Source organism: Cupressus sempervirens, chromosome 5 (assembly GCF_028749045.1).
Source record: "Cupressus sempervirens isolate cs-2001-9-10 chromosome 5, ASM2874904v1, whole genome shotgun sequence".
Taxonomy (NCBI): Eukaryota; Viridiplantae; Streptophyta; class Pinopsida; order Cupressales; family Cupressaceae; genus Cupressus; species Cupressus sempervirens.
In genome coordinates, this window is record NC_143122.1 from 372866800 (window position 1) to 372938888 (window position 72089).

General features: G+C 34.3%; 1 pseudogene; it reads left to right on the top strand.

The window, feature by feature from the left end:
- The first annotated feature begins 20138 nt into the window (after positions 1 to 20138).
- LOC149556297 (protein CTR9 homolog pseudogene) lies at positions 20139 to 51082 on the top strand (annotated as a pseudogene).
- Positions 51083 to 72089: the final 21007 nt, after the last annotated feature.

A 72089-nucleotide genomic window follows, 5' to 3' on the forward strand; every position in this document is an offset into this window, starting at 1 on the left:
TTCCAAACAAGGATCCTCTTGAGAATCATCATGTTTGATACTAGGTGTAATTATCAATTGTGATGAAAGCGTATTAGGTAAATCAATGTCAATGTCAATAGTCTCATATTCATCATTAACATCATCAAGAGTATCTTATTCGTCCAAATTAATCAAAATAGGATCTAAAATACAAATAGAATCATCATAATCTTGCATCTTTACCTCATTGTTAGCATTAACTTTGCCTAACACATCATGCGTAGATGGATCAAAAGAAGGTAAAGAACTTTTGAATAACAGAATTTTACCACAAAGTTCAACTAGCAAATCAATAGAATCAAATGATGGATACAAAGAACCATTACAAGTTTGAATCCACACATCAAATATATCATAAGGATCACATTGCAAGATTTTCATAAAAAGATCTTCTTCAGTAATAACATTGACTAAAGAAGTAGGATCAACTAAACAACCACATGCGGGTATCTTAGTAATCTTAGCATAAATGTAAAGGGGACTATCAGGATCTTTAATAATCTCATTATCATCAAAAGTAATCAAGAGTTCCCGAGGTCTTTTATTCTTATATTGTTTTTGAGTTTTAGTTGAGTTTTGAATTTAAGTTGAGGTTTCTATGTATCTGGAGGTTGAATTTGAGATTGAGTTTGAGTTTGAGGTGGAGATACGGATTGTGACAAATCAACATGCTCCACATGGTTGACAACATGATTAAGATCATTCATCTTTGAATCATAAACAATATCCATAGAAGATGATTGAGCAATGACATTAGTATCATGTGTTGGTAAAGGATTTGTATAGATTTGAAGGTTTTGATTAGGAGGAGAGACAGACTTCTTCCCACTACCATCAAAATTATCCACATATAAGGCATTAAAATCAATCAAGTCTTGAACTTTATGTTTTAAAGAATAAAACTTCTCAATATCATGGCCATTTTGACGATGGCATTGACAAACAGCCTTAGGATCAAAATATTTAGACGCAATCATAGCAAGTAAAAGAGGTCGAATAGGAGGTAAAGTAATCTTATTAGCAGTTAACAACCTATTCATAATAGCATGTAAAGATTCATAGAGAGGAGTAAACGTACGATTCAAACAAAAAAGTGGATGCAAAAGTGGCATTGTGAGATGCAACAACAACTTGATCAACAATTGTATTCACTTGTTTGTTTATCTTGACATAATTGTTAGGTTTTTGAAATTTTTTTGGATTAGGAGCAGCATCACTCTTATCAATTAGAACAGGAGCCAGTGGAGTGTTGCTCTCAAATTGACTCACTTGTAATTGATAATGATGAAGTGTTGCACAAAGTTGTTGAAAAGAGGTAGATTTAGTAAGAAGAATCTCATCTCTAATATCATTTTGCAAATTTAAAATAAACATATGTTGAATGTCAATATCAGGAATAGGATAAGAAATTTGAGCATGTAAATTCTTAAATCTACCAATGAATTCAGTCAATTTTTTCTTTTTTTTTTGTTTACAAAGCATTAAATCAATTAAAGACATTTGTGGAGCCATGTTGTTTTGAAATTGATGAATAAAGTCATTGGCAAGTTTTGGAAAAGAGTCAATAGAATAAGGAGGCAAGGAACAAAACCATTGCAAGGCCTGATCATGAAAAGTTCAAGCAAACAACTTGGCTAAAATCCTATGGTCGTGAGCATAGTCACTACAAAGGATTTGAAATGTTTTAACATGAGTAACAAGGTCTCCTTTTTCGTTGTAATTCTCAAGACAAGGCATATCAACTTGCTAAGGAGCAAGAGTACGAATGATGTCTAAGGATAGAGGACTTCCTATGTCACGAGTAGGAATGCTAAACTTGTTTTGAGTTAAAGAAGCAAGTTGTTGTTGTAAAGATGACTTAGTTTGAGCCAAACTGATAATTGTTGAATCATTAGAAGAAACAATAGGCACAAAAACGTGAGAAACACTAGGTAAATTGTAAGAAACGAGAGGAATGGAAGACATGGCTAGAGGAACACTTGGAACCACGGTTGGAAAAGGATTGGAATAAGTAAAAGAAACATTATGGTAAGAAGTTTGTGATGTAGGGAGGGATACAAGAGGAACACTCATAGAAAGAGAGGGATCCGGTGTAGTCACTAAAGGAGGAGTATAAGTAGGAAGACTAGGTAAACGAACGAAAAAAGGTTCAACACTAGTAACCTGAGGAATAAATCCTAAATCTTGAGCTTCTTGAGCTAAAGGCATAACATTTGAATGTACAAGGTGAGTGATACCAAGCAAGATATTAACACCTTGATCATTATCACAAAGGACTTTCTTAAGAGCCTCTATAGCTTGAATAGAATCTTGATTATGGTTTTCTTGAATAAGCCAATTACCTATTTTATCAAGTTCAATTGAAAGTTTTTGGACTTTCTCAGGAGGAATTCTTAAAGAATCATCCTCATCATGAGATGAGTGAAAAGAGTTTTGCTCCATAATAGGGTTGGAATCATGAATAATCAAATTGTCATCCGGGATCCTAAGGAAAGGAGAGGAAGACTCTGGTTCAAAGGCACCCATAAGTATACGACTTCTTCTAACCAGAATATTATAAGTAGAACTAAAGGTAGTAAATCTCATATACCAATGCAATGCGAATAAACTAAACTAAGAAAACAAAAAGCATGATGAAATGAATATTTTTGTATTTTTACTTTATTTGAGATGCAAATACATAATAGAAATCCAATACATGCAAGATCTAACACCATAAAAGAAAGAGTTGTCTATTGCAGGTTCACCAAAAATGTATACTCCACAATGAGTGTGTACCAAAATGTATGATGAACAACAAGTGTGTACTAGAATGTACAAGGATGAAAGAAATATAAGATCTACCTCTAAGTCCAAATTCCCAAAGCAGAGATCCATATTGATCAACCAAAAAGGTTAATTGCACAAAAGAATCAATCTATGGAGAATATGAATAAAGGAGAAAACCTTATATTTTGTTAGGGAAAATTTGTATTGAAATCTTGATTGAATTGAGAACAAATACTAAACTTGAAGTAGGGTAAATTTGGAAAATGTTGTTTTTTTATGTCTGTGTACAATTTCGAGAAATTCTACAACCAGAGTTGGACTAGAAATGCATAAATAGAGAAAACTTAGAAACCTTTTTTCTTTCTGAAGAAGGTTGACCTTCACCCAAAGTCGGGGTAAGATCTTACCCCTTTATTTCTTACCTTGACCTACACTACTCCGACAAAAATTCTATTCATGGATCCCAAAAGTTTTCTAAAAAGGTACTCAAATCTGCACTAATATTCATTGTCCTGCACCTACTCCTGCAAGAAAAAGGGTTTTGTTTGTTCAATGAGGGGTTTTCCTTGGTCAAACCCCAATTTGGAATCAACCTTAAAAAATGGAATTGAAAGTGCAATATAAATAAGCAAAGTAAATGGAACTATTCACCTTGCTTATGTTGAAATCCTTGTGGAAGATTCGAATCCTTGAATCCACAAGTATAGATGCTCCAAATTGAATGTAGGATGTCTCAAATCAATTGCATTAGATCTTCAAGACCAATCTTGAATGGATCTTAGAATAGATAGAGGCTTGAATGAATTTGGATGTTAGAATCTTCAACAAGAGGGCTCCAAGAGATTGAATCCTTCAATAGCTATCAATGGATCTCCTTGATGAATTGAATGCTTGGATACTTGAATGATCGAATTCTTTTCTTCTCCTTTCTTGCTTGATCACTTGATTGCACTTATGATCGAATTCAATGGAAGGCAGATTCTTGATCATGGAATATATCGATCGTCAAAATGAGAGAGAAAAGCTTCTTTTTATACCTATCTATGGCACAAACTTCTAGAGAGGTTGAGATAGGAGAATTAAATTCCAATTAATCCTTAACGTCTAGAAATGGACCTAAATTAAATACAATTTAAGAGTTTGCCATTTTAAAATTTGAAACAGTCAACCTAGAAGCGAGAAATAAAACTTCTAAAGTTCGATATCCTGAAACCTCCGAAACTTGAAATTTGGACCTAGGGTCAAGGTTGAGGTGAGGATCGAGGTTGTCTTTGACCCAGAAGGTCAAAGATCTCAGATCTTCAAAAAAAGGCTGCCAAAAAAGTGTTGGGAATAGGGGAGAGAGAAGCAGAACTGGGGGAAAAAGCCAGATCCAGTCAAATACCCACTCAAGGAGCTTGACATGACCCCAGACAACCTGCTCGGAGGGCTAAACCAATCCTGAATGGAAGTGCTTCCATTTTCCAATGATACAAAACTTTTGATGATGTGTGTGTGTGTGTGTGTGTGTGTGTGTGTGTGTGTGTGTGTGTGTGTGTGTGTGTGTGTGTGTGAGAGAGAGAGAGAGAGAGACATTTATATTTTTATAATTAATGATTAATTAATTGCATAAAAATAACAATAGAAAAATGGTACTAATGTTTCTAAAGTAATATTTCAATTAAATGAAAATTACACACTATTTAAACTCAATAAAATGCTCTACTAGGATAAACATTAGCACATAAGTGAGAGAGAGCATTGAAGATGCATAACATTAATGGGTTCTTCAAGGGGAACACCATCCATATCAGCGATCTTATAAGCACATGAACCATAGACTTCATTAGCCACAAAAGGACCTAATCAATTAGGACTACATTTTCCTTTTTTGTCAGGTAAAACATTCACATTCTTTTAGTTTTTCTAAATAACAAGATCACCAATATGAAAAAAATGTTCAAGTTGTTTGTTATTACAACGCTTTTGAAGAGATTTATGATAGGCTCTTATATGTTCCAACGCATTGAGTTATTGTTCATCTAACATTTATAATTCATGTAAATAGTGTTCCCTAAAAGTGTCCTTAACAATAATCCCATGAAAAAAAATTCAAAGAGAAGGAATCTCTAATTCTAAAGGCATAATGGCATTAGCACCATAAAAAAAAATTATAAGTACATATAGCAGTACAAACACCGGCCTTGTAAGCCCACAAAGCATATGTTAATTGAGTATGTCAATCCTTTCCACATTTATTAATTGCTTTGCATAGCCTTTGTTGAATAACCTTATTAGATGCTTTAGCTTTCCCATTATATTGAGGATAATAAGGTGTAAACAAATGATGATGAATTTGATATTTCTCCATAAATTTATCAACTTCCTTATTTTTTGAAGAACTACCATTATTATAAATAATGGTAGAAGGAATACCAAAGTGAGAAATGATTTATGAAGGATAAAATCACAAATAACCTCAGTTGTAGTTGAGCAAAGAGGGACAACTTCAACCAAGTGAGGAAGAAGGATAAATTGTGTCGATAAGATCTAAACCCAAAACATTGAATGGCTAGGAGGCTACCTGAGTACAAAGCGTAGTAGAAGGAGCATGAATAAGATTGTCATATTGGCACTATGGACATCTTTTGACAAAGGCAAAAGAATCCCATTCCACTATTTACAAATAGTATCCCATTCTTAATAATGTATTTACCAATGAATTCCACCAAAGTGCCCTCCATAGGATCCTGCATGAGCTTCTTGTAAAGCTATCAGGATTTCATTATTTCCTAGACATCTTAGTAGATGGCCATCATAAGATCTTTTATAAAGAGTGTCAACCAAAATGATATAAAAAAGGGCTAATTTTTTTATATGATTATGGGCATTATGGGAGGCAAATTTAGAAAAGGTTTCATCCTTCAAGTACTGAAAGATATTAAAATACTGCTCATCGAATGTAAATCAAAACATTGAGCCACCGTGGACCATTATCAGAAACAACAAGTTTTGGGAGTGTGAATAGCGAATTGAAAATCCTTATTATCATCAAGGCATGGCAGGGATGCATCACTAGCCATAGCATCAGCATGTCTATTATCCTTTCTAGGTACCTACTGAATATCATAAGATGAGAATTTAGATAGTAAATCAAGAGCTAGTTCATGAGATCTTGTCATGTTATCATTCATAGCTTGATATAGACCTTTTATTTGTTGCACAATAAATTGTGAATCACCAAAAATATTCCAGTACTTGATTTGAAGGGATAAGGTTGCTCATAATCCAATGACAAGAGCCTCATATTCCACAATATTATTTGTTAATTGAAAAGATATCTTAGAATAAAGAGGAATCATACTCTTAGAAGGAGGAACTAAGATCACATCTGCACCAACACCAATTTTACATCTAGATCCATCAAAATACATTTTCCAAGCATCATCCTTAATTATAGGTAATACTTGTGCATTAGGAAAATCAATAGGAGTAATAACTATGTATGAAGAAGGATTCTCAACTAAGTGGTCAATCAAGGCTTTCCCTTTGATTTCTTTTTGAAAGATAAAATTTTAAATCAAACTCTATCAAAAGCATTACCCACTGTTGGAAATATGATTGAAAAGATCAATGTTGAAGATTGATTGAAAGAGGGAGATTGTTAATAAAGAATGTTTTAAATCATTGTTTTTTCATTAATGTCAAACTTGCTATTTGTTGGAATGACAATTGCTTATAAAATTCAAGCACTATCACTTGGTTGATTGATGAAGAGGATTTAATCAACAAGATGTAACAAGAGCACCTAAGGGAAAGGTTGAGTTATGGTATTGTAATGAAGCGCAAGGATCAGTTAAGACAATGGTAAGATGATGTATTGATAGTATACTATAAGATACAAATGTTGATCACACTTAGAAACTTTGGAGGAATAAGTTGTAACAAGGTTGACTGCAAAGCTTAACTAAGTTCATTAGTGAGTGCCAAGCAAGCCAATTCAAGCCGAGCAAATTTTTAGTTGGAGCCAAGAAAATGCGAAACCTAGTGGGTGTTGAGTTAAGTTCAAGTGCCAAGTGATATAGAAGGAGCCAAGTGTTAGAAAATCTTAGTAGGTGTCGAGTGAAGTTCAGGTGCCGAGCATCAGTAAAATGTAGTTGATGTTGAATAACATAGTATGTGTCGAGCACCAAAATTTCAATAGTGTTGAGCTACTGCATTATTGGAAAAGTTAAAGATTCACCAAATCCGAGCTGATAGAGTTGTTACCTTGAATTTTGTGACCCAGTTGGAGGATACGGATGATGAGCTGGTGGCACAGAATTCTATTTAAACCATTTTTGAGTGAATTCAAGAGGATTCTTCATAATGTTTTTAGAAGGAACAAGATGTGGGTTAGATTCAATGAATGTACCTAATTCATTCGAATTGAAATCAAAGGATGGAAGAATTGAGTGAGAAATAAATTTCTAGACTTCTATTTAAGGAGTCACAGGCCAAGAAGCAAGAGTTGTCGGTGTGCCAAATTGCGAAATGGTTGAAGGGTGTCAAGGAGAAGACATCTAGGGAAAGGAAGAACAGAGCACAGAGAGTCTTCTTCGATAAGTGGTCAGAGAAAGAGGATTGCATTGGTACATTGAGCATGAAGACTCAAGGAGACAAAGCTTGAAAGGAGGACAAGCTATCAGAGCTGCAAAAATTGAAAGTCAAGCAATGTGAAGAGCTTAAGAGTGATCTGAGATCTGCAAGATAAGTTGTATGTTGTAATCAGGTCAAAGCCCCTTATTATTACTCTTTAGCAATTGTATCAGTTAGGGTAAAAGAAAATCCTATGGACTTAGGTTGGTTTAATAGCCATTTGTAAATCCTTTAACAGGGTGTCATTCCAAGTGAATGTTCTAAAGTCCTCTAACCAGGCCCACTTCTAATGGGGTGGTTAAATCCTTTAACCAGGTCACATTTAACAATGTGTTGTAGCCTTTAATAGGGCAGGCCTTTCACAGGGCATCACTTCAGAAGAGTGAGAATTGAGTAGCATGTTACTGGTGGTTTTTCCCGAATTGGGTTTTCACCTAAATCATTGTGTCATGTGTTGATATTTTCATGTGATATGCTTGCATGTTGATTTATAGTAACTTGTTGAGTAGGAAAGTTTAAGATTGGATGAATGAATAGTTTGATGGGAACACTTTACTTGATGAAAAGTTGCATTGGACATATGGACCTTGAATAACTTATTCACCCCCCTCTCAGTTATTCTAAAGCATTTCTAACAATTGGTATCAAAGAACCTTGTAAGGCATGTCAAAACCAAGCATATCACGATCAAGTATCACTATGTAAGAGAACTAGTGGAAGACAAGCGAGGATGGAATATGTTAGCTCAAAGGAACAGATTGTTGACATCTTCACAAAAGCTTTACCTAAAGATGCATTTGAATATCTTAGAGGTAAGTTAGGGGTAATACCCCTAGCCAAGGCTACTTAAGAAATAGCACAGATTGTACTGCATCAAATGAGATCATTGTTGAAATATTAAGAATTGATGTAGAGAATACTTACTTTAGGATTTATGCCTGAAGTAATCAAAGTGCGGAAGCTACAAAATCAGTCACAAGCAAGGTGACAGAGGGAGAAAGTGAAAGTTCTAGAAGATGTTATACTTGCATGGTAAGATGTTGAAATATTATATCGTTGGCATTGTTGTTAAAGAGGGAGAAATAGCAGAAAAATGATCAACAAGAAGAGGAAAAGAGGGAGAAATATGCAAAAACTGATCAACAACATTTTAGGAGAAAAGAAGAAAGGATACATCAGCTAAGAGGGAGAAGTGGAAGTAAAGTAATCAAGATATAGATCAGAGAAGGAAATGTGAAAATTGATGTTAACATTTTCTTTTTGGCATTTGACTTACTACTTTAACCTAGTTAGCATTTTGAGAACCTGGTTGAATAGTTTGGTCTAATGGTTGATCAGTTTGGTTTGTTATCAATGCTAAAGAGGGAAATTGTTGGAAATCTGATTGAAAAGATCATTGTTGAAGATTGATTGAAAGAGGGAGATTGTTAATAAAGAATGTTTTCAATCATTGTTTTGTCATTGATGTCAAACCTGTTATTTTCTAGAATGACAGTTGCTTATAAGATCCAAGCACTATCACTTAGTTGATTGGTGAAGAAGATTTAATCAAAAAGATGTAACAAGAGCACCTAAGGGAAAGGTTGAGTTATGGTTTTGTAATGAAGTACAAGGATCAGTTAAGACAATGGTAAGATGATGTATTGATAGTATACTAGAAGATACAAATTTTGGTCACACTTAGAAACTTTGGAGGAATAAGTTGTAACAAGGTTAACTGCAAAGCTTAACTAAGTTCATCAGTGAGTGTTGAGCAAGCTAGTTCAAGCCGAGAAAATTTTTAGTTGGAGCTAAGCAAATGCAAAACCTAGTGGGTGTCGAGTGAAGTTCAAGTACTGAGTGATATAGGAGTCGAGTGTCAAAAAATCTTAGTAGGTGTCGAGTGAACTTCAGGTGTCAAGCATCAATAAAATATAGTTGATGTTGAGTAACACAGTATGTGTCGAGCACTAGTTGTTTAATAGTGTCAAGCTGTTGCATTATTAGAAAATTTAAAGATTCGCCAAATCTAAGTTGACAGAGTTATTACCTTGAATTTTGTGAACCAGTTGGAGGATAAGGATGATGAGCTGGTGGCACAGAATTCTATGTAAACCATTTTTGAGTGAATTCAAGAGGATTTTTCATGATGTTTCTAGAAGAATCAAGATGTGGGTTAGATTCAATGAATCCTACCTAATCCAATCGAACTAAAATCAAAGGATGGAAGAATCGAGCGGGAAAGAAATTTCTAGACTTCTATTTAAGGAGTCACAGGCCAAGAAGCAATAGTTTTTGGTGTGCCAAATTGCGAAGTGGGTGAAGGGTGTCAAGGAGAAGACATCTAGGAGAAGGAAGAACAGAGTATAGAGACTCTACGTCGATAAGTGGTCAGAGAAAGATGATTGCACTGGTACATTGAGCATGAAGACTCAAGGAGACAAAGCTTGAAAGGAGGACAAGATGTCAGAGCTGCAGAGACTGAAAGCTAGGCAATGTGAAGAGCTGAAGAGTGATCTAAGATCTGCAAGATAAGTTGTATGTTGTAATCAAGTCAAAACTCCTTATTGTTACTCTCTAGCAATTGTATCTATTAGGGTAAAAGAAAATCCTATGGATTTAGGTTGGTTTAATAGCCATTTGTAAATCCTTTAACAGGGTGTCACTCCAAGTGAATGTTCTAAAGTCCTATAACCAAGCCCATTTCTAACATGGTGGTTAAATCCTTTAACTAGGTCACATTTAACAGTGTGTTCTAGCCTTTAACAGGGTAGGCCTTTCACAGGGCATCACTTCAGAAGAGTGAGAATTGAGTAGCATGTTACTGGTGGTTTTTCCCAAATTGGGTTTCCACGTAAATCACTGTGTCATGTGTTGATCTTTTCATGTGTTATGCTTGCATGTTGATTTACAGTAACTTGCTGAGTAGGAAAGTTTAAGCTTGGATGAATGAATAGTTTGATGGGCACACTTTGATTGATAAAAAGTTGAATTGGACATATGGACCTCGAATAACTGATTCACCCCCCTCTCAGTTATTCTAAAGCATTTCTAACACCCATTTCATAAGATTTCTAGATAAAATAGTTTTAGAAAATAGATGTTTTAAAGGATCAGATTTAACTATGGCATTGACTTCTATGTTAAGGAGATAATGTCTAATTTTCTAACATGCAAAAACTATAGCAAGACATTGTTTCTCAATATATGGGTATCGTGTCTCAAAGTCAATCAAGGTATGACTATTGTAATAGATAAAATGCTCTTTTGAACAAGAACATTGCTTAAGGCTTTAGGAGAAGTCCATGTATAGAGATGGAAAAGCTTATTAGGGTGTGTATGCTTTAAGATAGGAGGATTAGCAAGATATTCCTTAAACTTCTCAAATGATTGCTCCATTCATTATTCCAAGAGAAAGTGCAATCCTTTCTAAGCAAGGAAGTGAATGGAATAGTTGTGTCAGTTAATTTTGAAATAAATCTTCTGATAACTTGATTCTTCCCTTGTGAGATTTGTACTTGCTATACATTCTTAGGTGGAGGCATGTTGACTATATCATTTTAGCATCCACCTATATACCCCAATTAGAGATAATAAATCCCAACAATTACCCACTATCTACCCTAAAGACACATTTGCAAGGATTCAAGCACATATTATAGCTACGTGTCTTTTTAAAGATTTTTTCTAAGGATAGAGATATGTTTGTCACATTTCATGGATTTAGAAACAGTGTCATCAACAATCTTCAAGGATCTTATGCCTGTAATCATGAAAAATAAGAGTCATAGCCCGTTGATAAGTTGCACTTGCATTCTTTAATCTGAAAGACAACATGACCCAACAAAAGGTTCCCTAAGGTGTTATGAATTTTTTTTTATATTGATCTTCTAAGGGAATAAATATATGGTTATAACCATAAAATCCATCCATAAAAGATAATGAAGTGTGTCCAAACATAGAATCCACTATCATGTCAATACTAGGTAAGAGAAAATCAATACACATCCTAATCTTGTTTTCTCCATTAGAAATAGCAACAATATTTGATATCCAAGAAGAATAATCAATAGAGTGGATAAATCCATCATCCAAAAGTTTTTCAATTTCTACCTTAACAAGAAGAGCAATACTCAAATTCATTTTACGAATCTTTTGTTTAATGGGTTTAGCATTTGATGCAAGGATGATATTATGCTTCACGATTTTAGGATCATGTCAGGCATATCCAAATAAGACCATGCAAAGATATCTTTGAATTTGATTAAGAAAGCTCTAAATTATTCACATTCCTCTTCAATTAAACATTTGTCAATTTTAATCACTTTTTCAAGATCAGTTGAATCCATTTAAACATCATCAATCCTTGTAATAAGCAAATTATTTTTTGTGGAGTCTTATATTGGTAAGTTATCATCATATGTGTTGTCAGAAGCCATGTTTTCCCCTAAGTAGCCATCAACATGTAATTAATATGACCATTGCTTCTTAAGATGAAAAGAAGGAAGATTACCATAGACCCCTAGAAATTCCATTAGATCATCATCATTGAGAAAAATATCCATTTCAATTTTCATGTCAAGATCCAAAAGATCTAGGTTAATCAGTGTTAAAGGTCCTTTATAAATGTGATTGGCATTCAAAGGGAACATTGAAGGTTACTTATAAGGATTAAATCTCGATTTTTATGTATGTTTTATAAATCCACCATCCAACGAAACTTGTATACCTTGTCAAAATTGTCCACAACCTTTACCATTAAATCTAGAATTCTTTAGAAAAGTATAACCAAGACCATAACGCTCAGCCATATTTTCAAGAGTTGGAGGTGCTTCATAAGTTTTTATATTATAGCAATCAGACTTGATAGTCTCTACAATTTCTTCAGAAGAAGAAAGCACAAAGGTGTTTTTCAATTCACCCGAAAGAGGAGTGGAAGTAGATGCTTTCTTTTCATGGTCAATCTTCTTTTTCATGAAATTTAAATCTGACACCTTATATTCACTAATAAATGTAGGATTGAAATCTAGATTATCCCCAATCATCCTCAGAAAAAGAAGGGGGATTTTTGTTCTTTGTAGGTTCATCTTTAGTTTCAAGTGTCTTCGGATCTTTTGCAGAAGAAAGTTGAGCATGTCTACATTTAACCAAAGATTTGGTGCATCATTAGCACGAAGAGTATATGTTAGATTATTATAAATAAAACACATTATTTGGTGAAGAGTAGAAGGAATAGCGTACATAGAATGTAACCAAGGTCATCCTAAAAGAAGGTTATAGTTCAATGGTCCGTGCATAACATGTGATGACATCAGAATATGGTCTATTTTATCATTCCATTTTTAGTTGAATTTGCAAACTTTCTAAAAACTTTGATGTTTAAGAACATGATGTTTATGATAATTTTAGACAAATGTGTGCATAATTACTTTTCAGGACTAAAATGAATATGCTATGAAATGATATGTCATTTGATTACAAAATGGTGAGAATGATGTTTTTCTTCCTTAGCTAGGTTGGGTAGTTCTCCTGCAGCAATGTGACATAGGGTAAATGAATTTAGATGACATATTTTGAATTAGTCTTGATGTATATATTACTTTGGAGGCACTAATATTTTGCAGATTCAAAGGCAAATTCAACTCAGCTAAGCAGAATAAGCAGCCCGAGCAAACGATGGTAAATTTCATTAATGATTGTCCACATCACCAATTGTTTCGTCCATAATAGCCAATGCCCATTTTCAGGAGAGCGGGAGTCAAAGAGGGAAATCTAGGGGTTGTGAGCTCCTCAATTCATATTTCATTTGGCGCAAAAGTTAATACATCTCTTGTAATATTCAATGTCATCCATTGTTTCCGTATTTGATGAAGTCTAAAATCTAGTAATTATGTTCCTAGTTTGTGTTTAAATAACTGGAAGTCTGTGTTCCAAGAAGAGGTTTTAGTCAGTAGTTTTTAGTAGAGGAAGAAGTTTTTTGAGTTTTGAGTACTAAATGTAATCCTGTTGTTTATCAATACATATGTTTACTGTTGTTATGAATAAAAAGATCATTTCAAGTTTCCATCTTTGAGTAGTTCTACTTCACTTCTATGTGGGGGCCCACATAGGAACTGAACTAATTAATTAGCATAGGATTTACTTTCAATCCATAGAACTAGCGTAGACTCTATTTTTCCTACAGCCATTGATAGCAGAATTAGTGGATTGTTCCTACAGCATAGGCAGTTGAAGTAGTTCTCAGCTGTATTGCCATGCTTTGTTAAAATAGATTTGATTCTCAAATTTAGCATAAATTTACTGTAGCATAATCATTTGAATTTTCGTAGAATAATTCTTAAGTTGAGATCATTTTGAAGCATATGCTTTGCAAACACCATTTCAAGTTTACGTCCCTAGTTGATAAATTAAATGAGTCCAAATGAGTTGGGTTAGAAACATTCAGGATATCCAATCCTAGATTAAGAAGTCCATTGCTATAGTATTTTGATCCCTTTATTTGGCCAAGCATTTTTGGCGCTGTTGTCGGGGATGGTGTTAATTCAAACCAATCTTTGTAGTTGCACTTTTATTCCCTAAAGAATAGAATTTAGTATTAAAGAAGCATGCTATGCGTAGAAGAAGAGACCACCTTGGGAGATTCCTTCCTCATAATAATTAGGAAGAACCGTCTAATGATGTTCATCTTGAACTAGATGAACCCCAAAGAGAGAACGATGAAGACAAACCCTTTGAAAATTTATTTGATGATATTCAAGCTGAAATATCTTCTTCATCTTCAAAAGAATCACTCCACTTGAATGAACATTTTGTTGAGCCTACATATCAAGATAATCCACTAGCCATTGTTATATATCAAGCACCACCCTTTCCTCTAGGAATGGCTATGCCTACCTTTCCTTTTCCTATTCCACCTCAGCAAGGGAATCAAAATTTGAAGAACATACATGTTGTTGCTCTTCCAAAATTCTATGGCCTTATTACAAAAGACCCTGAAACCTTTCTCTTTGAGTTTGACATTCTCTGTAGGAGCTATGACTACACAACCAATGCCCATAAGTTGAAATTGTTTCCCTCTACTCTAAAGGAGGCTTCTCTAAGATGGTTGGTGGGGTTAGGTACAAATGGTGGGGTTAGGTACAAATGTTGTAGCAAACTGGACTGAAATGAGTAATTTGTTTCTTCAAAAATATAAAGACTATTGTAGAGGTCAAGATATGAAGGGGGATGACATTTTTAAAATGTCACAGAAGGAGGGTGAAACCTTGGAAGACTATGTTTCCAAATTCTTGTTCAATGTGCAGTGGAACACACAGCACAACTTAAATGAAGAATCTAAGAAGCATCTTTTTCTGAGAGATGTGCAAGAAGAAAGCATGGAAGCCTTGGAACTAATGGCTGGAGGAGATTTTGCACAAAGAACTTGGAATGAAATCAAGGAGATATATCAAAACTATTCAAGAGCTACTGTGAAGAAAGGTAGAGGACTAAGGAGCCTACCACATAAGACCAATGGTGGGTCAGGAGTATCTAAGATGGAGTTATCTAACCTACTATCTGACTTCAAGAAAGATATCATTAATGATGTTGCTACTCAGTCGAATACCATGCAAGCCCAAAGGAAAAAGGATGAAGTTAATGCTATGCTGACTGAATTTTGCCCTCGTTGCAAAGAAAGGAAGAAGAACTGCACATGCAAGACCATTGCACCTGTGAATGCACAGCCAATGCCCATTGAGTTCAAAGCAATTGATGAGGATATAGGAGAAGTGATCTATGTTGCTCAAAGATGACCATTTGCTCAGAGACAAGGCATGCCTCAAGACCCTCTAAAAAAAATTGGTTATAATAATAATCAGTGGCAAGGCACTATTCCTCCAAATTATGCCCCTCAAGAACAATAATTGGCCCAACTAGCAGCCACAGTATAACCAAGCTTCCCAACAACCACCTCAGTATCCATAGCAAAATAATCAATGCCCTCAACAAAATAACCAGTATCCTCAGTGGGGCCCTAACTAGCAACTTATCTACCAAGGGAATTGGCAGCAACCACCTCAGTGGGGGCCTAACCAATCATCTCAGCAGCAAGTCATGATGCCTCTGCCTCAATAGCACACCTTGATGCCTCTACCTCCTGCAGCCAATGTTAGCCCACAAAAGAAACCACAACTTCCTGCTCAGCCAACACCAAATCCCAACAATAAGCAATAGGCTTATTCTTTGTAGATAAATGATATTCATCTAAGGTTTGTAACCAAGTTGCCTCCACCTAAAGGACCTATAATAACTGAGGTCGTTGATACTAAAAATGTTCCAACAAATCAACCAGCTAATGCCTCAATTCCCCCACAAGCATCTGCCCCCCCATATCTACAAAGGTTAGCTCCTACAGCTCCATCTAAACCAAATCCTATAGCAACTAATCTCCTAGACCAGCTCAAACAAATGACTATCCAGATCCCCTTATTGGATGCACTTAAGGAGATTCCCCTCTACAATAGAGCTTTAAAAGAAGCATGTGTCAAGCAGTCTGGTAGAAAGAAAAAGGATCCTCCTACTGTCCATGTGTTGGGACAACTTTTTGATTTAATGTTGAGCAAAGCCCTAATGCCTAAGTATTCTGACCCAGGAAGTCCTATGGTTACCATATACATAAATGGCATCCAAATTCAGAATGTTTTGATTGATTTAGGAGTGTCAATTAATGTCATGACTAGAGAAGTCTTGTTAAGACTCAACATTATTGGATTAAGGGACACTCCTACAATACTTCAATTAGCAGACAACTCAACTATCAAGCCTGATGGTATGATAGAAGATATCATTGTAACCTTGGATTCCCTAGATTTTCCTTCAGACTTTGTTGTGTTGTCACCTAGAGGCACCCTTGGAGGATATCCATTAATCTTAGGAAGACCTTGGTTGGCCACTGTAGATGCATGCATTGCATGTCAAGCAAGAAAAATGACAATATCAGATGGTGCCAAGACTAAAAAGTTAACTCTGTACTCTCCTGTACAACCACAACTAGATCTTGACCAAGTTTCTTGGCCAGACTTTGGTGATAATTTTTTAGAAGTTAATTTTGTTCAACTACTCATGATGCTTGATAGAAACCCATTTGTTGTATCCTAGGAAGAAGATGATGTGTTGGCTGCAATCCTTACTAATCAGTATGATTCTGAGGAGTCTGCTTCTACAAATCCTACTAGATCCTTATAAACTGTATTGCCTAAATGTGATGCATCTCAATTTCCTATAGCACCCGATTACCTTCATACATTATTACCCCATGAAATTAAATCTCCATCAATAGTAGAGGTTTTAAAGATGGATAAGGTAAAGAGAGCTAAGATTGCTACAAGAAAAGAGATGAATGTCAATAATGACCTTACTACATCTCAGATGACAAATCTCATTAAACTATTGCAAGATAGTCAACAAGCCTTTGCATGGGACTATATTGACATGAAGGGCTTAGATCCTAGTCTTTGTACACATAGAATATTTACTAACTCAGAATTTAAGCTAGTGAGACAACCTCAGAGGAGAGTAAACCCAGCATTAAAAGATATAGTCAAAGTAGAGTTACAAAAACTTCTTATTGTTGGATTTATCTATCCTATTTTTGATAGCCAGTGGATGTCACCTCTAGTTATTGTTCCAAAGAAGGGAGGAAAATGGAGAGTATGTGTAGACTATAGGGAGCTTAATAAAGCCACTAAAAAAGATCACTTTCCTCTACCATTTATTGATCAAGTACTGGATAACTTAGCAGGAAGGAGATTTTTTCATTTTTAGATGGTTTCAGTGGATATAATCAAATCTAGATCTCTCCAAAAGATTAGGATAAGACAAAATTCACCTACCCATGGGGAACATTTTCTTACTCTATCTTACCATTTGGATTATGTAATGCACTTGCAACTTTTCAATGAGTAGTACTTAGCATATTTTCTAACATAGCTGTTGATTGTGTTGAAATCTATATGGATGATTTCACCACTTATGTTGACACATTTGAACAAGCTCATGTTAACTTAGAGAAGGTATTAAAAAGGTGTCAAAAATACAATATTTCTCTTAATAGTGAGAAGTGTTATTTCATGATGGAAGGAGTTGTTATTGGCCACTACCTTTCCTCTTGTGGAATTCAAGTGGACCCTGTAAAGATCGTTGTAATTACTAATCTACAAGCACCAACCAAGCAAACAGATGTTAGAAGCTTTCTTGGATATGTTGGTTATTACATGAGGTTCATCAAAAAATTCAGTAAGCTTGTTGCCCCTTTGTACAAATTACCTATAAAAAAAAAGCCAAATTTGAGTGGACAGAAGACTATGAAGTAGCACTCCAACAATTGAAGGATGTTTTGACTACAACACCTATTCTTAGAGGACCTGATTGGAAGCTACATTTTCACATTCACATTGATGCATCTAATATTGCTTTAGGAGTAGTTCTGGGATAAAAAGAAGGTATTGTTGAGCATGTCATTTACTATATTAGTAAGAATTTGTAGGGTGTTGAAATGAATTATACTATCACAGAAAAAGAATTGCTTGTTGTTGTGTATGCACTTAATAAATTTCGGCATTATATCACAAGCTATTAGGTTTTTGTCTATACTGATCACTTTGTTATCAAATATATGATGAACAAACCTACTATTTCCAATAGATTAGCACGTTGGCTACTCCTTATGCAGGAGTTTAATGTGAAGATAATAGATAAACCAGGATGAGCCAATGTAGTAGCAGATTTTTTGTCACGACTTCAAGTACCTGATGATCCTATAGCCATAGATGACAGCTTCCCTGATGAGCATCTATTTTCAATAGAAATTTATAACCCATGGTTCACAGATATAGAAAATTACCCTACTACAGGAAGAACACGACCACACTTTTCACCCAAGCAACGCCATCTCTTGGTGGAAAAGAGTTTCAATTTCTCATGGATAGCTGGGTTGATGTTTTACACTAGACCAGATCAAGTAACTCGCTAGTGTGTAAGGGAATATGGAACCTATGACATCCTGCAGGCATGTCATGATGAACCATGTGGGGTTCATTTTGTAGCAAAGAGAACAGCCTACAAAATTTTAACAACTAGATACTACTGGCCTACTCTCCACAGAGATGCAGCAAAGTATACAAGGCGATGTGATCGATGCCAATGCATGGGAAGGCCCACTAAATCTAATGAATTGCCTCTTTAGCCACAAGTGGTGGTCACGCCTTTTGACAAGTGGGGTATTGACTTTGTCGGTCCAATAGAACCCTCTTCTCATGGAAAATGATACATCTTAGTATGTATTGATTATACAACTAAATGGGTTGAAGCACAAGCTATGACACATGCCAGAGATCACAAAGTCACAGATTTTCTATATGAATGCATATTCACCAAATTTAGAGTACCTAGAGAAATTGTCACAAATCAAGGAGCTCAATTCACATCCAACCTGATTGCAGAACTCATGAAGAAGTACATGATCCATCATGGTACATCTTCCCTATACCATCCTCAAGCTAATGGTCAAGCAAAAATCACAAACAAAGAGATAGAAGCAATCATCATCAAGACAGTTGATACTCACAAATGGGACTGGGTTACCCAGCTTCTTGAAGCAATTTGGGATTACAAGACTACATGGAAGAGCACCACTGGATTTACCCCATTTGAATTACTTTATGGTAAATATGCTTCCATGCCTATAGAATTTGAGCACAAGACTTCAAAATTTTCTTTGGAATTGGATGTTGATCTTTCAAGGGCTCAAGAAGATAGGTTACTGTAGCTGAATGCCCTTGATGAATACCGCAAATCTGCCCTGCATAATACAGAGATAATTCAATAGCAGTGAAAGAAATGTCATGATAAGTTCATTTGCGACAAGAAGTTTTTTATTGGAGATTGGACCCTGCTATATGATTCTTGTTATCAGCAAACTCCAGGAAAATTCCAACTCATTGTCTTGGACCGTATGAAATCATTTCTCTATTTGATAATGGTGCAGTGCAGCTCTCTACCATTGATCAATTTCGCTTCAAATTGCTTGTTAATGGGCACTACTTAAAACTCTACCATAAGTCGTCTAGTCGTGAAGAGTTCCTACAGCAATTCCAGCCATCAATTGATCCTACAATTCCTATAGCAACTACATATGAGTTTGCCGCTCATTTTTCATCCTCTCTCTAAAAGCATTTCACCCATCATAATAAACTACTTTCTTTGTGAAAGTATTTTCTCCATAATATTTCCACCTCACTCCTCTTTTTCTCATCTTCCACTTCACCTCACCCTTCATTAGCTTACATGATGGTATCGCCTAACAACACAAATTACAAGGTTCGTACACATACTCAAGTTCCAACTTTTTCTTAATGTGTTGTTCTATTTTTAGTTACCTTTGTCACTAGCAATTGCAGAAGCTATTGCCTAATTTAGTTGGGGGGAGGGGTATTATATCTCATTCAATTTTTTTGTGATCATTAAATGTTCATGTTATTCTTTATATGTCGCCACATGATAAAAAGAATGATGTGATGTGATCTTTATCTTTATGTCGCACATTTTTACAAACTGGTAAGTATGAGTTTCAGTTGAGGTACTTAATGCAAAATTAAGTGATTTTAAATGCTAAAAATGTCAGTTTCTTAAAACAGGTACTATCACTTGTCTTCTCATCTTGTTACAAATATTTCTATTTTTAAAATTACTCTTGTAATCACTCTAAAGGAACAATGGGGGTTGGTTTGAAAAGAAGAGAACCAGTTGATCATACAACATTGTTGGGAGACCCAGTTTGCCTACCTATATTTCAAGCCAGGGGATGGACGAATTACATGTTCAAACTATCTGCATGGGATGAGGAGCTTACCTTAGAATTTTTACAAACGTTGAAGGATGGTTTTGCCACAGTAAGAGGAATAAGGGTTATGTTTTCCCCCAAAATTGTAGCTGAGATAATGGAATTACCTCTGGCAAGGGAGGAGTTTTCAAATGCATTGGACGCAGTGTCGGTCAGAGCCCAATTTACAGCGCACATAGACCCACAATTTTAGATAGACCGGAAACAAGGTACAATCCACACATCTTTACTAGAACCATTTAACAAATGTGTTATCTATAGTGTGAGATATTTTACTTGTGAGGGGAGCCATTCATATTTCCATGCCACGCATTTCAAAGTTTTGAGTTGCTTGAGACATGATGACTGCCCTTTGAATGTTTCTCATTTTATGTATCACAATTTTTTTTTAAAGTCATTGTAGTACAAAAAGGAACCCCGAAAGATGTTTCACACCACTGTTGTATTAAGTTGATCATAGAAAAAGCCCTCAGGGAACAACTTGGGATATCTTGGGATGATTTTGTTGAAAACAAAGTATAAAACCCTGTTAGGCAACTAGTGCAAGTTGAAGAGGAAAGAGTGTAACGCCCCACTAAAGGATCCAAAAGAATTAACCTAAAGTTTTAATAAGTTTGCCAAACATTTTTTTTAAAAAAAAAGAAATAATAACGTAAACATCAATCATAGATTAGCGGAAGCAATAACATACAATCAACTATAAGCATACATAGCAGGTTACATTCCTTAAGGATCCTAAGACATTGAGCCACATTTAAATTTAATTAATACTAAGTCTAACTACTACCACATCCACATGAAAGAATAATTAAAAGTCCAATGTCCTTTAAATAATATACATTTGTTCCAAATGCCTCTTGTCAAATTAAATTTGAAATGCTCAATCATCCATTGTACATGTCACTGGGTATGGAAGGCTTAAAAGAATATACATATGTAGAAATAGAAATACATCATCCTCTTCGGATCCATGATACAAGTACAATAAAATAAATGAAAGCATCCACCATGAAAGATATAAACATCCTTCATATGATATAACCATCCATCAAATGATATATAGATAGAATGAAAGGAAATGCAGACAAGTAAGCTCCAGCCACGATGACTACGGACAGATCTCAATGGTAAGAGTAAAAAGCATTACCACCCGACTATGTGGAACCTAAATGGTCCACTCCCACCGCACTGAGAAGATAGTCTCAAGTCCCAAATAGGATATCAAATCACATAACAAAAGTACTCTCTAAGTCCATAAAATCCTAAAAGTATTCTAACTCAAGGGTTCCAAAATAGATCGACATCTAGACCTAGAGGCACACAAGACATGTAGGAAACCTACTATGTAAGCGAGCAAGTTTCATCGCACGAATCATGCTAAAGTTACCCTGGCAGTCCCTTAGGACCCTCCGGTCCCTAGTTATCCCTATGCGGCCACTAGTATCCGCTCGTACTGACAAGGCATACTATGAAATGCAAAGTCACAACCAAGCGTTCTCTCTACTCCCATCTTGGTCTGTACTAGCACTCAAGACATGGGCAAGAACATACAAAGGCTCTTATTAATTTCATTTTATTCCCATTTAGTATAATGTTTTCACTTATAAAACAACTTACAATGGGTTACCCTCAGAACCACTTAGGGCCCCCGGCCCCCATTGCAAGCCACTTCCTGACACTACATATAGATAACCTACCCTAGGCTCATGAAATCACAAATCAAAGAATCATACTAAAATCTCCTTAGTCCTATACAAGTGACTGGAAAGCATCATAAAGATAAATCATAATAACCACATTAGTTCTCCACAAGCAACTGGAAAGCATACCAAAAATAAATCACAATATCCATCGGTTCTCAATGAGCAACCAGAAAGTATTTCAATAATACTAATCAACGACTCAAAATGGTTAAGTCAAACATGTCACAACATGACATCACCAAGAAAAAATCATTCAAAACACCTCAGTCCTCTCAAAGCGACGGAGAAGCAAATCAAATATAACTTATCGAGGACTCAAAAATGGTTAAGTCAAGTATCTCATATACATACACCTCAGCTTCACACAAAAAGACTGGAAAGCAACAACAAACAGTAAATACATCCATCATAGAGCATACTAAACACATTACCATGGTTGAGTTTAGAAAGATCGAGATCAAAACATCAGCATGACATCACAACACATAACCCCCAAGCCTCTGGTAAACGTCCTAAACTAGTCAACCCTCTAGTCAACCCCAATCCCCAAACATAGACATCACACAGAAAACAAGATCATCTCATAGTTGGGTTTGATTGATAATATATTGTTGAGTAAATGTAAGGTTTCAGTTTACAACAAGGTTTTAATTTCATTTCAGTATGAGTTTTTTTTTTTTAGTACATAATAATAACATTTTAACCCTTACTATTTATCTTGTTCTTGTATTTGAACATATCACATAATTACCCTTATTTCAAAGTTCCCCATTAAATCTCATTAATGACTTTAAAATATTTATCACCAATAATTTTTTATAATAATAATAATTGATCATTCTGTGACTTTATAAATAATCAAGATTATAATATAATAATTTCAATAAATTTATTTATTTATTTATTTATTTATTTATTTATTTATTTATTTATTTATTTCTTAAATGCTATTAATTAATATTTCTTTATGATTAAAAAAATAGAAAAGAAACTTAATTTAAACTAAATTTATTAAATTAATTTAATAATTATTTAAAACAAACTATATTTAAATACATTAACCATTAATTAAATTAATAACTATTAAAATTACTAACAATAATTTAAATCTAATAAAATTATATAATATAAATCATATTTTTAATAAAGTAAAATAAACTAAAAACATTACTAACTATGCATTTAGGGCCCGCCGGCCAAATGAAGCCGTGGGACCCCTTTAATGTTTCCATCACAGGCACACTGCGATTACGCAGGGCAAAGCATCGTGGACACCACCGGATTAATGAGGTAAGTCGGGGTGGGTAAAACCCCCTCCCCATAAATTTATTTTTTTCATTTATTTTTTTAATAAAAACTTTAAAACTATTTCATATTAATAGGAATCATTTTTAAAACATTACCCACCCAACATTATATATATATATATATAACAACCAAGAACCCTCCCCATTAAATGATTCAAAAATATATTTTTTTTAAACAAAATTATGACCAATCCCTAATAGAAGAAAAATGACCAACCCATCAAATTTAATTGCTAAAATTTTGATTTCATTGCAAACCCTTCCCTGTGTAATATTCAAATTTTAAAACTACTGAAGGAGTATTGAAAATATTATGATATTTTCAATCTTCCTGTTTACCGACGAATCACCAAACATAACAGAATTTTCAAGACTACAAGATTGAAAGATTCATTTGGAATGAAATACAAACAATCAATTCACAGTCACAAAGAAAGAATTATCTAAATAACAGAATTCTAATTGGGTGAACAAAACTCAAGAACCTACCTGGTTCTAATGCTAAAATCGCAATGCTCAGAAGATTTGCAAGAGAATTGGCTTCTATCCAAGAACTTCTCTCTAACAATTTTTCCAAAATTTTCCTTCCAAATTTTGCATCCCTCAAAATTGAACCCTCAAATTGTGATAAAGAGTTCTCTCCTTAAATCGGGGCACTAATTGTGCGTTCACCCGGGAGAACTCCGTGCTCACCAGACTCCAACTCTAAATTAACTTTCCTTTATCTTTCATTTATCTTTTCCATACACATTTATTGAATTACTAAATTACTTTATTTAATTTTCACTTGACTTCTATTTTAATTAATTTATTGACTTTAATCTCATGCACACTTTATGCAATTAAAATATCTTTATTAAATTCACTTGTTTTATTAATTTCTTATATTTTAATCTCATGCACATACTATGCGAACTTAAAACTTCTTCATAATTTAATGTCTTTTCAGTTCTTAATTTATTTTCGAAACTTAATTGATAAAATATTTATTAACCTAAATAATAATAATATTTAGCATTTATTTTAAAATGAACTCTAAATATATTATTATTAAATTAAATAAATGTTATCGCGTTCTAAATTAAACTTATGACTTTTATCTTCAAATTGATTTCTTTTTATTTAATTTATTTCTTTTTATTTAATTAATTTCTCAATTAATTAAATATAATTAAATATTGAAATATCATAATAATTTTCCATTAAATTAAATCATTAATTTAATCTTTTAATTTTCAATTAATTAAATATAATTAAATATTGAAATGTCATAATAGTTTTCTATTAAATTTAATCTTTTAATTAGACTTAATTAGTAGAAAATACACCAAAGACTCATAAAGTAAAATACGAAAACCCATCATAGAAAAACATATACAAAAATCAAATCAAAGGGTTATAATCTTGAATTAACGTCATCCAACAGACTCGGAGGGTACACAACTCGAATACTTGTCTTAATTATCTAGGGCAAATGGCTTAAAAGTTTAGGATTTGGACTTAAGAATTTATCTCCCCTCTTACCATTGAGATAATGCGATAGGGTATGCTCATCCTGGCAATTCAGCGAAGTCAATATTCGGTACCTGCAACCTGCATAAAATCCACGCATGTACAGACACAATATTCTAAGCTAAACAGGCAATAGCAGGAAGTGGTGCATCGTGTAGATCCCAACTAGCAGGTGACTACGACTCCCTTTCTTAACCACATTAGAAACACCATACATAAAGAAAACAAACACACACACCATACACATGTAGTATGGGGTAAGTATCCATAAGAAGACACATAATAATCCATCTAACTAATCATCATCAATAACTGAAATCATTGAATAATCATCATACATACATGAAGTATAGAGTGTCAAATAACCACATTACAACACATAACCCCCAAGCTTCTGGTAAATGTCCTAAACCGATCAACCCTCTAGTCAACCTCAATCCCCAAACATAGGCATCACACAAAGAATAGGATCATCTCACAGTTGAGTTTTATTGATAATATATCGTTGAGTTAATGTAAGGTTTTAGTTTACAACAAAGTTTCAGTTTCATTTTAGTATAAGTTTTTTTTTTTTTTCGATACATAATAATAACATTTTAACCCTCACTATTTATCTCGTTCTTGTATTTGAACATATCGCATAATTACCCTTGTTTCAAAGTTCCCCACTAAATCCCATTAATGACTTTAAAATATTTATCACCAATAAAATTTTATAATAATAATAATTGATCATTCCGTGACTTTATAAATAATCAAGATTATAATATAATAATTTCAATAAATATATTTTATTTTATTTTTATTTTTTTCTTAAATGCTATTAATTAATATTTCTTTATGATTTAAAAAAATAGAAAAGAAACTTAATTTAAACTAAATTTACTAAATTAATTTAATAATTATTTAAAACAAACTATATTTAAATACATTAACCATTAATTAAATTAATAAATATTAAAATTACTAAAAATAATTTAAATCTAATAAAATTATATAATATAAATCATATTTTTAATAAACTAAAAACATTACTAACTATGCATTTAGGGCTCGCCGGCCAAATGAAGCCATGCGGCCCCTTTAATGTTTCCATCGTAGGTACACTGCAATTATGCAGGTACTCTGTGATTACGCAGGACAGAGCATCATGGATGCTGCCGGATTAATGAGGTAAGTGAGGGGGTGGATAAAACCCCCTCCCCATTTTTTTTTCATTTTTTTTTTTAATAAAAACTTTAAAACTATTTCATATTAATAAAAATTGTTTTTAAAACATTACCCACCCAACATTATATATATATATATATATAAACAACCAAGAACCCTCCCCATTAAATTATTCAAAAATATATGTTTTTTTAAAACAAAATTATGACCAATCCCTAATATATATTTTTTTTAAACAGAATTATGACCAATCCCTAATATATATATATATATATATATAAACAACCAAGAACCCTCCCCATTAAATTATTCAAAAATATATGTTTTTTTAAAATAGAATTATGACCAATCCCTAATAGAAGAAAAATGACCAACCCATCAAATTTAATTGTTAAAATTTTGATTTCATTACAAACCCTTCCCTGTGTAATATTCAAATTTTAAAACTATTGAAGGAGTATTGTAATGATATTTTCAATCTTCCCATTTATCGACGAATCATCATAGAATTTTCAAGACTACAAGATTGAAAGATTCATTTGCAATGAAATACAGACAATCAATTCACAGTCACGATCAAGACAGAATTATCTAAATAACATAATTCTAACTGGGTGAACAAAACTCAAGAACCTACCTAGTTGTGATGCTAAAATTGCAACGCCCAGAAGATTTGTGAGAGAATTGGCTTCTATCCAAGAACTTCTCTCTAACAATTTTTCCAAAATTTTCCTTCCAAATATCGCATCCCTTAAAAATGAACCCTCAAATTGTGATAAAGAGTTCTCTCCTTAAATCGGGGCACTAATTGTGCGTTCACCTGGGAGAACTCCATGCTCAGCAGACTTCAACTTTAAACCAACTTTCCTCAATCTTTCCTTTATCTTTTCCATGCACGTTTATTGAATTACTAAATTACTTTATTTAATTTTCACTTGACTTCTATTTTAATTAATTTATTGACTTTAATCGCATGCACATTTTATGTGAATAAAATATCTCTATTAAATTCACTTGTTTTATTAATTTATTATATTTTAATCTCATGCATGCACCATGCGAACTTAAAACTTTTTCATAATTTAATGTCTTTTCACTTAATTTATTTTTGAAACTTAATTGATAAAATATTTATTAATTTAAATAATAATAATATTTAGGATTTATTTAAAAATGAACTCTAAATATATTATTATTAAATTAAATTAATATTATCACATTCTAAATTAAACTTATAACTTTTATCTTCAAATTTAATTTTTTTTATTTAATTAATTTCTCGATTAATTAAATATAATTAAATATTGAAATATCATTAATAATTTTTCATTAAATTAAATCATTAATTTAATCTTTTAATTAGACTTAATTAATAGAAAATACATCAAAGACTCATAAAGTAAAATACGAAAACCAATCATAGAAAAACACATACAAAAATTAAAGTAAAGGGTTATAATCACGAATTAACATCATCCGATGCACTCAGAGGGTACGCAACTCATATACTTGTCCTAATTATCTAGGACAAATGGCTTAAAGGTTTAGGATTTGGACTTAAGAATTTATCTCCCCTCTCTTACCATTGAGATAATGCAATAGGGTACGCTCATCCTAGCAATTCAGGGAAGTCGATACCTAGTACCTGCAACCTACAAAAAATCCACACATGTATAGACACAATATTCTAAGCTAAATAGGCAATGGCAGGAAGTGGTGCATCTTGTAGATCCCGACTAGCAAGTGACTACGACTCCCTTTCTTAACCACATCAGAAATGTCATACATAAAGAAAACAAACACACACACCATACACATGCAGTATGGGGTAAGTATTCATAAGAAGACACATAATAATCCATCTAACTAATCATCATCAATAATTGAAATCACTAAATAATCATCATGCATACATGAAGTATAGAGTGCCAAGTAATCTCATCATAAAATTGACTGAATCTTGAAACAATATCTAATAATCTCAAAACAATGCTACTAATCATCAAACATAAAATTGGCCTAAAAGAGTTCGGCAATAAAACAAAAATGCAAACTACGGGTAGGCACTACAAAGAGAACCTCAAGAAAATCTTGTAAACCCAGCACCAGGCTCTTCCTTTTCCAAATCTAGGAGGTCATAGAGAACCCCAATTTCCACTCCTGTAGCTTCTACCTCTGGGTCGGGTCCAACATCTGATAAGGGTAAGGAAAGTTAAAATTTCCCCAAATACTAGCTCTCCTGTAGTTCCTAGGGTTTACAAGAAGAAGAAAGGGAATGTACAGGAAACATCTTCGGAACTTCTTGCAACTCCAAAGGCAGCAGAAGTACCCCTCAAGTGTAGAACTCAAAGGAGCCAATGGTTTGTAAAACTCGATGAGGGTGTGTCTTTTCAATCCCTTGTGTCCAAAAATATAACTATTGAAAAAGAGCAATCCTCTTCTTCTAATAAGGATAAGATCATCATTGAAGAGGGTTCATATGAAGAAAGTGCAGAATGTGTACTTGCAGCAACAGGAACATCCTCTTTCTAGCCGCCCATCATTTCCATAGATTCAGACAATGACAACAATGTATCTATCAAAGTTGTAGACTCTCCTCCTGTTCTTTGGAGGAGAGAATTTCATGAAAAAGATATTGGAATAAATTTGGAAACAATTAATACTATTGCAAAACAGATTCTTTCACAAGGGCTTGATGCTTTAGCCAATGTAGTCCAGCAAGTTGTTCCTCTTGATCCTTCATTTGTGTCACATGTTACTTACCATCCTAGTTCCATTATTTCATTGTTAAGCATTATTTCACAGCTATCTAATCAGTTAATTCAGGAGAGGGAAGAACGAAAAATAGAGAGAGAGAGAGAGAGAGAGAGAGAGAGCCTCGACAAAACCATCTTCAATCAAACTCAAGAATTGATTGAAAAGGATCCAAAGATTGAACAATTAAGTGGAAAACTTACAAAAGTCACTACCATGATTCTTGAATTGATGTCTTGTCGCTCTCCTTATCCTGTTTATGCTCTCTTTTTGAAAGAACAATTTGTCAATTATTAGATGACCTATGTAATGCAAGGTAAAAGTTTAACATTGAATACTCCTTAGGAATTCTTCTAAGCTTTTCATACTGCCCCTGTAGCCATCAAAAATTTAATTTGTGAACCCTTTTTACATAATTTAGTACTCCCTGACAACAGAGATTGGAACCCTCTACTTTATGTGGGTGATATTCAACTCAGGGCATTGATGTCTTGGATCCAAAATGAAGTTAGCAAAGAAAATCAAGCCTGCCAGTACAGAGAATTAGAGTATGAGATTCCACTTTTTCTTAGGCCTAAAGCCAAAGATGCTAGAACAATGTACTATGATTGGTTGAAAGTTGCTCAATCAAAACTCAAAAATCGGATTATTTCTCCTTTAAGGGAGGCAGCCTATCAAGAATATGAAGCCATGGCAGAAATAGATCTTCCTACAGCAAAGCAGGGAAATCAATGGCATTGGATAGGATTAAGTGAAGACCTATAGAAGAAAGAACCTCATTCTTCGTTGGATCTTATCATGGCTACTCGGTGAGCACCCTAGTCACTAGTAAATTTAGGCCTAATTTGCGACGCAAAAAGGTCTCAATTTCGACACAAGTTGGTCACTAAAGCCACCAAAGTCGTCGTCGGACAAATTTGGTCAGTTTTCTGCCACATTCATTGCGCGTCAAAATTTCGACTACATAAACGTCAATTTACCGACACAAATTTCGTCCATTTCTCTATCTAGCCTAAACTGTTATTTTCCCAATTTCGACATAAACTTGCCCAATTTTGAGTTGGAATTCCGACGACAAACCCTTAGCTTTCGACGCCGGAGCCATACTCGCGACGTAAATGGTGCCATTTTGGTGTCTCAATTGTGACAAAGATTGGTCACAATTGAGACCAACATATGTCGCAATTGAGACGTGCTTTCCCTTTTTTTTTTAAAGCTTTGCTCTCATAGGAGCGTTCAAAACTGCACAAAACTTGATTATAAAGTGTAATTGCTTGATGCATTAGAGTCAAGGTATCATGCACATTTCTTCCTCCACACCATTGTTTCGTTCGTCAAATGATTTATTTTATACAAAACAATGGGAAGGAGGAAGAAATGTGCATGATATCCTGTTTCCACCGAGCAATTATGCTTTACAACTCAAATTTGTGGAGTTTAGAAGGCTCCTATGAGAGCAAAGGCTTTGCAATAATTGGCACAGCGCGTCTAAATTTTGGTTCCTACAGGGAAGAATAAAATTAGGAAATAATTATTTATCAAGAATGAAAGCCAATAATTTCATCTATTTTTCAAACAGATAAACGTGACAAAAAAACTTACAGTCTCAATCACATCATCATAAGAGCGCATATATAACTATAACTATAACTATCTAAAACCAACATAATTTACAAATATCCACAATTCAAATATTATCCCTTGATGTTTTCTTTAATAATGCTCCAATGCCTTAGGGCATTCAGTTAGAAACTTCAAAATTAATGCTATCAAGTTAGATGTCGTTTCATAGCCACCAAGGATAAGGTCCATAATAAGATTAAATATCTCTTCATCCATAATGTATATTAATGCTATCAAGTTAGTTGTTATATTAATAAGATTCAATATCTCTTCATCAATATACCTCTAGTTCTCGATGGAGACATGCTCCAATCAATAGGAAACGTCATCATGAAGCAGGAGGTGAGGTTGAAGGATTTTATGGAGGCATTCGGAAGTTAATTACAGAGGAAGAGATTTTAGCCTGGAAGAAGTTGTGGCCAAAAGAATCACTAGAATGATTGATTGTTACATTAGAATTATCTTCATTTAACATTAAAGCTGCATGCATATTGGAATGGCTAACATCATCGTTAAGTGCATTTGATGATAGCACATTTGTTTAGGATATACATAGAGAATGTCAAGAGTGTTGTTGACAACTTTTGTATTTCTTTTGGCTTTAACATTGATGACTGTGTTCCAACTGTTTTGGGCTAATATTTGCTTCACAAATGGCCGATGTATATGAATCTTGTGCCAATAGAATGACTTTTGTTGAAGTTAACCATAATGTATACATATATTTGTAATCATTATAGTCAGGATGACAACTGTTGCAATTCACTTGCCCATTGAAGAGTTGATTTTTTATGACGGCACAACAAAATGTTCTGAACCATAGATTGCTTATCCTAAAAATCTTTCATCATCCTCCGAAAATGATCAATAATAATGCAATATATTGTAGTATTAATTGTTTAAATTATTCCTGCAAATGAGGAAATTAATATAATTTGATTGAGCAACCTTACATTTTGTACGTCGCCATTTTGTATTATACCTCAAACAAAAAAATGATGGTGCCATGTGATCAAGACAGCAAAAATCTCTATGGAATGTACAAACCTTGGCACTAGACTTCTTCTCCATCTACGAGGCATTCAATGCTAGAGACAGAACCTTGTATCTACTCCACAAATAATGTGCTTACTAAAGTTGCTACGGCAGAAAGTTCTCATAGGTTAGTTCTAATCAGGTCTGGTGAATAATATGTGAAAACATCAATACAGCCAAGGCACTAATTTTGCCCCATTTTCCTCATGTATGAGAACCTTGAAGAGAAGCTCGGATAAAAAGAAATTATTGTATGGATTAACTTAATAGTAGCAAAACTGAAGAGAAAAATTGTTGGTGGTGAACTACTTAAGCTACAAATACAAGAAAAAGACTGGTCGCAATGTATGGGCTATCCTAAGTGGCAGAAATGGTCATAGTACAGTGAAGTTCACAGTTTCAATTAATCTAATTTGTAATTAAAAAGAAATTTCACTGTATGGAAATATGAGGGCTTCTTTTACAAATTTTTTTTCATTTATAAGAATTTTAAGAAACTTTTTTTGTCAAATTTTAAACCAAAAGGATTGCATTGAGCTAATGTTTGAAACTCTACCAAGAGGAAATTGAACTAAGGCATCCAAATCTTAACACACTATATTATAACAATTTCATAGTTAAGAGTTGTGCTTGTAGACAACATCCAAATCTTATCTGGTGGGTGCCTCTCATATTAAATTTTAAAATTATTTTTTTCTAGTTCAACATGGAATGACCTCTCATGTTGGTTAGTCTACTAACCCTAACTCATCTCATCTAGGTCATATTAGATCTTGATAAAGGCTAGTTTGCAACAATTTAACTTCTAATAGCTAGTTTGTAAAAGTAGTTAAAATAACTTGTTAGTAATACAATTATCTTCATAAGGAGGTCTAATTTGCATTCTCAGTACAACACTCACCCAAATATGCTTTCAAAAGGTATTTAAACAACAATTAGATCTTGACAAAATTAGATATGAAAGTGGAAATAATAATCAAGTCATGTACCTCTTCTTCATCTCGTTTGCGCTTGTTTTCCTTAACCTTTTCGTGAAGATTTGCAATGTACTTATCAAATATCTCCAGACAGAAGCTTTCATCACTAATTGCCCTGAATATTCATATCCAATATATTTATAGCTACTACTAGTGTAAGGTACATGATAACTACCTTTAATTACTCACAATAAGATTAATTCCTGATAGTGGCTCTTTTACCTGTATGCTTCCGCATCTTTGAGAAAAGGTATGCAATCCTCCCATTCTGAGGAAGCAACAATTTCCTGAAATGGAAAAACAATATATAACTAATTTATCATTACATAGATAGAAATTTGTTAATGATAAGAATAGAAATCCATTCATATTCAGGATTTTTAATGTACAAAACTCTGTGAAATTTTACTCCAGGTGTAAAAGTAGTAGAGGAAAAAGAGACTGCATTAGAAGGATTTTTTCCAAAATGAATAATGTAAACCTTCAGAGAATAAAGCAAAGCCGTGAAATCATCTGCCAGCCTTTCCCTCCTTTTTGCTTCTTTCTCTTCCTTTTCCTTTACTTGTTCAATCACTTCTTCAAACACAAGTTGCAAGCAATACACAAGATGTTAGTAAGACCTAACAAAATCATATATCCCAAAACAACTTGCATTACTTTCAACATTTGCAATTTTTTTAGTTTAACGTAATAAAAATCCATTATCCACTAATGAGAATAGACTAATGCATTTGTGATAGTGATTCACTTCCAGCAACTACTTATAAGTGCAAATGAGTCAAAACATAATATAGCTGATGCAATGATCGAATCAGTTAGAAACCAGAGTCATATGGAACATAAGGATAAGATCCTTGTTTGTATAAATAGTAGTTACTAGGAACATAACAATATGTGACAACATTGTTCAAAGGCAAATACCAAATACTTTTATTGTGAAGTCTTCTGTAGCTGAGACAAAAAATCTAGAAATGTAACCAGAACAAACCTTAAGATTTGTTTCAGATGCAGCAGCCAAATCATATAGTTCCCCAATGGAGGCTTTGGACTTGTCAAGAGTCCATGCTGATGTTACTGCGAGCTGCAATCATTACATCAAAAAGATTACAATATATTTTACATCCAATGGAAAATCTTAAAGCACAAAAGGCACACCTTTCCTGACTCCATAGCATCTTTTATGTTTGATTTGTCCTCCTGGTACTGCCAAAGATACATATTGAAAAAACGGTTACATCAAAGGAATCAAACATACATTGCCTTGAGTAATAATGATTGCAAGCCTGATTGTGAAAGTGCAATTAAATCCTGCAATCAAATCATTAAAATATATGCAACTTTCTTACCTGCTTTTTCATCCCTTCTACAACATCTTCAAACAAATCCTTGGGTGGTGAACCAGGTGTATTTGAAGCAGGCTCTTTGCTTTATGATCCTCCAGTTCTTTGCTTTATCAAAGAACTGGAGGATCATAAAGCAAAGAGCTTGCTTCAAATAAAGTGTGTCTTTGCTGTAAGTAGGCCAGTTGCTTTATGATCCTCCAGCAATCTTCGAAATTCATCCCAGTTTTTATGTTCTTTTTGGCACAGTTCTTCCTGCATTTAAAAATATTCAAGTCATTCCAATATACAAAAATAAGACAGATGAAAACTATGGAAGCACACTACTCTCTCATTCTAGACAACCTTTTGAATCATTTGTACTTCTTCCTCCTCCAAATCAGATATAACACGTCAAAATTTTAGGATATTCTCAGGTCATTAGGTATGACATCTTTTGGAAAGATAAGATGCTCGTAACCGAATCCATTATCCACATAATGACAGCAAACTATTCATCAATCAAGATAAAAACCAAACAGCTTTCCAAACACAGGCATTTTACAGCTATGCCATCTCCAATGCACCTTCCAAATTCGAGTACAAAAATATGGGTTCTAAGATTACACCAAAAGCAGGTCCAAAGAGAAAGTCAGATAAATTTGCAAGTTAACATGTGTATTCAACACAAGATCACAATTTCCTACAGGCAAGACTTTAAGATAGAAAAAAAAGAATGTGAATTTGAGATTTGCTGGGATACCTTGCAAAGTCATTACAATTTTAGAGATTCCTGACTTCAAAATTCATAAAAGAAATGGGATAATGTTTTAAGGAAGATCAATTGGGGTTATAAAACCCAAGCATGAAATTGAGGAATAGGACAAAGAATGAAATGTCATTAGTTTATCAATCTAATTTCGTGTTCATGTTTTCTGCTCACCATAACCTTCTTACCCATCTCAAATAGTATAATGTGAGCAAATGCCGAAAACTCACCTTGGTTGAGCGACTTGTCCACCCTTTTGATTTCCTCCACTGTTGAAAGAACTAAAATATATCAACAAATTAAGTGTTAGTGAAACTACTTGAACAAATGAAAGGGAAAAGTTAACAAATTTTGTACAATCTAAGGGATTTATTGTGAATTAAGTAGACTTCGAGATCATTTGATTTCTAACATATGATAATAGATCACACTATTGAAACATTGATATAACAAGCATACAATATATTGAAAAATAACAACAAAAAGCATTACATATTGTAAAAACAATAATATGTACTGAAGATGCAAGGGGTGAGGACACCATCTCCTATAACCATACAAGTCCCCACAAGGGCTAGTATTAATAAACATCTCTTGGCAAAGTTACTTTGTTCAAGAGCTTCCTTTATCCTAATGGCTCTATTGGGCTGTCTACCTGCAACTTCAAGTGTATATGAGGAGAGTTTCCTGTCTTCTTCCTGGTGATTGGGTATCATGCTAACATTTGCATGGCGGAAAATCAAAGAATAAAGAGAAAACGTTCCACCTACAAAAGAAATCGTCCCTTTAAACTTAGAACACATGTTTTCACATCAAAAAGATCAAACTTTGACCTAAAAACAAAGTGAAACTAGAGCGGTTATAATATTACCATCTCCATTATCATTGGCCCACAATACAATGAAGACGTATTTGATGAGGGGCAAAAGAGTGAGAGAATATATGATCAAAGACAAAGCCCCAAGAATGTCATCAGGATGTTTGATGCCATCAGGAAAAGTACTCGCATACACATAAAGTGGTGATGTTCCTATGTCCCCATAAACCACACTAATACTCTGAAACGCCAATTGGACAACTGCAGCCATGCTCAACATCTGAGAAACGGGATTTGTCATAAAGCGATGTTAGAATAGTTACTAAAATGGTCACAAATTATGTTGTTATAGTAAAAGAATACTTTAACTTAAGAGAAAAAAACTATACAATATTAAAACATGATATCGTGCTTTAAAAACTAAAAAGGTACCTGTAACGAAGAACTTCATTTCGACTTGCTAATTGGTTGTCACTATTAACTATAAGCTTATCTTTAAAGTTTGAGCTTCACTTGGTTTCGAGAATAGTTAAATATTCTCTACTTAACAGGGCCAACCACGTGAAGGTGGAAGCTCATTTGGCCCCTCCCCCCCCCCCCCCCCCCCCCCCTAACATCACTCTAAATTCCCCATTAACATTTAATAACATTCAATTCATACATTTTTGAAATAGAACATTCAATCATTATAATCACATGATAACATTCATTAACACATAAAATTCATAAACACACAACATTCACGAATAATTCATTAACATGCAACATTCAAGAGTAAGTCATTCATGAATAATTTATTAACACAATATTCAAGAGTAAGTCATTCATGAATAATCATCTCTTTTTTTCTTTCTTGCCATTTCTTTTTTTCATAAAATTTCTAAGAGGAATATCAATGTCCTCGTTAGGATCCCCCTCCTCTACTGGTTCTAACACATGTCTCCTCCTCATCCGTTCAAGAACACCATGAGGCTGCTGCACCAAAGGGGGGTCCGTTGCAATAACAAGCACTACATGAGGTTAAATTCCCACCATTTTATATTAGTGAATTACGATATTTTATTTAATTAAAAGAACTATAAATCAAAAAATTAATTTAAAAGAACAAAACATAGATTTTCTTTACCTGAATGTGCCACATGATCTACCTGTTGATCAGTCTGAACATCCTCTGGCACTCATTCAGCACGACATGATTCTATATCCTCAACACAAAAAGGTTACACCAAGTTCAATTAAAGATGTTAAATTGTATTAATAATTACATAATTAGTTTTAAATAACAAATGAGCACCTCCATCGACGGTACGATGCACATCAAGGGCTTCATGATGCTGCGTATGATCTGTGTCAGGATTAACAGGCTGCATTGCAATGTCATGCACATTATTATCAAATAAATTGTTGCTCAAGTATTCAATTTCTAATATATTTTTTGGCATATTTACCTGTGCACATGATGCAGGAGACTGTTCAGTTGGGGCAATGGAAGCTTGCCGTAGGCGTTCAGCCACCGCTACATAGCCTTGCTTGAAGGCAATTTTTTTGTGTTCTTCTGTGGCCTCCAGATTAAAATCAATGCCCTACATTTTTTTATTAATTAACAAAATTATTTGCATTTTATAAATAATTTTTCTTTGCAATTCATTTATTGCTACTTACAACGCGTGCTTTGATTTTCGAATATCCCTCAAAGCCAAGTTTGTGCTGCCCAACCTTTTCCAGCCTCGCCTTTGTTGCCTTTGATGTGTCCTGCAACCTATGAAAAGTTTGAAATATGTTAGATGATATAAAGAGAATACTAGAATCATTGTGGAAACATTTACTTCACTTGGGTTTGATGTCTTTGGAGGACAAAATGCGCCATATGTATGGGTTCCATTTCCTGGTCAAAATTCATGGGATATTTTTACTGAGATCCTTGAGAAAGCACATATAGTTACAACTCCAGGAAGTGGGTTTGGACCCACAGGTGAAGGTTTTATAAGGGTGAGTGCCTTTGGTCACAGAGAGAACATATTAGAAGCTTCATTTGTCAATATATCTTCATTTGTCAATATATCTTATGTAGGATTTATGCCCAGATTGAGATTGAGCTTTATAAGCAATTGTGTCAGCATATGAATTACATACCTTTCATATTTAGAATAACAAAATTTAAATACCAAAATTGAGGATTATGCGTGGTAGTATGTTGGAGAAATAACTCCTATTTTAGGGATTTTGACAAAACAGCATAGCGAGAAATATTGAATTCAAAAGGATGAGAATGTGAAGGAACAAAAGGTGCAGGTGAAGGTTCAAATCACATGAAAATTCATTTGTACACACTATGAATTTTGTTGTACATTATGTTGTATTTTAAGAGTGCTCCCCCAAGGTAGATGTGTTAGGCTTGGTACTTTGTCTCTTTACTTCACTGATATATGTGTTTGAATTAGTCTACACACAAATAATTAACATGTTACCAAAGCTGATACGCCTTTTGTGAGCTTGCAAAGAGCTATGGAACGGAAGAGAAAGATTGGAAGCAGGGTGATATCAGGAAAAATCTCTTAATGAGTTTCCATCTTTACAGTTTCCACAGGAGAAAAAGCAGGGATTCCCTAAAAAGGATAATCTATTGGTTGGGTATAGACACATAATCCATGTGATCAAAGCTTCAGCAACAACGAAAAATACTAAAAAAGAAGAATGGATTTTAGATGTGGTGGAAATGCTTAGCTTTAAATTCTTTAGGATTCTCAGACTACATTGTTATCTGAAGATAGAGATTAGATTTTGTGATGCTTCACACTTAAATCTGATGTATAGTGTATATGCACTTCTTTTTTGATATGCAACAAAGCACAAAATGGAATTGATGACAATATAAAATAACAATCACTAATGACAACATTATATACTGTTATCATAGTTAACAGAATACTACAGAATATGGGATTTGATATCTTCAATGATGGATTTCATCAGGATTTACATGCAGATTAAGTGCAAATTTAATGCACACATGACCCAAAAGAAAACAGGGGATAGGAAACTCAAGATAGCGAGAAATTATTGTAAAAGAAAGGGAAAGTCAACAAGTATAGTGGTCAAGGCGTTGCCTATTTTTATGACTCAAAATATAACATGATACATCATATCACAAGATTCAGTTGTCACAACTTTGAGTAGGAATTTCTTAGTTGAATTAGAGTTTGAGTTCAGAGAAGATAAAATTTGAGAAAAGAACCCATAGGAGACATAGGCTCTAAAATCTATCACTAAATATGAATAAAGGGCTTCATTTTGTCAATATATCTTATGTAGGATTTATGCCCAGATTCAGATTGAGATTTATAAGCAATTGTGTCAGCATATGACTTACATACCTTTCATCAATAGATAGATTAAATTGAGCTAGTTGAAATTGTTGATACTGAAGTTGAACCCTAAATTTGCTCATTAATGTACTAGTAGTTAATACTATTGCATACCTTTTTGGATTTTCTAGTGCACTTTCTTTTGGCGGACGTTGCCCTTTCTCCTTTGCATCCAAAATGAACTCATTCCAGTCCCTCACTGAAACAAAGGGAGGACGCTCGTACTTCGGGTTGTGGACGAGGCTCTTTCTATATGTTTCCCTCACAACCTTAAGATGTCTAGCAGCTTTTTGTAACAATTTCTTACGATCAAAAATATTACTACCAAACGCATGCTCTATATCTTTGATGAGCTCATCTTTTAATTTTTGAGATTGGTAGTTCCACCTTTTAAGAAAAAACACAAAATTGTTAGATATAGCTAGTATAAGAAAAGACTTGAATGAAAGGAAAAATGTTGCACCAATTAATGATATGAAAAAAAATAGTGGGATAAAATTAGTTCAGTTATGATGTACAGCAACCTAGTACGTATGGTGGGCCCGAATCTTCGCAGCGTGAGGTCATAAAGCCTCTTATAAAATGTATCGTTTCCTGCAAAAAAATGTCATGGGATAATTAATAGTAAAAACCATTAAAATGAATCATATGAAAGAAGACTCCCACTTTTGGTTCTCTGTAGAAAAATTAGTTAGTATCTTCTACTCAAAGCATGAAATTGCAATGTACCAAATTACTAAACTAGAGAATTATTGGTATAGACAAAAGGTCATTGATAATTCAGATGATCCTACCAAACCCCTAATAAAAAGGAATTCCATAATAATTAAACAACTTGCACAATACGACACACTAAAGGTCATGAGGCATCACTCCACATCAAAAGCCCTTGCATTCACCACTTCCTATCATGTTTACATCTTGCAAGAAAATCCTTATTACAATATAAAAAATAATTATTTAAATTACCTGGAAGCTTAGGACATTTCAAAGGCATTAATTCATTATGGTCAATCAACAACGATGTCTCCATAGATCTCGTGCTAGAAACACGGGTAGCTCCAAGAAATGATGGTGAATTATCACCAATAGATGTACTATGATCCGCATTTGGCGACGTACCAGACGGTGCATATCCTACCACAAAAAAAACAATACACTATGTGATGCATCCCAAGATTAAAGTACATATTATCAACTCATAATTAACACAAAACCAAATATAGAAAAACAAGGATTTACCAGCTGGATGTCCCCTTGTTGCCGACATTGCAGTCGGCAATCTCGTACGGGCATCTGTCAACCTCGTAGGAGTCTCCTGCACTAGATGACTTGAACAATACATTGTTAGCAAAGACATTCTGAAATAATAAAAGTAAGAGTTAAGAATTTTTGAATGTTTGAAATAAAAAATTCCTTCTAACTTGTCAACTAAAAGATTATTTTACCAGTGGCAGTCGGAACTCTGCTACTACCGCCCTCACCACGTTGTCCTTGACCACGTTCTGGATCAATTCCCAAAAATTCCTGTATAACAAGAATTTAGTAGTTAAAGTTTCTTACAACTCTTTAAAAAAATTGCATCAATAAAGTATTTTTGCACATATTACATATTTTACTTCACAACATAAAAGATTATAAAATATAAATCTTTATTGAACTTTTGTTATAACTAAATATTCATTGGAGCTTACTTCATAACGCTGAGCTTGCGCTTTCAATTCTAATAGCCTCTTCCTCATCTCCTCGGGTTCCATATTTGTCTCATCCAAAATTTTCATTGCTTCTAAATTAATTTGCCTAATTTTTTTTTTCAACATTTTTATAAAATTGGGAGTATCAGCAATATCGGCCTCATTAGAATGCATAGCTAGTGGCTCAGTGGTCACTACTACTGCTTTACCCTTATCCTGAACATCAAATTGTGAGAGGGATATCAGTAAAACTATCATAAAAACTCAAAAACCGTAAATAAAATAATGTAATAATATAACATTTTTCAACTATCTAATTTGTACAATTTCAAAAAGGTTTACCCTCGCTGAAGAAGGGGTGCGAGTAGCATCCTGCTGACCTCTATCATCTGTCGGATCCATATCATCCTGTCACAAAGATTAAACATAAAAAATTCAGCTAACTGAAAGCAATAGACAGCAAAAAAAAACTTATTAACAAAATGGTAAATAGTACTTACAGCCCTCATGAGAGTAACATTGTTTGTATCTATGCGATTTAAATGGTAATCAATTAGCAGTTCTTCCCCTACACTTATTGATTTTATTGCACAAACAAAAACTTCATTCCCCTCACGCGCCTCAAATATGCAATTGGGTTGCTTACTAGTTGAAGCAGGTCACGTACTATTTATAAAACCTGCAATATTACCTATTGCTTTTGGTCTCCCATCAATGTACATAGCAAATCTTTTACTTTGATCATTTTCTTTCCATTGTATATAATTAGCTGATATCCCATACCTACGTATACTTTTTTTATATCGAACAATCCGCATCCAATCATTGTAATTGTAACATGGACCGACATACTTGAACAATTCGACAACTTTGTTGTAACATACCTTTATCCCATCCATGGAAAATAGGCCCAAACCATGTAATGAGGATGGAGCAATGCGATATATCCTCTCATTAACACAAAAATCTGTGTTAATTGGAGGTAGCTCATTGGGTATCCATTCTTTCTCAATGTGTGAGTACCGAAAGGGCACCTTGATGTCGCCTTTGGTCTCATCATCATAAGAACATGACCCCCCATTAGCAAGGAAAAATTGCATGCATTTATCAAATTTTTTCTATTCTTTTGACCTCTAGTTGATCTCCCTCTTTTAGTCGTACTACATGTAGAGCTTTCATCTACCATTTCCCTCATTCGATGTAGATAGATCTGACAAGTACCTATTTGGTGGGTCCTGCAATCCATCAAATGGAAAGTGAAAGTGACATATATAAAATGTAGTAAGTTGAAATTGATTATACAATTATATTTCTATACGGACCTTCTTTGTCTATATATACATTATATGATTATATAATGTCTATTTATAACATACGTGCTCAATGATAAACAAGAAGAATATAAGAAAATTATGTCTATTTATTGACTTATACCTGCCGATCCATGTCACTGTGCACAATCCACACCAAACGGGTCAAATCTCCTATAGTCAATTAACTGTTTGCAAAAAGGGTGACAATCAGACACAATATAAACATTGGTAATTATAAATAACCTATGTTGTAATCATTAGAAATTAACACAATAAATATGTAATCAAATTTCTTGAATATGTTAATCATTTACCTTAAGTTAGCTAAAAATTACATGATACACGTTTGCTACAAATAACTTAGAAACAACATGAACAATAGGCAACATCGCAAACATGTCAACAGAAGGGGTGATGATGTACCTGTAGTCAATTGATTGTTTGAAAAAAGGGTCATAATCGGACACAACATAAACATTGGTAACTATAAATAACATATGTTGTAATCATTAGAAATGAACACAATAAATATATAATCAAATTTCCTGCATATGTTAATAATTTATCTTAAGTTCGCTAAAAATTACATGATACGTGTATGCTACAAATAACTTAGAAGACAACATGAACAATATGCAATATCATAAACATGAATAAATTTACCTTATATATGGAATGCAAGATCGTCAACAGAAGGGGTGACGACGTTTGTAGTCATTGATTATCTTCTTCTTCTTCATCATCATCATCATCATCATCATCGCCATCATCACCATCATCATCGCCATCATCATCACCATCATCACCAACATCATCGCCATCATCACCATCATCATCGCCATCATCACCATCGCCATCATCATCATCATCACCATCATCATCATCATCATCACCATCACCATCACCATCACCATCATCGTCATCACCATCATCTTGATCTTCATCATCTGCTTCTTCATCATCATCAATATCTTCTTCTTCCATAACATTATACTTTATCGGCCTTCCTCTTGGATCATGTCTAACAACAAATGACCAACCCTATTTATTTGGAACCTCTGAGTAAAACACTTTCTCACATTGGCTTGGAAGAACATAGGGCTCATCTCCAACTGGCTCAAACGACCTTGTATTGATCATTGTAAATCCATTATCATGTTGAATAACCGTTCTATCTGGATCATTTTGATTTAGTCGTAACCTATACCATTGACGACGAATAGAACTACTTTGAATGTGTTAAATTCACACTCAATTATATCATCCAAGATGCCATAGTATTGATTTTGAGATTGTTGAGGATGTATGTCGCTTCTAGATGATATATTGGTGACCTCAAAAACTGCAGTTATCCCAGAATCACAAGTTTTCTTTGTGTCATCCAACCTTTTTATGCGGAATTTGTGGCCATGATAGTACATATCTTTGTGGTGCTTGACCTGCAATTTTTGAAGTCTGTGTAAATTATTTGCATCATGAGTTGATACGAAACATATGTCAAGTTATGATCATTAATAAATTTATACGTACCTCTCCACCTCTTAAACCATTTACTAGATTAACTACCATCGGCATAACATTGGAATCTCCATTACGATGAGCTTCTGTAACCAATGAAGCAACACCTTCCCATGTTAATGAGCAACCATTTTGTTGACATCGTTCAATCCATTCTGTCATCCAATCAAGATTGTTCGCAATATACAAATGTATTGCATCCCACTCTCGACCACCTGTTTCAAATAAATACGCCAATTAAAAATAACTTATATTGAAGATTTATATGAATTAATTAACTACAATAAAATTTTAGATTTACCTCTCACTTTTCTCGATCTACCTTTGCCCATCAAGTACTCTCCTTCGAATTTGTTAATTGAGTTGGGATCCCAAATACAATCTACATGGATGTTTGCTGCAAACTTAGGAAGATATTCAGTAATGTACACCATGGTCTGGTATACCATATATCCCTCCACCATAGAACCCTCGGGATGTGCTCTCTGTCGAACCAAGCCTTTCAAAAATTTCAAGTGCCTCTCAACCATCCACATTGACCTGGTTGGTACAAGTCCACACAATTCAATCTCCTCAACTTGATGTATGAGGTAGTGTTCTTGTGCATTGAAAAAACTTGGAGGTAGACACTTTTGCATTTCACACATCAGAAGAGGAATTTTTCTCTTCCAATATTTTATATCTTCTTTATTGATTTCTTTAGATGACAACCACCTCATGTATTTTCCAAGATCATATATAACCTGTTTGACATTGTTGGCAAAGTGGTGTGGGAGAGATAGAGGTAGAACGTACTGCAATATTTGTAAAATGATCTTGTCAATATTTTATAAAAGAATGCAATTGAAACTACATGCAATATATAAATATATAGTGAATACAAAATAACATGAATTACCTTAATAAATGTATGCCAATCGTGTGTTTTCAACCCTGGCCCAAATTCACTTTTATTTGATATGACATTGTTTATGTTCGCAGCAAATCCTGTGGGAAATCTTATTTTTTTTATGACTTCTTTTATAGCATTGCTCTGTTGCTCTGACAATAACCAACTATGGGCACTTGTATCAATTCAGTCTCCATTGTTATTTGATCGAATACCATTTTTCATTGCATGGTTGGATTCTTCAATGTCACTACAAGTTTTGACAATTTGATCTTTGTCACGCCTTCCATCCAAGATTTTCCATAATGTCTCTTCTACATTCTTTCCAATATGCATAGGATCAAACAAATGCACAATTGGGAGTTGCTCGTAGTACGGCAACCTAGTAAATTGTGTAGGATAAATTTTTAGTCCTTTTGGAAGTTGAACATTGATGTCTTGACGACCTTCACAACCATCAATCACATCATCAGTAAACAAAACACAATATCGAAATATAAATTTGAAACAAAAAGCATCAAATGGAATGACATTACCTCGACGATTTATTTTATTGTATGCCAACTTCCATAGGCGAGGTGTCATTCTTTGTGGCTTTGATGTAGTCTCTTCTAGACCATTGAAAAGATGTTTTTCGATAATTCGGTACTTATGATTTATGTGCAGAAAGTGTCTATTCTCATCAAACACCTGCTTTCTTAAACTTTTTGAATGACGAGATTTCGTCTTTGGACCACAAACTGGACATGCAAATTTACCCTTTGTCTGAAGACCTACAAGATCATGTATAATTGGATTAAATGTGTTAACTTTGACATACCAAAAAAGAGGTGTCAAGAAGAGAACATACCACAAAAATGTGTTAGCCCAGGGGCATCGTGTATTGTCCATACAAGCATTGCATGAAATTGAAATTGTCTTTGTCCTATTGGTCTACAAATGTCATACATAGTAACCCCATTCCATAACACCACCAACTCGTTGATAAGGGGTTCAATATATACGTTGATATCGTTGACTTGGTACTTACCTAGTTGAATGAGCAAAAACATTACATAATTATTTTGACCATTTGATGGATTAGTAATAATAAATTAATTTAGATGACCACTAAATCAAAAAATACCTGGAACAATCAGTGTCAACATTATGTACTCTCTCTTTATGGACAACCAAGGAGGTATGTTATTGTTGATAACAAAAACAGGCCACACTGAGTAAGTAGATCTCATCTCTCCATAAGGATTGACACCGTCTGTTGCCAATGAAAGCTTGAGATTACGAGGTTCTTCTTTAAAGTGTGGCCATTTTTCCTCTATTTCCTTAAATGTTGAACCATCTGTAGGCATTCGCATAATGTCATCTTGACTTCTATTGTGTGCATGGTAATCCATAAATTGTGCCAAGCTATTGCACTTGAATAATCGTTTCAGACGTGGAATAATGGGAATATGTCGAAGAACCTTGCGAGGCACCTTTTTTGTTAATCGATTTGATTGATATCTACTGATATGACAAGTAGGGCATTGTGTTGCAAATTCATGCTGTTTATAATATATAATATGATCGCTCGGACATGCATCTATTGTTTGATACTCCATTCCAATATCTTTCATGATGGCAGATAATTCTTGGTACGAGCGAGGTAGAATGTTTGATGGTGGTAACAAACACTCACCTATCAACCTACGACCAAAAATATAATTTCTTAATTTAAAGAATATTAATTGCTACACGACCCTAATGTTAATTGCAAGGGAACTACGAGTAAAATAATGAAAGAAGATGGCATACCTTAACATACGTGTCATTGCTACATTGGATAAACCATTCATTACCTTCAAGTTCACCAATAGCAATACAGCGGCAAGAAGAGTTGTTTTGGAGCCTTCATATAGGGGTCGCTCTGCCTTCTCAAGTAAAGGTACATCAAACTCTGCATCATCATCACCATCATCATCATCATCATTATCATCTTAATCATCGTGATCTTCTTCCATGGTATCATTACCTTCTACTTCAATATTCACACCTCCATGTTCCCTTGTTTGGAAATCCGCATTCTCCGAATTGTCATGGTCCATAACATGAAACTCAGGGATGTTGACCTATATGAAAATGATGACCTTATATTAACCATGACCATGATGTCATCATCAAATCATGTCTCATGTAATTTATAAACTATTAAAATACATACCAATGGGCGATACTTGTTTCCCCCTTCAATGTGACCATGTTGCCTACAATGTTGCTCAGCTGTTGTGATTAGATATCTTCGAGTCTTTAAGCCCTTACACATTTTTCAAGGACAATAACATTTTCCATCACCTTTTCTTTTTAAGTTAGACCGTAGTCTAGCAATTTCCTCCCTATTTTTTTGTGCGTTGATATCGTCAGACATGGTCTTTCTTGAATGGAATGACTCGTTGGTGGAAGAAGGATGATTTTTTTGCAACCTGCAGATGGAGTAGTAAGAGGAAGACACATATAAAAAGGAATTAAGTCTCTGAACCAAGTAGGATTTAGGACATGCTGGAGTGGGGTCAACCCAAGATATTTTGGAATCTTGAAGAACCTGGTAAAGGGTATCTGGAAAGGTGAAAATAAACAAGTATTTTTACAGCTACAAAGGAGGAATCGAGAGCATTATAAATAATGAAGAAGAAACTTAAATCCATACAACTTCACCTCTATTTACAATTTGACCTTTCTGCAAGTGAAATATGACAATATACAAAATTTCCAATCACATTTTCACTTAAAAAAGAACACCAAATATACCTTTGCTACAATATCTTCTTCAAATTCTTCACTATCAGATTCTTCAGAACTGCAAGCTCCTGTGCAGAAAAAAGATGAGATGTACTAAGTAATTTTTGATGAGCAATATTTAAACAAATCGACTATCAAAAAAAAAATTTATGAAATTTAGTTGCTTTATTATGTACTGAAGACTTGGCAAGATGTTCCCAAGTCTATCTATAGAATGCCTATCTGCATGGTTGTTTGCAAATAGTCTAGTATGGTGTCGCTTTTGAACAACAACAAATGTCACTGGGGCTTTAAATTCATTGGCTGTAATTTTAAGAAAAATCTACAATGAGACTTATTTTTCAGATGCATGATCAGAAACGATTCCCACATTGAAAATTTTTATGAGAATTCCTAGGTTCAACAGCTATGTCTTTTCTAGGGCTTATATCATCTCTTTTTTTGAGCTTATGCAAGTGACAAAGTATGAGAAGGGTAGACTTTAGCAATGGCTATTGCTTTTGTTATTATTTCATTGTTTATTAGTTTTCTTATCTCATATCTATGTTTATTTTACATTTTTTCATTTCCACGTAAATTGTGGCCTGAGGGGCCACACCTTTTTATATTGATTTAAGAAAAAAGATCACACATAAGGGTGCATCTATAGCTAACTACTTAATATCTAGAATCATATTAACAAAAAGGTTCATATTCATTCTCAAACATATTAAATTGTACATCAGCATAGCCAACAGGGCTAGCCTCCAAGAGCAATCCAGAAAATTTCCACTATTCAAAAGGGTGACAAGAATCATTGTCCATCTTGCAAAAATCATTTTCCAGACCGATACACAGGCTTTCTCAAGAGTATAGAGAATAGCCCAAGCTTCCATCTAATTTTTAGAATGAGTACTTAAGGAAGTAGAAAAGAAAAACTAAACATGGCTTAAAGTTCCACTACTAGTACCACCCATTCCTCTTGGACGTGGATTACTCCTTCAAAACCCATCTATATTGATTTTGAGGAAATCATTTGGGAGGGGAGACACTAACCTAAATGGTTCACTTTCTTGACTTGCTGAACTCTGGGACCAAACCTATTTTGTGAAGAAAGAGAAAAGCATTGATCCAAGTGATTAGCAATGTGGAGATCCTAATGAACAGTTGACTGAGATAGCTCTTGTTTCGACAGACCACCCTCTCATGAAATCTCATTCATATTATAATCTTGCACGATCTTATCATAGCAAAGGTGATTATGAAATTGCTGGCCACTACTACTATTTGGCACCCTCAAATTACATGTTACACTTTGATGTTGGTGTTGCCATTCAGAAGTTTTCAACTTCAACACTTCAAAAGCAAAAACGTATTGCTGATGAGGTTATGAAAATGTCACCTATGCAAATAAATGTTACTTATACAAATGTCGGTTATGACATCTTGTACATATGTTACTTATTCTAGTGCCACTTAATCAGTATCGCTTTTAAAATTTGTAAAACTAATATTGTTCTTCAAACTTACTCTTTTGTTGGTTTAGTGTCAACAATTTATTTTTTAAAATTAAATATTTAAATTTATATTGGAAAAGGTAGAAACGAATACTTATTGATTTAACTCAATTTATAATTGTTATTTAAATATTTCTTAAAATAACATAATCCTTAATCTTTTTTTAAATTCTCTTCCAACTATCTCTATTTAGTGCCTACCATGTTTATGTGCATGTTTTTTATGTGTTTTGGATAATAAGTCTAATTTAATTTGTCTATGGACTAAGACCTTAAATTATTGAGCTTCTCTTTGTTTTGTGAAAACTATAGCATTCTCTACTTAACAGGGCCAACCACGTGAAGGTGGAAGCTCATCATGGCCCCTCCTAGGAGTCTCTTATGACCCTTTACGACATTTTAAGAGCTCTAAGATTTATTCTTAGGGATCGTAAATGGTCGTAAAGGGTCATAAGAGATCTTAGGACACAACAACTAAAAAATATAATTGTAAGCATCATGGTCACATTTTTTTGGAATCAATGTAATTGAGTTGTATACCCAAGCAACGAAGTGCATCTAGAAAATGAAACTACAACCTATTGGGATTGAGAAAAACCTTATAAAACAAAAGCAGCTAGGAATGATCGCTTGCCAATATCTGTTAAATAGATTTGTGGGAGGACCTTGTATTCATGACCTACACCTTGTATTCATGAGCTAGGAATGATCGCTTGCCAACAGTTGTTGAATACATTTGTTGGAGGACCTTGTATTCATGAGCTACAAATGTATTCAGCAATTGTTGGCAAACGATCATTCTTATAGATGAATTAGACTTGGAATCGAAGGTGTGGAAGTTGCTTTGCATTGCTTGGGTACACAACCTAATTACGTTTCCAAAAAAATGTGACCATGATGCCTACAATTATGTTTCTTAGCTATTGTGAAATCTACATATTTGATAGGAGAAGCATTTGAAGTTTATGTTGTGAATCCACTAAATAGGGTCAAGATTTGATTTGAGAATGTTGGTCAGATGATCTAAGAGAAAGAATGGATAGACAGATGGAGAGAGAGATAATACAAGTGGTAGAAAGAGCCATGCCATTTGCAGGACGCCACCATCCTTTTGGTAGATCAAAGGAAAACATGGTAAGGACTCTAATACACATTGTCCTCAAGAATATTATCTAGGAGTCTTTCTATCACTTGTATTATCTCTCTCGCCATCTATCTTTCAACTCTTTCTCTCAAATCATTAGACCATAATATTTAATCTTGCCAGGCTGTTTGAACAGCTACATGACACTGAAAAAGCAAATCTTTTGTACAGGCTAATATTGTTCAAGTTTCCTGATTATGTGGATGCATATCTACAACTTGCAACCATGGCCCAGGCTCGAAATGAGATCCAACTAAGCCTAGAATTGATTGGGGAGGCACTTAAGGTGGATAAAACCTCAGTAAATGCGATTACCATGCTTGGCAACCTGGAACTGGAAACAGATGACTGGCTTAAAGCAAAAGAAACAATTAAAGCTACACAAAATGTATCAAATGGTAAGGATGCTTATGTTGACATTAATTCTCTTGGAAATTGGAATTATTTTTCAGCTTCACGCAATGAGAAGAAGGATCCAGATGCGGAGGGAATACATCTTGATAAGGCTAGGGAACTGTATTGTAAAGTGTTGGCTCAGAGACCTAGAAATGTCTATGCTGCAAATGGGGCAGGCATTGTGCTAGTCGAAAGGGGTCATTTTGATATTGCAAAGGAAAATTTCACACAGGTTCAAGAAGCTGCAGCAGGAAACATCTTTGTTCAAATGCCTGATGTGTGGGTAAATCTAGCACATGTTTACTTTGCACAAGGACAGTTTGGGCTTGCAGTGAAAATGTATCAAAATTGTTTGAGGAAATTCTATTTTGGCACTGACACCCAAATTTTATTATATTTAGCTCGATCACATTATGAAGCAGAACAGTGGAAAGATTGTAAAAGAACATTATTAAGAGCAGTACATTTGGCACCCTCAAATTACATGTTATGCTTTGATGTTGGTGTTGCCATGCAGAAGTTTTCAACTTCAACACTTCAAAAGCAAAAACGTACTGCTGATGAGGTTCGTCAAGCAGTGTTTGAATTAAAGAATGCGCTCCGTGTGTTTAGACAACTGTCAGTAGTGCCAAGCCCTCATACACATGGCTTTGATGAGAAGAAGATAGAGTTGCATGTGGACTACTATAAACACTTGCTTGATGCTGCCAAAGTTCGCAGAGAAGCAGCAGAACGCGAAGAACAGCAAAGCCGTCAAAAGCTAGAAGTAGCACGCCAACTTGTCCTGGCTGATGAGGCAAAACGAAAAGCTGAGGAAGAACGAAGGATTATGATGGAAAGGAGAAAGCAAGAAGAAGAATTGCGGCGGGTGATGCAACAAGAGGAGCAATTTGAACGTGTGAAAGAATTATGGAAGAGTAAGCGTAAGGACAGGGATGATGATGATGATGAGGCTGGTCAGTCTGAAAAGAAAAGAAAGAAGGAAAAGAAGAAAAAGAAGAAGGATAAGGATCACAAGGCTTATGATTCTAATATGGAGGAACCTGATATTGCCATGGAAAATGAGGCAAATTATATGAGTGATAAGGAAGAAGCTGATACGAAAAATGCCCAAGATCTTCTTGCAGCTGCAGGTCTAGAAGACTCTGATGATGGCGAGACAAATTCTCCAGTTTCAGCAAAATCACGAAGGAGACGTGCATACATTGATTCTGAAGATGAAGAACCCTTACAAAAATAGAGTTCGAGAGAAGACAATACTTTTGATGATAATGTTTAGGCTTCCTGAGGATTAACTAAACAGATTTCAAGAGAAGATGATGCATAGAGTGATGATGGATAAGCTACCTAAACATTTAGTCAATCAAATATGCCTTGTCCCTTCCAAATCTGTTTGACATTGTTCCAAGTCAAAAACATCAATTGAATCATCTGTATGGAATCTTTTCTTTTTTTCCATTTATTGTTTTATATGGGCAACCTATTCTTGTCCTTATTCTAGAACATTTTCTGTGTTCTTCAATGTATATGCTTTATCTTCCTATCAAATTCTAGATTAGAAGAACACACAATTGAAAATAGATTATCTATTTTCTAGAGGTTTAACCTAACAAATTCCAAGATAAGATGATGCATACGATGACGATGGATAAGATACCTCAAAGTTTAGTCAATCAAATATGCTTTGTCACCTCCAAATCTGTTTGACATAATTAAATGAGATCTATTCAAAAAGCCTCAAACGAATCATCTGTAGGGCATCTTTACATTTTTTCTGTTTATTGTTTTTATGGCAGCCTATACTTGTCCTTTTTTTATATCATTTTTTGCGTACTTCAATGTATATGCTTTATCTTCCTATCAGAGTAACAAGTAGTTGGTGTTTTTGTTTCTATTAGTGTGAATTATGCAAAGTAGCCAATTGCGTTTGATAAGAAACTCAGTGTCAATTCAAACGACATCCATTTCAAAGGAAGAAGACCGTAATCTATTTTTTCAAGCACTTCTTCTTGATGTGATAAATTGATAGATATAAATAGAAACTAAACTTTGATAAAATTAGTACATACAATTTGAACCTAGAAGACTGTTATCTAATTCATCAATTGTAGCAATATTAATCATACCATAATAGAATAATACTGAAAAAATAAATTACAAATTACAATTTTCATACCAGCACTTTTCATGGTGATCCACGAGAATCACCAAATGCATTGCAGAATAAAAATGTAAACATATTCATATTCTTCAAAAGTTTTCAATTGCTTCCATCTAATTAGTTTCACAATAAAAATTCTATGAATCCAAAGTTCTGAATCAGCAAGACAAAAGATTTTTAATAAAATGTATGAGTTAGAGCTTCAACCGAAGATTTAATTCTAACAATTAAGCAACATATATATATTCAGGTTTTATACAACAGAAAGAAGGCAAGATTAGAAGGGGTTTAAGCTTCTATGTGCACGATCGTAGCAAGAATGAAAGAAATTTTGTTCATGTAGATTTCATTTTTTTTTGTCACTCATAGAGATAAGTCGAATACTTGTTTCAAAGCATAATCCTGCAAGAAGGGGGTCTAAAACATAGGAGAAAAAGTAAAAGAGAACCACATATTGGAGATATTACATGCATAACTAAAAAGAAAAAAGTCTATGAGTTTTCAAACACTTGCAGACATACATGATAGTAACCAGACCCAAATAGCTATACTCATGAAATGCCAACAAAAATATCTAGTGAGAAGTCTCTAAGAAAATGAAACTTGATTTCTAACATTTGAGATACTTGCATGTGAGTTACAAATTGAAATCTTCTATAGGAAAAAAAGTTGGGTTCAACAATAATAACAGATTTTCAAAACCCCATGATTTTCTTCTAACTCCTATAATGAAGATGGAAGAATTATATGCAGAGAATAGAAAGGAAAAACATAACTTTTTCTATGGAGGAAATAACCCACTATATACCTTTAAAATGGTGAAGAATGCCCAAATGTTTAGTAGGAAAAGCCACGGATTCTACTCCAAACATAAAAATGAAATGCTACAGGAAGACGATAAGGGGTTTGTTATTATAAAGGTTTGAAAGCAACAGGATACCATATTCTCATTACTCAAACATAGTTACCTTCATATAAAAATTACGGAGAATATGGCGAAAAGCTCTAAACAATAGTGGCAAAATCATCCAAAAAAAATTCCAGGAAACCGCATGAAGGCTCAGTAAAAGAATCAGTGATTATGTTCAAACCCTAAGGAGAGGCTCTTTGTATTTGAAGTTTTCATATTCCAAAATATTGAATGGTGAAAATGATTCGTTTAGGGTTGAAAAAACACAACATATATGCTCCTCAATTCCTTTTTCATAAATTTAGGAGTCCGAGTGTGTTGATGGGATTTTATTTTTTCCAAGTCCATGTTAATAACACAAATCGTGGGTGTTTAGTGGGGTCTTAATGTTATTTACTTAGAAAATGCCTCAATTGCTAAGTGCACCCAGCTACACTAAAGCTGATTAAAGGAGCAAACGAGCAGCTGAATACAAGAAAAATGCAGTGAAAGCTGCCCATACAACAAACAGAGAGGAAGCTTATTGAAGAGGTTCCCATCTCACACATAGATTAAAGACAGAGAGTAGGCCAATGAATAAATTCATGAAAGTGATAGAAAGCTGTGGCCATTGCGGGAGATTTTAAGGTGCCAACAAAGAGAAGCCGTGTTAAGAATGTAGCAGGCATTAAAAGGGAGAAACAAGCCAGCTAGGGGAGGCATTTTCGCAGCAAAGAGTAGCCGACAGAAAGTTTAAACACCTTTGCTAAATGGGAAGTCAAAAAGAAGAGCAAAAACGCCCATAACATGAATGATCAATACATAGCAATAAGTCGCAACAAAGTTTAACGCACCCGTGCCCTTGTGCCCTTGTGCCCTTTTCACGCAAATGTTGACGCAGACGTGCCCTTGTGCCCTTTTCGTGCAAATGTTGACGCAGACTCGCAGCGCAAATGAAATGTGAATTACATTTTTGCCTCTTTTTTTTTGTTTTATGCTGTCGTGTTGGTCACAATTCCGACCAAAGTAATTCGTCGCAATTGCGACCAACACAGGCTAGTTATTAAAAAAAAAAAAAAAATTGCTTTATAACACGACCAACCAAACCATTTTAAAAACTTGGTCGCAAATTTTGGTCGCCATTTAGGGTTAAATCCACTAGTGAGTACATTAAGCTAGGGGAAGAAAAGAAAAATGATTGGATCCCTTTAACTTTTCAGCCTCCACTACTATTGTCCCCATTGCTTGCTAATAAGAAAGATTTAGAGAAATTTGATATGACAGAAGAGCTCCGCAGATGGGAAGGGTACAGGAAGAGTAAAGGCTTTTATTGGAACTATGCTATAGAAGGTAAAGGACAAAGTATTCCCTCATATTTTAGGATGGCTGCAAGGGTCAAAAATTTCATGTTTCCTTGAGGACAAGTCAAAGCTTCAGTTGGGGGGAATGATGAGACTAGAATATGGTCTATTTTATCATTCCATTTTCAATTGAATTTGCAAACTTTCTAAAAACTTTGATGTTTAAGAACATGATGTTTATGATAATTTTAGATAAATGTGTGCATAATTACTTTCTAGGACTAAAATGAATATGCTATGAAATGACATGTCATTCAATTACAAAATGGTGAGAATGATGTTTTTCTTCCTTAGCTAGGTTGGGTAGTTCTCTTGCAGCAATGTGACATAAGGTAAACAAATTTAGATGACATATTTTGAATTAGTCTTGATATATGTTATTACTTTGGAGGCACTAATATTTTGAAAATTCAAAGGCAAAGACAACTTAGCTAAGCAAAGTCAGCCGCTCGAGCAAACGGTGGTGAATTGCATTAATGATCGTCCACATCACCAATTGTTTCGTCCATAATAGCCAGTGCCCATTTTCATGAGAGTGATAGTCAAAGCGGGAAATCCAGGGGTCGTGATCTCTTAAATTCATGTTTCATTTGGCCCCAAAGTTAATACATCTCTTGTAATATTCAATGTCATCCATTGTTTTGGTATTTGATGAAGTCTAAAATCTAGGAATTGTGTTCCTAGTTTCGTTTAAATAACTGGAAGTTTGTGTTCCAGGAAGAGGATTTAGTTAGTAGTTTTTAGTAAAAGGAAGAAGTTTTCTGAGTTTTGAGTACTGAATGTAATCCTATTGTTTATCAGTATGTCTGTTTACTATTGTTATGAACAAAAAGATCATTTCAGGTTTCCATCTTTGAGTAGTTCTACTTCACTTCTCTGTAGGGGCCCACACAAGAAGTGAACTAATTAATTAGCATAGGATTTGTTAGAAATTATTTAGAATAACTAAGAGGGGGGCTAAATTAGTTATTCAAAGTATAAATGTCCAATTAAAACTTTTTTTGTTCAAGTAAAATAAGCCCATTAAACTATTCATTCATCCAAGCTTAAACCTTTTTCTACTTAGCAAGTTACTGTAAATCAGCATGTAAGCATAACACATGAAAAATCAACACATAACACAGTGATTTACGTGGAAACCCAATTTGGGAAAAACCACCAGTAACATGCTATTCAATGTGACCTAGTTAAAGGATTTAACCACCCTGTTAGAAGTGGGCCTGGTTAGAAGACTTTAGAACATTTACTTGGAATGTCACCCTGTTAAAGGATTTACAAATGGCTGTTAAACCAAGTCTATAGGATTTTAACCTAACTGATACAATTGCTAGAGAGTAACAATAAGGGGTATTGACCTTATTACAATTCACAACTTATCTTGCAGATTTTAGATCATTGTTTAGCCCACAACATTTTCTTGGCTTTTAGTCTCTTCAGCTTTGACAACTTGTCCTCCTCTCAAGCTTTGTCTCCTTGAGTCTTTATGCTCAATGTACCAGTGCAATCATCTCTCTAACCACTTATCGAAGCAGAGTCTCTATGCTCAGTTCTTCCTTCTCCTTGATGCCTTCTCCTTGACACCCTTCAACCACTTCGCAATTTTAGCACACCAGCAACTCTTGCTTCTTGGCATATGATTCCTTAAATAGAAACATGGAATTTCTTTTCCCACTCAATTATTCCCTCATTTAATTTTAGTTCAAATGGATTAGGTAGGATTCATTGAATCTAACCCATATCTTGTTTCTTCTAGAAACATCTTGAAGAATCCTCTTGAATTCACTCAAAAACGGTTTATCTAAAATTATGTGTTGCCAGCTCATCATCCTTATCCTTCATCTAGTTCACAAAATTCAAGGTAACAACCTTGTCGACTCAGATCTAGTGAATCTTTGACTTGTCAAATAATGCAGCAGCTCGGCACTATTGAAATTTCGGTGCTCGACACATACTGTGTTACTCGGCATCAACTATGTTTTACTAATGCTCAACACCTATTGTGGATTCACTCGGTATTCATTAAGTTTTTCTGATGTTCGACACTTGTTACTTTGCTCGGAACTTGAACACGCTTGGCTCCTTCTATATCACTCAACACACACTAGATTTTGCATTTGCTCAGCACCTATTGAAAATTTGCTCGGCTCGAACTAGCTTGCTGGGCACTCACTAATGAACTTAGTTCAATTTTGCAGTCAACCTTGTTATAACTTATTCTTCCAATGTTTCTAAGTGTGGCCAACTTCTATATCTTCAAGTATATTATCAATACATCATTTTATCATTATCTTAATTGATCCTTGCACTTCATTACAAAACCATAACTCAACCTTTCCCTTAGGTACTTTTGTTACATCTTGTTGATTAAATCCTCTTCATCAATCAACTAAGTGATAGTACTTGGATCTTATAAGCAGTTGTCATTCCAGCAAATAGCAAGTTTGACATCAAATGACAAAACAATGATTGAATACATTTTTCATCAACATTCTTCCTTCTTTGCAATCAATCTTCTTCTTACAATGATCTTTACAATCAGATTTCCAACAATCTCCCTCTTTGGCATTGATGGCAAACCAAACTGATCAACCATTAGACCAAACTATTCAACCAAGTTATCAAAATTCTAACTAGATTAGAATAGTAAATAAAATGCCAAAAAGAAAAATATGTTACCATCAGTTTTCACTTCTCCTTCTTAGTTGTTGTTTCCTTTTGCTTTTCACTGATCACTTTGTTCTTGTGCTACTTCTGACTCCCTCTTTCATTCTTTCTCCCATTGTTCATGTTCTACTATTTTGGTATCAACTACTCCTTTCTAATTATCCAATTCAATGTTGTTGATTAGTTTCTGCTCTTTGCTCTTTTTTTCTCAAATGCTATTGATCAGTTTCTGCTCTTTGCTCTTTCTCCCTCTTTGACAAACAATGCCAAAGACATACTATTTCAGCATATTTAAGATGTAAGTGTAGAATTTGCAGGTACTTCAATTTCTCCCTCTGTCACCTTGTTTATGACTAATTTGGAACTTCAGCACTTTGATTACTTCAAACACAATCCCAAAGTAAGTATCCTCTACATCAATTCACAACATTTCAACAATCAACTCATTTGATGCAGAGTAGTCTTTCTTTTTCTCAAGTAGCCTTGGTTACGAGTATCACCCCTAACTTTCCTCTAAGATACTCAAAAGCATCTTTAGGTAATGCTTTTGTGAAGATGTCAGCAATTTGTTCCTTTGAGCTGACATATTCCATTCTCACTTGCTTGTTTTCGACCAATTCTCTTACATAGTGATACTTAATTGCAATATTCTTTGTTTTGTCATGCATCACAGGATTCTTTGATATGTTAATGGCACTTGTATTATCATAGTAGAGTATCACAGGTTCAATTATCTCTTCCTTCATACCTTGCAACAAATGTGTGATTGATACAATATTGGTGCAGTTAATAGCTGCAACAACATACTCAACTTTTGTTGTGGACTATGAGGTACAACTTTACTTTTTGCTAGTCCAAGTAACCAATCTTTTGCCTAAAAAAAGTGCTCCTCCAGTGATGCTCTTTCTGTCATCAATATTAACTCCCTAATTTGCATCAATGTAGGCTCTCAACTCAAACTTTTCACTCCTCTTGTAGTATAAGCCAAAGTCATATGTTCCTTTTAAGTACCTCTATATTCTTTTTACTGCCATAAGATGATTTTCTCTTGGATTTGCAGAAAATCTGGCCACTATTCCAACTGCTAATGCAATGTCTAGTCTACTATGCACAACATACTACAACTTTCCAATCATTGATCTATACAATGTTTGATTCACTTCAGCAGACTCATCATTCTTGGATAACTTATGTCTTGTTACCATTGGTGTACTGATTTGTTTTGAATCTTCTACGCCAAATGTCTTGAGTATCTCCTCGATATATTTTGATTGGGTCACAAATATGTCCTGCTTTAGTTGATGTACTTGCAATCCAACAAAGAATTTGATTTCTCCAAATATTGACATATCAAACTCATGTTTCATCTTATCAGCAAAATATTTGCATAGGACATCTTTTCCACCAAATATTATATCATCAACAAAGATTTCAGATATCAAAATGTCTTTACCTTTTATTGCCTTGATATACAGGTTGTTGTCATCTGTTCTCTCAAATCCTATCTTCACAAGATACTTGTGCAGTCTCTCATACCATGCTCTAGGTGCTTGCTTCAAAACATAGAGTTCCTTATGTAGTTTGCAAACCATATCCTTGTTGTTGTCATCAACAAATCCCTCTGGTTGTTCTATTTAGACTTCCTCTTCTAGTATACTATTCAGAAAAGCAAACTTTGCATCCATTTGGTAGACTTTGAAACCTTTATAAGCAACATATGCAAGTAGTATTCTTACTCCTTGCATTCTTGCAACAGGGGCAAATTTTTTCCCATAATCTCGTCCTTTTTGTGCATAGCCTTTGCAAACTAGTTTGGCCTTATTTCTTGTGATCTCACCATTCTCATCAAGCTTGTTTCTAAATACCCATTTTGTACCAATCACATTTTTATCAGTTGGTTTAGGAACTAGAGTTTAGGTTTTCTCCTTCTCAATCTGATCTATCTCTTCTTCCATAGCTTTATACCAGTCATCATCTTGTAGTGCATCTTTGACTATTTTGGATTCAATCTTGCTCATTAGACATGATTCATTCCTTAGTTTGTTCTTTGTCATCGGTCTTGCATCCTTGTCACCAATGATTTGTTCTGTAGGGTGATGTCTTCTCACATATCTGGATAGTCTTGGTTTTGTCCTTCTTTCAATGTTTGATTCTTCAGCTTCGGAGTCACTATGCACATCACTATCTGGTATATCATTATCTCTTCCATGTGTACTATTTTCAGAATCAAAATATGCATTATCTTCATTCTGCAACTCGACTTTTAAATGTAGCTCGACATTCACTGGTTATGACTCGGCTAATACTGGGATTTGTTGTTGATTTCCAATTTGATTGGCAGCTTCATCTTCAATAGGCATTCCTTCATAGAAGTATACAAAAGATCTATACTCTTCTGGTTTCTTAGATTCATCAACTTGAACTTTTGCATGCTCATCAAAATTTACATTTGCACTCTCCACAATCTTGTTAGTGTTAGTATTCAAACACTTATATGCCTTACTTCTAGTGGAGTATCCAAGGAATATGCCTACATCACTCTTTGCATCAAACTTGTCATTTATAGTATCTTTAAGAATATAGAATTTACAACCAAATACTTTGAAATATTTTACACTAGATGAATTACCATACCATAATTCAAAAGGTGTTGCATTTGTACCTTTCTTGACTTGGACTCGATTTAGGGTGTAAATAGTAGTACTTGCAGCTTCTCTCCAGTACTTCAAAGCAACATTTTTCTCCATCATTAATGTTCTGGCATAGTCTATCACTAATCTATTCCTTCTTTCTGCAATGTCATTCTGAGGTGGAGTTCTTGGTGCTAATATTTGTCTTTTAATTCCTTTATCATTGCAAAATGTCTCAAACTCTTTTGATGTAAACTCTCCTCCTCTGTCTGATCTTGGGCACTTTAGACTCTTTCATGTTTCTTTTTCTACTCTGGCTAAATACCACATGAACATTTGAAATGCATCATATTTGTGTTTTAAGAACATAGCAGTCATCATCCTAGAGTAGTCATCTACAAACAACATTATATATATGTCTCCTTGGTAGCTCTGAACTTCTATTGGGCCACATAAGTCTGTATGGACTAGCTCTAATACTTTTTTAGAAGTGTAAGTTTTGCTTTTGAAACTTGATTTAGTCATCTTCCCTAGTTGACATTGTTTGCACATTGTATTTTTTAGGCTTCTTCGGTTTTGGAAAACCTCTTACTTTCTTCTTTTTGCTGATACTAATTAGATTGTCAAAGTTAACATGACACAGTCTTTTATGCCATAGCCACACATCATCAAGTTTTACAATGAGACAGGTTGTATCTTCCATTTCTAGGTAAAACAGATTACTCCTAGTTTGTTCACCTTTTCCTATCAAATTTCCATCAATGTCATAGATTTTGGCAGTTTTGTTTCCAAATTCTATTTTGCAACCTACATTGCCTAACTGCAATACACTCAGCAAATTATAGTTCAATCCTTCAACATAGTATGCATTATCATATGAGATTTTCCTTGTAAGCTTAATAGAATCTTTTCTTTTGATTTGACATGGAGCATCATTTTCAAATCTAACACTATTTCTATCATATTGAGTAAAGGTAATAAACTTACTTTTGTCTCCTGTGATGTGATGTGAACATCCACTGTCTATGATCCACTTGTCATTTTTGTTCACACAAGTTACCAGTGTTGTTGCCTCATCTTCATCTGATTCATCCTTCATGACCACATAGACTACTTCATCATCATTATCATCATAATCTTCTTCAACAATGTAGCATCTTTTGCCTTTGTCCTTGTAATCTCTGCTATCTTCTTCTCTTTTGTTCTTGTACTTATTTGCTTCTTTGAAGTTCTTCTCTTGTGTACACCTTGTAGCAATATGACCCACTTCATTACAATTAAAAAAAATGATAGGTAGCTTACCTTTGAATTTACTTTTGCCTCTATGAAATATTCTAGCCAATAATGCTTCCAATTGTTCCACATCTTCCTCATCAGTGCTACTGTCACTGGATGCATGTTTTCGTTTTCTACTCTTCTTTTTTGATTTCACCTCCTTAGTGTCTTTCAATTTTAGCTTGGCCTTGAAAGCAGATTTAAGATTCTCAGGTTTGTAGTTATCAAAATTGGACAACTCAAATGCAGTAAGTCTTCCTACTATCCCTTCAAAAGTTAGTGCATTTCCTAGTACACATCTTAACTCCTGGATGGCTGAAAATATAATAGCATAAATGGGGAGCAAAGTTCTTAAGTATTTGTTATTAACAATGTCATCTTCCAAATGACCTCTCAAACTTCTTATTGCACCTACCACTTCTTTCATTCTAGAGGCATATTGAGCAGCATTCTCACTTTCCTCCATTTTCATGTCATCAAACTTTCCTCTGAGACTTTCTCTTTTTTCTCTTTGAACATTCTGATCTCCTCCATAGATATTTGATAGGGCTTTCCACATTTTGAATGCAGAGTCACATCCCTTGATGTCATAAAATTCAGCATAGTTGAGTGCAAAGACAATCTCTAGCATTGTCTGATTGTGTTCCTTCCTTTTGTTCAAATCATCTGCAGAAAGGGGTCCAGCTGGATCTACATGTTCCACTCCAATTGAGGTTTTTGCATAGTCACCTATTGATACAAGGTGCAACTTCATTAGACTTTGCCATGCAGCGAAGTTATCTCTGTTAAGCTTAGGAACTTCTCTCTTAGACATCTTGATCTTCCTACTTCTAGTACCTTTAAACTAAATCAGCAGATGGCTCTGATACCAATTGTTAGAAATGCTTTAGAATAACTAAGAGGGGGGGTGAATCAGTTATTCAAGGTCTAAATGTCTAATTAAAAAAAAAATTCTTCAAGTAAATTGAGCCCATTAAACTATTCATTCATCCAAGCTTAAACCTTTTCTACTTAGCAAGTTACTGTAAATCAACATGCAAGCATAACACATGAAAGATCAACACATAACACAGAGATTTACATGGAAACCCGATTTGGGAAAAACCACCAGTAACATGCTACTCAATTCTCACTCTTCTAAAGTGATGCCCTATGAAAGGCCTGCCTTGTTAAAGGCTACAAAACACTGTTAAATGTGACCTAGTTAAAGGATTTAACCACCCTGTTAGAAGTGGGCCTGGTTAGAGGACTTTAGAACATTCACTTGGAATGTCACCATGTTAAAGGATTTACAAATGGTTGTTAAACCAACCTAAGTCTATAGGATTTTACCCTAACTAATACAATTGCTAGAGAGTAATAATAAGGGGTATTGACCTAATTACAATTCACAACTTATCTTGTAGATTTCAGATCATTGTTTAGCCCACAACATTTGCCTGGCTTTCAATCTCTTCAGCTCTGACAGCTTGTCCTCCTCTCAAGCTTTGTCTCCTTGAGTCTTCATGCTCAATGTACCAGTGCAATCATCTCTCTCTAACCACTTATCGAAGCAGAGTCTCTATGCTTTGTTCTTCCTTCTCCTAGATGTCTTCTCCTTGACACCCTTCAACCACTTTGCAATTTTGCAACACTAGCAACTCTTGCTTCTTGGCCTATGATTCCTTAAATAGAAATCTGGAATTTCTTTTCTGGCTTGATTCTTCCCTCATTTAATTTTAGTTTGAATGGATTAGGTAGGATTCATTGAATCTAACCCATATCTTGTTTCTTCTAGAAACATCTTGAAGAATCCTCTTAAATTCGCTCAAAAATGGTTTATCTAAAATTATGTGCTTCCAGCTCATCATCCTTATCCTCCATGTGGTTCACAAAATTCAAGGTAACAACCTTGTCAACTCAGATCTGTCGAATCTTTGACTTTTCAAATAATGCAACAGCTCGGTATTATTGAAATTTTGGTGTTTGGCACATACTGTGTTACTCGGCATCAACTATATTACTGATGCTCAGCACCTATTGTGGATTCACTTGGCATTCATTAAATTTTTTTGATGCTTGGCACTTATTACTTTTCTCAACACCTAAACACGCTTGGCTCCTTCTATATCACTCAGTACACACTAGATTTTGCATTTGCTCAGCTCAAACTAGCTTGCTCGAAACTCACTAATGAACTTAGTTAAGCTTTGCAGTCAACCTTGTTACAACTTATTCTTCTAGTGTTTCTAAGTGTGGCCAACCTCTGTATCTTCAAGTATACTATCAATACATCATCTTACCATTGTCGCAATTGATCTTTGCACTTCATTACAAAACCATAACTCAACCTTTCCCTTAGGTACTTTTGTTGCATCTTGTTGATTAAATCCTCTTCATCAATCAACTAAGTGATAGTACTTGGATCTTATAAGCAATTGCCATTCCAGCAAATAGCAGGTTTGACATCAAATGACAAAACAATGATTGAAAACATTTTTCATCAACATTCTTCCTTCTTTGTAATCAATCTTCTTCTTACAATGATCTTTTCAATTAGATTTCCAACAGGATTTACCTTCAGTTCATAGAACTAGCGTAGACTATGTTGTTCTTATAGCCATTGATAGAAGAATTAGTGGATTGTTCCTGCAGCATAGGCAATTGAAGTAGTTCTCAGTTGTATTATCATACTTTGTTAAAATAGATTTGATTCTCAGCTTTAGCATAAATTTCTTGTAGCATAATCATTTGAATTTCCATAGAATAATTCTTAAGTTGAGAGAAGTTTGAAGCATATACTTTGCAGACACCATTTCAAGTTTACATCCCTAGTTGATAAATCAAATGATTCCAAATGAGTTGGGTTAGAAACATTTGGGATGTCCAATCCTGGATTAAGTAATCCATTGTTGTAGTATTTTGATCCCTTTCTTTGGCCAAGCAACATGCATAAGCGTATCCAAGATCATGGGACCAAATTTAACAGGTAATGTAATAATACTCAAAGTTTTTTTAGCAATGTTGTCAAATCTATGAATAGGAATATGATCGGGCTGAATAGTGGAGAGATCAGCTTGTACAGATTTTTACATATCCATGCTACAAACATTTAATCCTGAATCATTTTCAATTAGAGTACAATGTATAGTATTCCTATTAATAGACACAGCTACCATAAGAGCATCAAACATATTTTGAATTTCAAAATGAGGAAGGTCATCCTCAGTAAGGACAATATGAGGAACTAATGGCACAATATACATACACTCCAAAAGAGAATTAATATTATTTGTATTAGGTGGAGGAATGGGAAGAATAGATAAATATTTTTGCAAAGCTTCATGATAGGTGTGTGAAATTTGAAGCAATTCCCAAAGAGAGATATTAGTAGTAGTATCTTGTAATTATTCCACCAAGTCATACTCCTTAGAAGTAGTTGGAAATCAAGATTCTTGAGGAAGCACATGTTGAGAAGGTGGAAAAGAAATAGGAACAGTAGGTTGAGGATTATTCTTAGTGCGACAAACATGAGCAATGGAATATGGATCAAAAAAATAATTTAAAGGGTGTTTACCTTTAATAGTAATCAGAGGACAAACCTTAACATTCGTCAAAGTTTTATCATAGTGTACGTGAGGTGCATTAATGGAACAAATAGTTGTGGAAAAAGGAAGTCATGCACACAACTTATCATAGAGGTTGGTCAAAAAAGATGCAAAAGAAAGTGAAATAGGATTGTGAGAAAGCTCTTCCAACATATAATATTTACAAGTGAAGTCCTTGCCTAGAGTACTATCCTTATGCACTACAAAGCTATCATCAAACTACTCATAAAAGAAATCAAACATCTTGAAAGTAAACTAAATGACCATTGCAAATTTGTTTCTTTTCTTTTGTTATACATACATACATACATACATATATAAAGGATACAGGGACATAAAATAAATGAAATCTAATATGCATGCAATGTCTAATCTAAATTGAAATGTAAGATTAAATTTAACACAATAAAAGAAAGAGTTGTTGCAAGAGGGTTCACCAAAAATGGTGAACACACAATAAAATACAATAATCTAACTCCAAAATCAAAAGAGGAAATATCGATAGTTAGGTTCACCAAAAATGTGTAGGGGAAATGTGAAGCAAGGAAGTAAACTCTAAGTTCACCACATATCCTAACACTGCAAGAGTATGTGTTCAAGTAGAAGGATTTTATCCAACCAATCCTTAAGGATGTTAAATCTTAGTAGATCAATGTAATCTAAATGATGGCGGAGCACTAATGTGAACCATGATCTAACATTTTTGAAGATAGGTAAAATAATGCACTATGTCCTTGAAATCCAAATTAATCACTTCTAAATCTATGAATAAGAATACAAAGTAAAGTACAAAGTATTGAATGGACAAAAGTAATAAAGTACTTACCTTGAAGAGGAAGTCAAATGATTAGATCTAAATTTTGTTGGTTGTGTTGCTCTTGTCAACAAACATAGCTGGATTTGGACCTAAAATTGTCAAATCTGTGAAACCCAAAAATCCTTTTTCCTTCTAACATAGTTGAATTTTCTCATTAGGGAATAAATATGGCCTTGATAAGAAATGTCTTAACCAAATTTTGATTTCACACTTTTGAAGTGCTACGAAAAGGGTATCAAAATCTGTAATTTGTTTCACCATTTGAGATCCACTGATATCTGAAAATGGGGATTTTGTGGTTGACTATGTAGGGGTTTTCCTCAGTCAACCCCCCATTTTGGTAGTTTCCACCTCGATGGATAGTCGTTGAGTCAATAGTAATGTGTGTGATGCTTGTGTATGAGTTTTGAATGTGCAATGCCAAGATCTAAATCCCTAGATCGGAACCCTAGTATGAAGTTTGAACTTGAGTGATGATGGAGCAACAATGTATAATAGATTTGAGGATAACCTAGAAAGCATACCAAGACCCCAATGCTAAATTACTCTAAGTCATACTCATAATCCATATTTGCTACTCCATGATTGAATATTGAATGCTTGAATGATAGAATGGAATGGAGGAAATAAAGAAACCTGCTTGCTTCAAAGGATGTTTTCAAGCCTCCTTGCTTTCACCTTGCAAATATACTAGGACAAATTGGGATGTCCACATGAAGTATGTGTGTGTTTTCTTTCTTAATTACTTGGGATGCACTCACATATCATCATACATATCATATCATTCCAAATGAAGCAATTAAGGGTTCTTATAAAATATTCTAAATTAACTTTCTCCCATAGGCCAATCGGGCAAGAAAAAAAGCCTCAGATTAACCCCCAATGCAGGGTCCAAAAGGGAGGACCCAACCAGGAACACATTGTGTCCCTGATTGGTCCAACAAGGATGCATTGTGCCCTTGATTGAGCAGGGATGCATTATGTCCTTGCTAATCAGGTGCAGCAATCCTCGTGATTGCCTTAGAGTCCCAAAACAAGTCTTGGATCTCAAAAATCATATGTGGATTTCAAGGAAACATCACTTCAGTTTGGAAAAGGAGTAAAGATGATTAGAAGAAGAGAAAGGGGAAGATCTACGTAAATAGATCATGCCTCAATTTTTGTGTTATAGGATAAGAATGCCAACAATGACCTATTAGGTCCTACCTAGATACCATTTAAGAGCCTATAAGGGAGATATGCAAATGATGCATATTTAACATTAAATTGCATTAAATAGGTGTTCAATGGTCGTGAATTGGAGTCCTTCCAATTTAAGATGGTACAATAGTGAATTTTAATATAAGATCTCTTTAAGTGTAAATTGTGTTTTCAATCCCTTCAAAATTGTGTATGTTCTTTAATATAAAAAATTAATCATACAAACATATGAAATCTTGCATTTATAATTTAACTTTATGAAAAGTCACAACTTTAATAAAATGGATTGAATTCTATTTATATATCACATTTATCCCCATCGTTATTTCTTTCGTTCTACTTAGTTGATCACATAGATTCATACACTACAGGATTGCCTCATATTGGAACGTAATAATTTTTTAAAAGAAAATGAAATAGTAAGATTTAAATCTTGATATACAAAATACATAGATGTCATGGTTTTCTTCTAAGTGAAACCCCAACTCAAGAAAATATGTCATGTCATTTATAGTCTACATTCATGTTGACTTCTTTTTGTATTTGTGGCAGGAGGAATTTAAGGGTTCTTCATATTATAATTGGAAAATAGAGAAAGGAGACGTCTAGTTTTGTAAATGTGCCTGTGGACACAAAAACTTAAGGGATTTGGCACATCTTGAGCATGTGACGTCATTCTTGGACCTTACGAGGCAATGATCCATCTGTTTTTTTTTTCTCAAGCCCTTAATTTCTCTTTCAAGCCCTAGATTCGTAGAATGTGGTTTCTTTAGCACCCATAGACTAGAATGATTTTTTTTTGACACTCTTATTTATTATGTGATTCAAAGGGAGTGACATTTCTTTATACAAAGTGCAATATTTTTGTATTTGTGGTAGGAGGAATTTAGGGGTTCTTCATTTTATAATTGGAAAACATAGGAAGGAGATGTCTAGTTTTGCAAATATGCCTGTCAACACAAAAAACTTTAGGGATTTGGCACATTTTGAGCATGTGAGGTATTTCTTGGACCTTATAGAGAAATGACTCATCTATTCCTTTTTTTCTCAAACCCTTAATTTATCTTTCAACCCCCGGATTTGTAGAATGTGCTTTATTTAGCACTTGTAGACTAGAATTAATTTTTTTTTACTCTTTTATTTCTTATGTGATTCAAAGGGAGTGAAATTGCTTACTATATATTGTAGAAGATTTATCTATATTAGACATTAGTAGACGTCATATTTCTCTAAAACATCATTCATATTGAAATCCAATTAACACAACAATCATTCCAACTTATTTTCCTTTAATAATCTCTTTAGTAATGCCTATAATTTTTGTCACTAGTTTGGTTCTTAGTTCCTTTTATTCTTGTTGCTTGATCATTGCATCCCTTTCACATAAATGGCTTCCCTTTTATATTTGTGTTCAAGTGGACTTCTTTTCTACGAGACATGACTCTTTGTGCATTTCATTATGGTGTTTATTAATAAAAAGGAATGATTTTAAATTAAGGTATTATTGTTGCCTATAAATTATATAACACAAGCATTCAATTTGTTCAAAACAAGTTTATCTTTTTTAGATGATTAAAATACTTTGTTTCAAAGGATTTTTATGGCCTTACTTACTTATTTTATTACCCACATATATACATGTTATTTTAGATTTGAGTTTTTCCCTTATTGAATCATACATACGTAGATATGTATGTATTACATAAAGTATACATATAAATATGTAGGTACACATATATCTATGTACATATGTAATTACATTATATATATACATATATCAAAAAAAAAAAAAGTGGGATACTTTTAAAAAACTTGAGACTTTTTGCTCTGATTATTTGTGTGTTTTCATATTTGAAGAGTAATTAATATAACACTGTGGAGATTATATAACTTTGCATATTTATATTAGAGGTACTATGGAATGACCAATTTTTTTAGTATTACACAATGACCAACTTGTAGGCATTGGAAAATGATGGAGAAAAAAGTTAATTTCATTTCATTTATTAAATTACTTTTTCTCCCTTCTTAAGATTTCACTTTATGTACTTTTGCATTCACATTTAATAACTAATTAGTAATTATTAAATGGCATTTACCTTTTAGGTTACCCTTTTTCAGGTTTCGATCTCCTTATATAAGGATTGATCTTTTGTAATTATCTCTCATCTTTTTCATTTCTGAGAATACAATTTGCATTTTTTCAAGGAAAACACTTGTCTCTTCTTGTCTTTTTCTTCTCTATGACAGGTTTTTACATGTAAGTATTCTTTAGGTTTTGTGGATTAGTATTGCTCAAATCCTTCATGGAATCAGAGTCAGATTTGTTGTAGCTTGTTCACTATTTCGAGAAAAAGAAGAACAAGGGTTTGACAAATCATATCTGATATTTTTTGGATAACTTTTTGTGAAAACAAAGGGGGTCTCTAATTTTTGAAGCACTTTGAGGCCAAACAGACCTCACGATTAGATTCAGAAGGCGTCAAACCCCCCATTTACATATAAAGTTTGTTGATTTTGGACAACATTGACCTGTGATGCAAAAAAAATTGCACAATAGGGTTGTACAGCCTCTGCACAAACTCTGAGGTCGATTTCTATTAAAAATCACACAAAAAATGTTTGCAGGCTAACGCAGTTTAAAAAATTGGGTAGCAGTCATCAAAACTACTAGCAGTAGCAGTAAACGCCAGCGGTCTCGTTGACTGCTGCAGCTCCAGGCCATCGCTACTAGCGGTGCCTCCCACCTACCAACACCACCACAACTCCGCCGCCCTCCCTTCGCCCGGGCTACACCATCGCTCCGCTTAGGGTGGTAATTTTTTTTTAAAAAATTAATAATTTTTTTTAAGCATTAATGGGGGCCTATCATTTTTTGGGGATATCTTGAGCATATAGGGGTCTTTTTCAGTCCAAAAGAAGCGTTGGAAATCTAGTTCCAAGACAGAGACGATGGAGCAGGTAGTTTTGAGATTTTTTTCCAGTTTGGTACTTGTTATTTTGCTTGAAGTTTGTTGATGACTTCTATCTTCTAGGGGGCATAACTTCTTCATTATAGCTCTATTTTCCAATCCGAAAAAAGAACTGGAAAGCTCTTCTCTAGCCCTACTCAAATTTTCTAATATTTTCATCAGTATTCCTCAAAGGTACATGTTATTCTAAATTAAACTTTTTTTTCTCTTCTCTCATTTATGCATTCCTACTAGCAACTGGAGTTTAGTTTTTTGCATTGTAGAGGGTGTTTTGTCATTTTTTTTTGTTATTTACTTATGTAAACTAGAACTTCATTCAAAAAAAAATTCAACACCTAAAAATAATGGCCAAGACCCTTGATAACTACACATGGAATACCTTGATGACTTGGCTTCTCTGGTCAAAAGGGTTGTGGTCTTGTTTAGATGTAGTGCAAGTAGTTTTATAGAGGCCTTTTGAGGTCATGCAACATAGGAACAATATGGATGAGGCAATAGGATTGGTTGCTTTATAGGTCTCTGATATTCTACAATTTCATCTTGATGGTGCAATACCCCTCTAGCTACATGCACCAAGCTTGAAGGCTTGTTTGGTATAGTAAATGAGTTCAGAGCACTTTAGATTGAGGGAGAGCTTACCTCTCTTATATGGTATTATTTTCCTTCCATTGAGGACTTCTTGATGAAGTTCAATCAACAAAGATCTTTATTGCAAGGTTGTGGGAAAACCAAGACTGATACTAAGTGCATCTACCTTATTCTTTTGAAGCTTCATGGAAACTTTTAGATTTTTCTTCTAGCTTCTATTCTTCCAAAGATGCTTTGGGTAATAGATTTACCATGCCTTCCTTTGAGGTTTTTTGTGATTGTTTGACTCGAGAGCAAGAATTCTCTCATAGGCTCATAGACTTATGCATTTGAAGCTCAGTCATCTTCACGGACAAAGGAGAAGACATAGAAATCTTATTCTAAAAAGTCTCGGATTTATTCTAGCACTCACAATTCATTAGGGACACCTCCTCCTAAGGGGGGTAAATCAAAGTCGAAAAGACCGACGTGTGCTTATTGTAATAAGCCTAATCATAATGAGTCACGTTGCTATGAGAAGAAGTTAGATGGCTATGTCAAATAGGTTTTAGATTTGGCAGCTCTCCTTCAAAAGAGCAACATTGATATTCCTTCTACTTCTCACAGACCTTCTTCATCATCATCATCATTCCAATCAGATGGTAAAGATATAGGAAAGGGTCATGCACTATGTGCATCTACTATTCCTCATTCTTCTAGATGGTTACTGGATTCAGGTGCTTCACACCATATGGCATCTTCTCAATATTTGTTCTCTTCTTTTGAGGTTTCTCCTACACATATTTTGATGGGGACCAACATTGTTATGACTATGTGTGGGAAAGGTTCTATTGACATTGATGATGGTATATTTCATGATGTACTTTGTGTTCCATCTTTGTCCTCTAACCTTCTCTCTATGTATCAAATTACACGCAATGGGATAGGGAAGACAGTTGAGTTTGCACAAGATTCAGTACATATCAGAGATAGTGAGATAGGCAATATTATTGCTACAGGGACTATTGATCATGCTTCCCACCTATATTCCTTCTCACATTTTGGTCCACCATCTCCACTATCAGAGACTCATTCTCTTTTTTCATGAGAGTTTATTGAGGTGAAGTTAGGTTGCTTGAACTTATGTGTTATTACAGAGACCAGTGTTGTGACTTCTACACCTCCACCTCTTGTTCAGATTCCATCTCTTGCACAGGATTACTCTTCAACATTGCTAATATTGCAGCTCCATTCATCGAGCCACCTACTACAGTTGTTGAAGATATATCAAAGGACACACATCTCTCAGATGACAAATTTAGCACACCTATTATCCCACCTCCATTGGAGATTTCATTTCAAGATTCACATGCATTCTCCTTTAAGCATCAACTAGGACTTCCAGTTGCACCATACATACATGGGTTCTATCATCCTTGTCCACTGCCTTTGTTTTCTTTAGATTGGAGCCACATTGGTGTGTTCATTGACACAACAGTTCAGCCATTCTGGGGGGGGCTATGGAGTCTCAAGCTTCTATCATGGAGGCTTTCATTGTATTTATGGCTTTCATTGTACTTATGGTCTTAAGAGATTCTCTTGAGATGTTTCATTTGTGTATCATTTTCTATCTCTTTTTGGAGTAGGGTTTTTCCCACTGGGTTTTCTCTATTTCTTCACTTCATAAAGATTTGATTCTGATTGGGTACCTCATCAAGCCTTGTTGTTGGGACCCAAGTTTGCTTTCAGCATTGTAGTTTCCTTACATTGTTTGTAGTTGCATTGTCACTCATCTTAAGAGGGGGTGTTAGAGAAAAAGGTTAATTTAATTTCATTTATTAAATTATCATTTCTCCCTTCTTAAGATTTCACTTTATGCACTTATGCATTCACATTTAATAATTAATTAGTAATTATTAAATGTCATTTACCTTTTAGGTTACCTTTTTTCGGGTTTCGATCTCCTTCTATAAGGATTGATCTTTTGTAATTGTCTCTCATCTTTTTCATTTATGAGAATACAATTTGCATATTTTCAGAGCAAACCCTTGTCTCTTCTTGTCTTTTTCTTCTTTGTGACAAGTTTTTATATGCATGTATTCTTCAGGCTTTGTGGATTTGTAT